This window comes from Falco peregrinus, chromosome 19 (genome assembly GCF_023634155.1).
Source record: "Falco peregrinus isolate bFalPer1 chromosome 19, bFalPer1.pri, whole genome shotgun sequence".
In the NCBI taxonomy this organism is placed as follows: Eukaryota; Metazoa; Chordata; class Aves; order Falconiformes; family Falconidae; genus Falco; species Falco peregrinus.
In genome coordinates, this window is record NC_073740.1 from 6,333,316 (window position 1) to 6,404,680 (window position 71,365).

Here is a 71,365-nt window from a genome sequence, read left to right on the forward strand (position 1 = left end):
TTCTCAGATTTTGTTAACATGTTGCTGCAATGGGGCGCCTAAAATCCATGCAGCACATACCATCAAAATCCTCACAGCCATGTCCTTGAACCAACAACAAAAAGCAGTGGCAATTTTGACTCACATTCTGAACTGCCTACCAAACAAGGTGATTTAACTCTTTAATGCTTTCCCTGCTGTTACTCTGGATAAGAGAAGAACCGCTGCGACACGTTCCCATCATAGCCTCCTACTGCATTAGCATCTACAGAAAGACAATTATCGACAAAGTGTAAACAATATCAGCTTCTTTTGGATTAACATTATACATAGGTGGAAGGGCACACCAAGCAAGAACTGGTTCCGTCAAAAAGTTCGAAACATAGCATGCCTTCTCTGAACATACCTCTGGGGTCATTCCCCTCATTCCCTCTCTTTTTTATGCAAAGAGAAACACTTTTACCATAACAGAGAAGCCCCTATTTACATCTCTGAGCCCGGACACAAACCGCAGCTGTATGCGCCACCAGGCTCAGGGCAGGAATCATTCATGCAGTTACATAGCTGTATATCACTACAAGCGTGCAGACACCTATTAAACACTAGATAACAATGTTTATCTTTCCTAGTCACCTTCACAATGCCCAGCTGTTCTCTCATCTCTTGTTAGGTCAAATAATTCTCCAGTTTCCTCTCCTATCTCTCTCTTCAGACATTCTCTGTCCTCCCCTTTTTTGCTTGTTAATTGCGAGGAGGCAAAGGGTGTGTGTAGCTGGGTGACCATGATCTGCTTTAAGTTACAATCAACTAAACACTGAATACAGAAAAAAAAAAGCATGGGAGACATAAGGCAAACATCAATAAGGTGGTTAAAGATAATTATAATAAATCCTGTAATACTTTTGAGTCATGGCCCAAAGTTTCCCAGCCGTGAGAAGAGACCAAAGGCATCCCGCCCCTGGCTCTGCTGCAGATCTTTGTTTTAAGGCTTTTGAGTTTTGTATACTTTTGTAAATTAATTCACAGTGGTCACTCAGATTCATGTAACACATCCTATCAAAGTCTTCACACTTGTGTCCCTTTGCTAATAATAAAAATCAATAGCAACTCGGTTCTGTAGCAACATATGATGGACAGAATCAACATCTGTTAATACGCCAGAAAAAAAAATTAGTATTTTTAGTATTGCTTTGTTTAGCAAGCTAGCAGCCTAATTTACTAAGCAAGTTAAGAGCGTGTACTATTCTTACAGAAGAGATTAGAGAAGCAAAAATGTGTTATGCTGCATTCCAGAACTCAGCCTGAGAATTACAGTCTGCTGTGAGTTCTGCGTTACAATCATTTGACACATGTTGGGGTTGCGATTGTGAAAGTTGCCCGTTTACAATTTTCATTGACATTATCACAGCTAGTTGTTTTAAAAGCAACCCTTGAGCTTCCTGAAGTTCGACTTGTTGCAAAATATTCTGAAGCCAATCAATCAAGTTAGTATTAAAGTTAGTGACTCTCTAGGACCCTGCAAGACTGTGGCAAGACTCCCACACCCTGACTGCTTTAATAGCCATCTCATTCATTTGCAAACAGTTGTCCCTGGCATACCTTGCCTGAGTCACAGAATCGGCACAGTTAATTGCTCCAGCCAACTGCTCATAGTTAACAGCAATTCCCCGACTAAGGTTTTCAGTCAAGGCCACTACAGGTAGCTCACAAAAATCAAATAACCACATCATATACGGTATCAGTTAGTACCATACAAAGCAAGAACCTCCAATCATGCAGTGTGAGCGTATAAGGCTCTGCCATCACTTCAAGAAGGGACATAGCAAATGTATTATGAATCCTCCCTTCCCCCACTGCTTTGCTTAACCCTTTAACAGCCTCGTATTGCACAGGCTGCCACTCTGCAGGTTGCTTTATCTGACAAAATACTGAACATGCCCTAGCGACTCCCAAAACCATCACTGAACTGATTCCCACTTGCATTCCTGCCACCAATCCCTCACACTCCCTTTCACCCTCCCCAAAAATACAATCAATGCATCAGGAGAGACAAGGGGGTGGGGAAAAGGTCTAGCTCCTTGTCCAGATCTATAGGACCTGGATCAAAAGGTTTATCAGTGCCAATGGAATCATTCCCCGAGTTGTCCTGTTCCCGTGCTTGGTCCTGTGTTGTGAGGGTCGCTGCAATCAGTGACTGAAGCTTTGGGGGCAGAGGAGGTGTGGACAGAATCGCCATCGCTGACGGTGTCTTGAGAAGAGTCACGCTGTCGGTGGAATTTACAGCTTCCTCTGGTTTAGCACCGCTAGTAGAATTAGTCCACACTTGGCAAAGAGTAGTCAGAATTTGCCACCAAGATGTTAAATGCATTCCCGACACGGAGTTCCCCTCTGCGGCAGCATCATACAATTGTCTGCTGACCGCTTTAATTTCTTTCAAATTCTCTAAAGTTTCTTGGCTGCTCACCTGTCTCGATGAATACAGGTGTTATCCTCGGGGTTTAGGTTGTCTGCCTGGTCCAGCCAGCAAGACGATCGTTCAGCCAAGCCTTTTCCTCCGGAACGCAGCCCTCTTCCACGAGCTGTCTTTTTTATCGACCAGTTCCGTCCTTATTCTTCCAAGGCTTGGGAACACCACCATAGGGGTCACCATTTGAGGAGACTGAGGCACGGACTGCCAGATCTGACTAGAAGACCCTTTATGAGTCCATATACGTCTCTTTCTGGGGACGAAGCCTGATTCCCCATTACGGATTTCCCACAGCTCACCTCTCAACTCCGGAGGGATTTCAGGCCGGTTCCTGCTTCCTTTCAGCAGATCATTCATAGGTCTGTGGGATTCGCTGCATGTCGCTCAGATAGGCGATTCGAGACCCCTTCACGTCAGAGCCTTAAACGCATCACGTCGGGGTCACCAATTTGCGGTGAATGAAGAGACAGGACGCAGCTTGATGCAAGCAAATGTCAATTTATTGTACAGAAGCACGAGTTTTATACACTTTCAGAAGCTGCGCGTTTTAAACTAATTGGTTCTTGAAGCTAAGCCTTGCATACTAGGCAATCCCTGACTGGTGGTTAACTACCAGCAATTAACCGCAAGGTGTTACCTTTCCTTGGCGCCATCCTTGGCGCCATCCGTCTCCCACTCCCCTGTGCTCTGCAAACATGCCTCATCATGTTAATTGTTGTCTAGACAAGCTCGAGCACATTCCCCTCAGCTAACTGATTGCCGCGCATGGTCCTAGTTTCCAGACCGCTCCTGCAACTCTGAAAGAGATGAAAGCAGAATGACAAACTACCACATCTGCTTTTGCTGCCCTGTCGGCAGAAGTTGAAGGCGCTAGAGCAAAAGACTCTGCTACTGCTATGACATTCTCGGGAGCCTCGTTCCCAAAAGCCAAAAGAAAGGACAGGGATGCATGGTGTGTAGCAGCAGTGCGGCTAAAGCGCCAAGAGCCAAAGGAAATGAATCTGCCACCGCTTGAATCTCCCGGTCCATGTTGGAGAGAGAAATACCCGGAACGCGTGCATAACGTCTCGACAGAGGACAGCTTCTATCCACCTCTGCCTCTGTCCACGCCTCCATCACCCCAATCGGCATCTGCAGAACGTCACTGTGGTTTGGAGAATGTACAGCTGCAAGATCTCATGAAAAAATTGGAGCAACTTGAGACATGGATGCTAGAATTGGCACAGCCTGCTCCTATAGCACTGCCACTATCTCCCTTCTCTATTAATCCTTTTTCACAGGGTGGAGGAGGGGAGAGTGGCTCTGGGGAGACATTAGCAGCGGGACCGTTACCACCGCTGGTTCCAATGGGAGGCATGGGGGGTAATTGTAATCCAACACGTCGATGGTGGGGAGTCATTTGGGATGCAATTATAGAGGGGCAATTTGGGCCGATGGCCTTTCCTGTGATAGTAACACCACAGGGTAACGAGTGGGAACCTTTAGACTGGAAAGTAATCAAAGAAGCGGAATTAGCAGTAACACAATATGGGTTTAAATCTCCATATACTAACTCAATAATTCAGCATATTTTCACAGCAAATTTATTAACTCCATATGATGTGCGTATGGTTGCACAAGCTTTGTTAACGGCTTCTCAGCAGATACAGTTTTTTCAACGCTGGCAGGCAGCGAGTCATGCTGCTGCAGCCACGCCACGTCAGAAGGGGGATCCGCTGTTTGGAGTGAATGCCCAAATGCTTTACAGGTGCCAGCCCCTTCGCTAACCCTGCGTGGCAAGTGGGATTCCAACCCAAGGTGTTACGATTAATGCAGGAACTAGCTCTGAAAACGATTTTTGCCCTCCATGATGACAAAATAGCACCAGCATTTACGGGGATAGAACAGGGACCTATAGAATCTTACCCAAAATTTATAGACAGACTGCATGCCGCTCTCATGATTAATCCTGATCTGAATGAGGATATGAAAGCAAAGTTTCTTGATATGCTTGCTTATGATAATGCTAATGAGAAAACTAAGAAAGCTTTAAGCCTCCTGCCGTGTGGGTCATCAGCTGTCCAGCTGTTGGAGGTGGCAGAAAGAATGATTGATCAGGAAAAAACTGCCTTTATGGCTGCCGCGGTAGGAGCTGCAGTGAAGCCGCTTGTGCAAGGTAAAAATAATAACGGGAGGCAAGCTAGGAGATGTTTTAATTGTGGCAGGATGGGACATATTAAATCTTTTGGAATCTGTATCTCACAGAGTGTGTGCTGGCTCTATCCCAGAGAGGGACCAAAGTCTGTTTGGGGAAAGCCCTGAGTCACTTGGTCTGGCCTTGCTCTGTGCAGGAGGTTGATCAAGAAACCTGCCCAGGTCCCCACCAGCCCGAATGGTGCTGTCCTTCCTTCCCATTCCTGTTTTTCAGTTAGGCAAAGCCCTCGCATGTTCCCTGAGCACTGAAGGAACTCACACCAGGTGCAGGGCTGCCTCATAGGTGCCCACAATCAGCCCTGAGCCCATCCTTTCCCTGATACAAGTTCTTCTCTGGTACTCTCCTAATATCCTGCAAAAAAACCTCAAAAACACCCTAGCCTGTCAGTCCTTTCCCCCTTGGCCATGCTTTTCTTGTTTTATATCCTGTCCTGGTACTTCGGAGATGTTTACTGTGGGAATTGTCAACCTGAGGTAGAAACTCCATGTAGTGCATCGTGGTCTCCCGTTCCTCTTGTTCTGATGGTGTTTGAAGCACTTGCCCACAGACTAGAAGTGCTGATGTGTTGGGGTTTCAGTCCAGAAGATGGATCACAACTGTGGTCATAACAACGAACTGGAAAACAATACAAGAACATGTCTCCTGGTCTGAAGCTACCCGCCACTGGAGCAAGATAACCTGGCTCGAGAGGGCGGAGACTGGCGGCAGTCCATGGACCAGAGGAGGAGCAAGGTGTGTTGCTTGGCTTAAAAAGATGCCTTCTTAGCAACTGAACTTTGGAGATCTTCCCCACCAAGGATCACGACGACTGGAAGGACCAGCGGGATGCTGCCTGGACCTGGGACCATAGGGACACCTTGGACCCATGGTGGTAGCTGTAATCCTCTTTCCTTTTCTTTTTACTTTTTCTTTTATTCACTTTCTGTCTTTCTACCTATCGCACGCCGCTTTACGGGCAAGCAATAAAATTGTGCTGTTGGATTGAAGCATAACCCCTTGGCGTGGTCACCTTGATTTTTTGTGCTTTGAGATCATAGTTAGCGAACCATCACGAGTCCACTGAGTGGACCGTGACATTAAACTGGTGTCACGGACAGGATCCTGAGAGACAGAGGGGTGCAGGTTGTGTGTGGTTTGTAACAGGGGAAGGACGTTTCATTCTAGCCGCACCTGGCCCTACACCCACCTGGGTGAGAGGTCTCCAGAAAGCAAGGGGGGTGACTCGAATTTCCCACACACCACACATACCTAGGCCTTAGCACTCCAAACTCCGATTGAGGGCTCTGTCTGTTGGGATCAAGCTAAAAGAACTCGAAGTGCAAAAGGGGGAAAGTGCTATAGAGGGGGGTTGCCCTCGTGTTAAGAGTATTTGTCTGCTCTGCTCGGGAAAGTGAAGGGACAACCTTGTAGTAACTATAAGCTGCTTTCCTGAAGCAGATTTTTGGTCCCTTCAACCATTTGGGAAAGAGAAGGGCGACACAGCAGTGGCTGTGTGTTTGCAACTAAGTCTAGCCTCCCCTAAGTGGGTTTGGTCCCTTCGTAGTAACAATGGCCGAAAAAGCTGATAAACAAAATCCTTTGTTAATGAAAGATCGGGACATGTTTTACACATTTCTGGCAAAGTATGGGGCTCGGCCCTCTGTACCCAGAGGAGATTGGGCTCGAGATAATTGGGCAAACTTGCAGAATGTAGTGGACCAAGTGACATCCTTACAGGCTGAAGCTAAGGTTAGATCAGCTAAGGGCAAATCTATAGTCTGTGCCATTTTAGGAGCTAGCCTGGTCACAGCAATTGAAGATCGCCTTAGAAAATGTAGCAATGAAAACAAAATTATAGAATCCCTTGAAAATTTGGTGAAAGTTCTGCAAAAAATGAATTATGACTTAGAACAACAATTAGAGAAAGAAAGGGAAGAAAATTATGACTTAGAACAACAATTAGAGAAAGAAAGGGAAGAAAACCACTTGTTAAAAACCACCCTGAAGGCAGCATGCTCTAAATACACTGAAGTCCTGAGTGAAATGGAGCCGGAAGTAGAGGAAAAGGGTATTCGACTAATTAACCCATTATACTCTCAGAAGGAGTTGGTGGGGGCGAGAAAACGTTTTGTGGACAACCCTCAAGTGAGACCCTTAATTAAAGCAAAATACACTTATCTGAATGAGGATGAGGATGATCCCCACATTACAACCAAAGAGATACCATATACTGCCACGGAGCTAGCCAAACTGAGCAGAGAGTATGGACGTCTTCCTAAAGAGTCCGAAACAGAGTATGTGTGGCACATATCCCTAACTGGGGGAGATGAAATAGAGGATGTGGGAGCAACCCAACAGAACATAATTTCACATTTGGAAAATTTGGGTTTGCAGATCCCTTCAGAAAAGGTCCAAAAGCCCTCGCAGGAAGCGAATTTCTTAGGAATCTGGTGGAAAGGGGGAATGACATGCATCCCACCAGATACCCTTGCTTCCTTAGAACAGATCAAAATGCCTGAGTCGAAAAAGGATCGGCAACATGTCTTCGGATTATTGGTGTTCTGGAGAAAACACATCCCGGACTTTTCTATCATTGCCAGACCTCTTTATGATTTGCTAAGAAAAGGGGTCAAATGGGAATGGACTGCTTCTCAGGAAGAGGCTATGCAATTGTTAATTTTTGAAGCAGCAGCACACCAAGCTCTTGGCCCTATCCACCCTACAGACCCCTTCCAGGTGGAGTGGGGGTTTGCTTTATCAGGACTGTCAGTTCACATATGGCAGCGGGGCCCTGAGGGTCCAACCCGGCCTGTGGGATTTTACTCCCGTGGCTTTAGGGATGCTGAGAAAAGATACACTGTTTGGGAGAAAGGTTTGTTTGTGGTTAGCTTGGCTCTCATAGAAGTAGGAAAAATCGTATGACAGCAACGCATTATATTGAGAGGCCCATTTAAAGTTATAAAAGCAGTCACTACTGGGACCCCTCCCCCTGACGGGGTGGCCCAGAAAGCCTCAGTACGAAAGTGGTATGCTGAGATTGAGCACTACTGTAACACTTTCTCTGTATCTGAAGGAGTTTTTAAAAACCTAGCTACACAAGAAGTAGCGAGCCTGGACGAGGGCCAAGATAAACCTGCCTCAGTCATGCAGGTGGCCCCTCCTTTTCCCTGTGAACAGTCAGTTAGTGCTTGGTTTACTGATGCTTCTGCCAAACGAGAAGGAAAAGTGTGGAAATTCCGAGCAGTAGCGCTCCATACCTCTTCTGATGAGCAAATTATAGCGGAGGGAGAGGGTAGTGCACAAGTTGGTGAATTAATTGCAGTATGGAGCGTTTTTCAACATGAAGCACAAACTGCTTCTCCTGTTTACATTTATACTGATCCTTATGCTGTGTTTAAGGGATGTACCGAATGGCTTCCTTTCTGGGAGCAAAACGAATGGCAGGTTAATAAGATTCCAGTGTGGCAAAAGGAAAAATGGCAAGACATCTCAAGTATTGCTAGCCAAGGGAACTTTGCTGTAGGTTGGGTAGCTTCCCATCAGATAGATGGGGGGTCAGCAGGAGAATGGAATAACCGGGCTGATGAGTTAGCAAGGCTAGCTCCTGTACAGAAGGACCAGACTGTAGAAGACTGGGAACGCCTGTTAGAATGGTTGCATGTAAAACGCAAGCACACAGGAGCTAAAGATCTGTATCATGAAGCCCCTTGCCTGAGGCTGGCCCGTCACCAGAGATATGTGTAAAACCTGTATATCAGCCTGCAAACAATGTCGAAGACCACTTGAAAAGCACCCTTTAGAGGATGACCCTCTGCCTTTGAGGGAGGGTAAAGGCTTGTGGGATGCCTGGCAGGTGGATTTTATTGGCCCCTTTAAGAGATCGGGAGGAAAACATTTTGTGCTGGTGGGAGTGGAAATAACATCAGGACTAGTCCAAGTAGAAGGCTTTAACAGGGCTACGGGGGAGAACACGGTGAAAGCGCTGCATGAATGGTTTGGAACTTTTCCAGAGCCACAAGAAATACAATCTGATAACGGTTCTCACTTTACTGCCGGAATTGTACAGGATTGGGCACGAAGCAAAGGGATTAAATGGGTATTTCATACCCCGTATTATCCGCAAGCTAATGGAACTGTAGAAAGGACCAATGGTCTCTTAAAACGACTTTTGAAACCTCATGAGGGAAATTGGGATGTCCGCTTGTGGGAAGCTGTTAAAGCCGTAAATGATAGAAGGGGGGTAAACGGATGCCCCAAAATAACCGCTTTTTGCCCAACGGCTCCTTCCTTGATTCCTTCATTAAAGGGACCAAATGATTTAAAGAACCCAGCTCACTTCTCAGGACAACCCATTCTGGTGGCACTTCCTACTGTGGGAAACGTACCACTGGTACTGAAAACCCCACTGCATGCATGTGCTTGGGAAGCCTTTGATGCCCTGGGAAAGGCACATAAGAGAAACACGCGCTGGATAATCCCATCATCTTAACTCTTTTTTGCCTCAGGGAGGCAAGCTCTGTTGTTTTATTTTTACAGGAGAACTCCGAGGGACACTGAGAACATGAACTATAAATAGATGAAAATTCATAGCCCTAAATTTTAAAATGACTAATAGTAAAATTGGACTGGTACTACTTGTTTGTGTTTTCCCACTTACGCATAACCAAAAGGGTGCTGAATGGCCTTGGTCTAAATCTATTGTCGGGTATACTGCTTTTACAGGGCAGTATCCAAAGAATCACTTTCTAAATTTGGCCACTGTAGTACTGTATGATGATCCCACTTGAATGGGAGTGGGATAGGAAAGACTGGATCAGAACTCTAACTGGAATAATTGGAGAAAAGGTTATGGTAGGATGCAGAAAAGTGGAAGGACTTCTCTATGTAAAGGCCTCTTTAATTACCGTCTCTGGCAATCTTTTGGATCCAAATTTAACAACCAGGATTCACCCCGGTATTTCAGCAAAACTTTGTCATGCTGCTGAGTGCGAATGTGATAAGCGAGAATCCCTTATTATGTGCTGTCGCCAAAAGCACGTCGGCAATTATACCACCCTTGATCCTTGTACCAACAACGTTAAGATCTCTAAGTCTTGTAAAAATGACAAGACTGACTGTTGGTATAACCTCACCTTGACGAGACCTGTCTATGTGGTGTGTAGTTGGCGAAGCAATCCGGCAAACCGATCAGATCTATTGAGTCTGACCTTCAAATTCAAAATAAATGCTGTAACTAAAACCCCAGTGATGCTTGTTGCAATAGTCACACACCATGGCATGGACACGACCCTCACGCTGAATGACAAAAATAAAGTTTTACCCCCTTTTATGGTGGCTCAGGGTGACAACATCTCCATACGATGCAGATTAATTACTGAATCCCTTATTGTGCCAACAAACAGCTATGAAATTGAACCCCATGGTTCTATTTTGTCATGTAAAAACCAAAGCCAAGAGTGCTGACTGGATTTGACTGCAATGCAGTACCCCTATAAGATTATGTGTGGCATAAACAACACGGAATACTGGGGGGAACTCAGAATAGATGTCATTACACCTACCACTCAACCAATGGCTGTACCCAATCCAAAACTTTTTGAAATTGGACCATATATAGTCAGAAATACAGGTCAACAACAAAAGTTGCTTAATCCAAAATGGTCTCTTAAACGAGTTGAGTTGTTGATGCAAGTTAATGTTTCAGATATTCAGCCAGCCTGCTCTCCTTTCCTAAAACCCTCTTATGAGGGAGGGATAACCTGGCTGCGGAGACAGACACCTTTGGGAAACGGACTCGGAGAGACCTCACTGGTGTTTTGGGAACAGGATTGGGGTTTCTGAATGGCATTGACTCAGAGATATTAATGACCAAATCGGCAACTACAGCTAATGATCTGGCAGGATTGCAACAACCTTTGCAATCTTCCCTATTGGCTCTGGGAACTAACCAGTGGCAGTTAACAGATGTGTTACCAAAATGGGAAAAGGTGAATACGGAAGATCACAAATTGATTGTAGATACACTTGGTATAATCCAAAATAACCTTTCTCTGGCTCTTAGTTGTATCCAGGCTCAATTATGGATACAATCAGTGGCTGCCTCGATTATTAGAGAAGGTGAAGGAGGCACTTTTCCCACTGAAATTCGGAAAGTAGTCTGGGACCGTGCCACCGATTTTGAGAGGAAACTCCAATCCTGGTGGAATTTGGTAAACTTTACTTATAACCCCACCACAAACATTGCCACCGCTTTTGTACTGACGATGTCACATGCATCAATAAATGTAATCTACCCCATTATTGCCTTAGGATTGAACCAGAAGGGAACCACACTCTATCCTTTCGAGCACAGAGTATGGGCCCAAAAGGTGGATGAGAAATGGCAAACTGTAGATTTGGAACCTTGTATCGTGCAGGAACAACAAGGATTTGTCTGTGAAGGCAACACAATCAGAGCTCAGGACATTTGTTTAGACACTACACAGAGAATCTGCCATTTTGAGATTCGTCCTGACGATAACCCTGAAACAGTGCTTGTATATATTGGCAAGGGTTGTGCATGTTTGAGAACTGCTTGTAATTCTGTATCTGTAGATACGGTGATTGTAGATACTAAGAATCATTCCAATTCTTGCGTTTGCAATTTTATGAACATCACTGGATGTGACTTCTCCTATTTAGCCCCAGGCACATCCCACCAGCTCTTGAAATCTAATTATACACTAATTCACGATTTGCAGCCTGTATCCATTGGAATGAATCTCACCTTGGTAAAACAACTGTTACAGCATCAAGACTTGATCAAGATTCTGGCAAAGGTTAGAGAAAACGGACAGAAAACCTTGATAACTGTCCATCACAATGTGGAAGAAATATACCGTGTCTTGAGAAGAGTGAGAAAAGATGCAGAACACGGATGGTGGGACACACTTTTCGGATGGTCACCGACTGCTACTGGCATCTTGAGCAAGTTGTGTCACCCTATTGTCATCCTTTTGATATTGGTCTTGATTGGTCTTGTTTTGTCAATGATATTGTATGTCTTAAATTGGAGAATGGTAAAGCAATTGACGTATCTGACATCTGTAATCAATGCACGTATCTTGTTGAATATCCCTTCCAATGTGGACATCCCTAAATCTACTGACACAAGGAAAATTGTATAAGACCTAAACAGATTTATGTTTAGTCATTTTTATGAATACCATTTGATTGTTTTGAACTGTTTGAAAGAAAGAGGATTATTTTCCCCTTCTTTTCCTGTCTGTCATTTTCTTTTCCCCTTTTCTTTCCCTGCCCTTTTTTACCCCTCTCAGAGGATTATATCGCTGCCACGTGGTCCTGATAACAATGTTGAGCCACGGGGTGGTGTAAGAGTCGGTCTAAAGAGAACAATATGGTCTCAACATTGCCAACAGAGACCTGGAGATGGAATGTGGTCCTCATGGACACCAAGACACAAAGACCCTGGGAAAGAGAACTGCACGGTACGAGGAGTACTATGCCGCTCCCTGCAACCTGGGACTGAAAGGAACAACTACACCCTGGGAAGGAGAACTGCACGGTACGAGGAGTACTATGCCATCCCCTCCCACCTGGGATTGAATAAGGCCGCATAACAGCTGTCCAGAAGATGGATCACAACTGTGGTCATAACAAGGATCGCGACGATCGGAAGGACCGGCGGCGGGACACTGCCTGGACCTGGGACCATAGAGACGCCTTAGACCCGTGGTGGTAGCTATAATGCTCTTTCCTTTTCTTTTTACTTTTCCTTTTATTCACTTTCTGTCTTTCTACCTATCGCACGCCGCTTTACGGGCAAACAATAAAATTGTGCTGTTTGATTGAAGCATAACCCCTTGGCGTGGTCGCCTTGATTTTTTGTGCTTCGAGATCGTGGTTAATGAACCATCACGAGTCCACTGAGTGGACCGTGACTTGTGGTTTCATCTAGAAATTCTATGAAAAAACACCCTCTCATCTCCTCCAGGTTCAACAGGCAAGGTGACAGGTTAGATCCCATCAGCACCCATCTACCTGGATGCCTCCAGGCAGAGAACCAGGCACTGATCATGTATGTCAGAGACTGATGATCCAGCTGATTTAATAAATATCTACTTCTCTACTCATGCAGGCCCGAAATATCCTAATGTGGGCACCAGAATATTGTGGAAGAGGGTTTTGAAAGCTATGCTCCCTTCCACTGAAAGGCGACCACTGCTCTAAGTCGAGCAATCCTGTCCTTTCCTCACAGAAAGCAGAGAGGATGTCCAGGCACAATCTCTCCTGGTCAACCCACTCACCTCATTCATACACCTTGAAATATTACACTAGTGGTCAGTCTCTGGGAATTTTACTTCCCCTGCTCAACCCTTGGCCATGCGTGCCATGGGTGGGTGCTGCCAGCCCTGCGAGAGCTCTCCCCGTCTCCATGGCCTTTCCCAGAGGATGGAGAGTGGCCTCCCTGTGACAGCAGCCTGCTCTCTCAGCCCCCTGGGATACCGCCCCTCTGCTCCCACGGACTGCTCAAGGTTGCCGGAGGTCAAGGCACTTGATCCCCTCCCACTGCTGCTGCTTCTCCTCCAGAGTCCTGCCTGCAGCCACAGAGGCCTGGGAGAACTGGCCGGGGAAGGCAGAGGAGAAGAGGGCAGAGACAACCTCAGCTGTACCCACACCTGCCCTTGCTCAAGTCAGCAGCGGCCACACAGTATCTCTGTGTCTTCTGTGACTGCTCCTGAAGGAGGGAACACTCCTTCGGGTGCCCTGGAATTGCCTCACCGGTCTAAACCGCGTGGTGGATGCCTGGGCTGTTGGAGGCTGCTGTCCTTGCCGAGCAGCTGTGCTGAGCTCTGCCACCTGCCTTGGCACTTGGTTCCCTCAGTGTCACAGCTCTGTCTGCAACAGGACGGGCTGCAGCTGCCTCTGCGTGGGCGCCTGGCTGAGGGCACTGCTGCACATCTGGGCTGAAGCCCCCCAGCTGTGGCACCAGCCCAGCTCTGCCTGGCCATAAGGCAACCTGGTACCAAGTGTCCCCGAGCCCGGGGGTGCAAAGGCTTTGCTTCAGAGCAGAGACATGGCCTGGGCAAAGGAGAGCTGAGTCTTGAGCCCTCGGACTGTGCAATGAAGTGCTGAAATGGGCTCTGCAGGGCTTACTGAAGCACTGAAGACATCCTCCCTGCCCCTGCCTGCAGAACCACCAGACACACACATACACACACGCTCTTTTAGGAGTACTTGGATCCTTTGCTGCAGTTTTCCTGGTGTCCTCTCTAGTAATGGGTTAACAAAAGTTGATACTCCTGCAGAAAACTTTTTCTAGTAAGGGAATTGCCACTGCTGGAAATAAGTGTGTCCCCCCAGGAGAGGCAAGGCCCGTGAGGGATTGCCTCATCCTGCTGCCCAGCAGGTTCCCCTGCAGCCCCAGGGACACCTGGAGGGAGCCCAGAGGGGCAGAGGAGGGAGGCAGGGAGAGCTCAAAAGCAGCCCTTGGTGGGGGGCTGCTGAGAGCTCCCTGCTGGAGAAATCTGCAGAGCCCTGGAGCCGGTGAGTGTGTGGCTGCAGGGCAATGCCTCTGCAGTTCCTAGCCGGGTCTGCAGCAGCTGGGGCCCCCCCAGCCTGTGGGACCGTGTGGGAGCCTTTTGCTGTGGAGGAGGCCAGTGTGCTGCAGAGCAGGGCTTCCCTGCTGCAGCGTGGGAGGGCCAGGGCATGTGGGCTGCCTTGTGCCAGGGCCGGCTGCAGGGCTGTGAAGGTGGCTGTGCAGGCAGGGGTGCCCAGGGCTGTCCTTGCCAGCAGGGTCCCTGCAGCCCAGGGGGCTGTGTGCTGGGGCAGGGGCTCTGCCGCCTGCCAGGGGCAGCTCTCAGCCTGCTGGGGGCTCCCGACAGCTCTGGGGGCGTATGGACCGACCCCTGATAGGGAAGGATCTCTCTGCTGTTGAGAGTGTGCCGCAAGGGTGAGCGCTGCTTACAAGTATAGGTTACCCTCAGAATATGTCTGGATGAGACTTTTCGTATCGAAGGTCAGCGCAGGGATTGCTATGATAAATCCAGGGCTCTCCTCAATCTGTGTTTTCAGTTTTCTGTTGTTGGGGGCAGGAGAGGGGAGGCAGAAATGTTAATGGAGATCTCGAGTTTGAAGATGTCCCTGAGACTGCCAGCTGTAACTCTGAGTGATGAGGAGGTCTGCCAGGAGCCTCCTGAAGTGCCCTCAGCCACTCCTCCGCCTATGAACAGCAGCAGCAGCACCTTTGCTGGAGCCATCAGGGTCGTTCTGAGCTGCCCTTCTCCCCCTGCGGACAGGACCCTGTGCCCAGCCAGTGCCCTTCAGAGAGGCACGTTTGTGTGGGGCCAGTGCTCAGAGGCAGAGATGTGGTCTGTGAGCACTGACAGGGAAAGACCTGGCACAGGGAGATACGTCCCACAAGGAAAGTCTCCTGACATCCAGGATATTGCAAGGACTGATAGGAAACTTCAGACAGAATTGTTGTGGAAGGGAGAATCAGAAAGCTCTCTCTGACCATGTGCAGTGCAGACCCCTTTCTCTGAGGCATCCCCCTGGCCTGCTCTCCCCCCAGCAAAGCCTCTGCCCTCAGGGCTGGGGGTCCCGAGGCGTGAGCCACCCCCTCTGCAGCCAGAGCTCCAGCAGAGCCGCGGTGCAGCTCTGCAGCCACGTGCCCCGGTCCCTCTGCAGAGCACAGGGGCTGAGAGCAGCTGCCCGGCAGTGTTGGTGTGTGGGAGGTGGCGAGCAGAGCTGGGCAAGGGCAACGCTGCCCTCAGTGCCTGGCTCGCTCGCCCTGGACACTCTTACCTAGACCTTCAGTGCAATTTTACTTCTTTCTCTGCCGTTTTGGGTTAGTTTTATTCTCTAGCTCTTGCTGTCAGGCTCTCTGGGGATGGGTGTTTCAGCTGCAGAGTCACACTCTGACCTTGTGGGTCCTCTCCTGCAGGTGTGTCCATGGGAACAAGTGTCCCAGCTTTCCTCTCAGCTGTGGGGCTGTGGGCAATGCCCTATGTGGGGCTGGGCAAGGGGCTGGTTCTCCCTGAACCTGATGCTCTTGTTAGGGCACTTGGCTACCTCCTTGAAGTTCCCTTCCAAGCAGCGAGTTGCCCTCCAGAGTGGAAACCTGTCCCCTCGCACCCATTAGTGATCTGAAAGGCCCACATAGAAGCGTAGAGTTTCTGTGATGGAGAAAACACTGTTGGGGTGGGTGAAATGAGCTGTGTATCCTTTGCTGTGGGTGGGATGCTGAGTTCTGATGAAAGTCTACAACCTTTACTGGTCTGTGGTGGGTCAGTCCGTTCTCAGCAGTGCCTTGTGGTATTTCAGGGTAACATGGGAGTGTGGCCACCATTCATCTCAGGAAGGTGCAAGCCCACAGAAACTGGGAACCAGAAGGACAGACCACCTCCCCTCACTGTGCACTCACCCACAGGCAATCCTCTTGCCTCACAGACCTCACTCTGTTCCCCCGGAGGGCAGCAAAAATGCTCTGCTTTTCTGACATCTGAAAATACTCAACAGGAGAGATGGGGGGGAGCTGTGAAAAAAACTAAAGCTCTCTTACAATGCCTTCACCCTTCCCGTTCCTTAGCACTGGCGCTGCAGACGCTGACCAGCCCTTCTGCGTTGGCACTGGTTTCAGAGGACAAAGTTAAACACCAGGACTGGTCCCTGCCCCCACCCACTGCTGCAGAGTGGGGCTGGCTGGTCAAGAGCCCGTGGGCAGATGCCCTGCTCTTCATCACCCACACGGCCAGCACCAAGCAGGGCTGCAGCCACACAGCTGCAGGAAGGTCTCCGAGAAAAGAGAGGGATGTCTGTGTGTGACGGGGGGATGGTCTGTGGGAAATGGCTTTGATTTTGCTTGCAGAAGTCTCCCCTAAATTATCACTGTCTTTTTCTCCTGTGACAGGACCATATGCCCAGAGGCAGCACATGTCCAACAGCAGCTCCATCACCCAGTTCCTCCTCCTGGCATTGGCAGACACGCGGGAGCTGCAGCTCTTGCACTTCTGGCTCTCCCTGGGCATCTACCTGGCTGCCCTCATGGCCAACGGACTCATCATCACTGCCATAGTGTGCGACCACCACCTGCAAACCCCCATGTACTTCTTCCTCCTCAACCTCTCCCTCCTCGACCTAGGCTCCATCTCCACCACTCTCCCCAAAGCCATGGCCAACTCCCTCTGGGACACCAGGGACATCTCCTACCCAGGATGTGCTGCACAGCTCTTCCTGATTGTCTTTTTCCTTTCAGCGGAGTGTTCTCACCGTCATGGCCTATGACAGCTACGTGGCCATCTGCCAGCCCCTGCACTACGGGACCCTGCTGGGCAGCAGAGCTTGTGTCCACATGGCAGCAGCTGCCTGGGCCAGTGGGTTTCTCTGTGCTGCGCTGCACACGGCCAATACACTGTCACTGCCACTCTGCCAAGGCAATGCCCTGGGACAGGTCTTCTGTGAAATCCCACAGATCCTCAAGCTCTCCTGCTCACACACCTACCTCAGGGAAGTGGGGCTTATTGTGGCTAGTTCCTGTTTAGTCTGTGGATGTTTCATTTTCATTGTGCTGTCCTATGTGCAGATCTTCAGGGCTGTGCTGAGGATCCCCTCTGAGCAGGGACGGCACAAAGCCTTTTCCACGTGCCTCCCTCACCTGGCCGTGGTCTCCCTCTTTCTCAGCACTGCCATATTTGCCCACCTGAAGCCCCCCTCCATCTCCTCCCCATCCCTGGACCTGGTGGTGGCAGTCCTGTACTCGGTGGTGCCTCCAGCAGTGAACCCCCTCATCTACAGCATGAGGAACCAGGAGCTGAAGGACGCACTGAAGAAGCTGATGCAGTCAGGTGTCTCTCAGAAGCAACAAATTATCCATGCCCCTTCACAAGGCATTTCCACTTCATTTCTGGAAACTCCAGTGCATTTAGCATTCTATTTGTGACAATCCTGTTTTTCTAGAAATGTCTGAATCTGTTGCACGTGGGAACCCAGCCTGTCTGACCTGGTGTTCTTTGTACATATGCATGGGTGGACAATTAACCTTGACTCCTGGCTCACATCTCTGTAATAAAAGGAGGATTTCTCATTTCCAATGTTTGGACTTTTGGCACTAATTCCAAAGCCAAGCTGAGGAACAAGCTGCAGGAATTGTTTCCTGAACAACGTCTCTGATCTTGGGTTCTCCATGGCTCAGGGGAGGAGGGCATGGGGCAAGGCGTTAGGGCATGGGCCTGTGTTGAGCCTTGGCGTGTGGGGGCCCAGTGCCCATGGGAATGGTGGGTGACCAAGAGGGATGTGCCTGGGACCATCTCCCTGGGCTTTCAGGCACCGCTGCCCTGCACAGCAGCACCGCCTGCTCAGGGCCATGCCTGAGACCACATCCCTGGGCAAGAGCAGGTGTCTCTGTGGATGCCCCAGCTGGGGCAGGCTGCTGTGTCCCTGGTGCAGCAGGAGGTGCCTGGGGAGCCCCCAGGCCAGCAGCCTGGTGCTGGGGACAGGGACTGGCCCCGAGGGGCTGCCAGGAGTGGGCAATCAGGGTCCCTGTGAGAGAGGAGCAGCAGACAGAGGGAGGCAATGGCCTCTGTGTCCTCATGCCATGGCTGGTGCCAGCCCTGGGGCTGACTGGCAGGAGGAGACCCCTCTCTGCCCACCAGCATCTCCTGTGCCCTTGTGATGGTCTATGGCCATGGGGTGAGTGCCCAGAGCTCTGCAGCCCCCTTTGGGTGGGCAATTGCATGGGGCCAGCCCCGCGTGGGCTGCTGTGTCTGCCTGGGCTGGGGAGAGGGCAGGGGAGGTGGGCAGAGCTGGGGGGGGCTGGGCTGGGAAGGGCCAGGGAGAGGGAAACACCAGTGAGAGCTCAGCTGTGTGGGTGTGCAGCGTGGGGGCACACAGCAGGGTGGTCCTGGTGCAGACCCAGGGGTCATGGTGAAGCAAGCAAGGCACCAAAGGAGCGGGACTGAGGGGCCAGATCTGTGCCGTGTTCCCTGCACACCCTCAGAAAGCTGCAGAAGGGAAATTTTCCCCACAAATTCCCAAACACTGCTCATTTCCAAGCCTGGTCATATACCCCAGCCCTCATTAGGGACCACTGCTGCATGGTCACCTCTGTCCTCCTCCGTTGCCCGGTGATACCCAACTCCATCACCATTTCTAAATATAAAGGGAGCCACCTTCCTACTGACACTTGTTACACACAAGTCCCATAGCTCTTGCCACAGTTGGTCTCTCAGGGAAGGCCATTGTCAGACACCTCCAACAAGATCATGTTCTCATGGCATGGTGTTCTAACAAATATTGATTGAGATCCCACCAGCTGGCCTGGGTCCAGCGCTCCAGTCTTTCATTCAGAACAATTTCTCAAATAATACTCTTGCGCTCTCAGCCTCTCTTTGTCCATAATGTGTTCCATGTCCCAACTATCCTTCTGGCCTCTGCAGGACTTCTCTGATGTGTCAGGGTCTTTCATGTGCTGGGAGCCCCACTGTGGGCTCAGCAGTCCTGATGTGGTCCTGTGGTGGGTTAACCTTGGCCAGTGGTGAGACAAACATTCAGCTGCTCATTCGCTGCACTGACTCAACAGGACAAAGGAAAAAAATAAACCAGCAATGCTCATGGCAAAGATAAAGAGATCTCTTAATGATTCTTTTCATGTCCAGAGATGTGAGGTCTTGGCAAAGATTAATTTATTGCCAATTAAAAAAATGTTTGGTTTGTGAGATACTATGGCAGGAGAAACAATGGGTGAGATAATCTGGTTTATTCTGGGGGAATCAGTCTCCTTGGTGTTGACAGGACAGGTAAGCAAGGATGCCAAGAGTCCAGGGGCTTGTGGGCAAGTTCCTCAGACCAAACAGGTTGCCCACTCTGATGCTCGCCTGCACCTGGGTCTCCCCAAAGACAACAATCTGCTCAGGGATTTGAAGACCAGTGCCACCTTGCTTCTAGTAGTGTGCAGTTGTGGTGTCCCTGATGCCCAGGCATGTGGGGAAGGAGAGCAGCAGAGCACAGCCCAGGACAGGAGGGAAGGAGAACCTGGCCTGCTGAGGACACTGGCAGGTGGGATCCCATGGGGGCAGGGCCCTGAGAGCATCCCTAGGCCTTCCTGGCCCTGACCAGCCTCACCTGGGGCCTCCACCCAAAGCTTTGTCCGTGGCTTCGGGAGGCCATTGAAGCCAGGCAGGAGATTCAGCCCCAGCACAACCTGTGCTGTAGGTGTGCGGGTCTCCAGGCACAACCATAGGAACAGCCTGGCCTGTCTATGGACCTTGTTGGTTCTGAATTTCAGGCTCACTTCCCAGCTTCATTCTGAATGGGGTGGCCAATGAAATGACTCCATGGCCCTCCAAGTCCTGGGGACATTCTGCTGCCTTCCTTCTTTCCTCTAACTCCCTCCCACATACACACCTTCCTTGCTGTAATGGCTTGTCTCTGGCCAAAAGCCCAGCAGCCACCCAGCCGCTCCCTCCCTCCTTCCCTCCCCAGTCAGGGCCCAAAAATGAACACAGTCATGGACAGGGGGTCTAACGAGGGATGAGCACGGAGACACAACCACTTCCCGCACTCCCTTGTCAAGGCACCTCTTCATACGCTCCAGGACACTGCTGGCTGCCTCTGCTACCAGGTCACGGGCTGGGATTGTGTTTTGCCTTCTGTCCCCCAGCACCACCAGGGCCTTTTCTGCACAGACACTGCCCAGCCAGGCAGGTCCCAGGCCCTGCAGCTGCAGGGTGTTAGTCCACCCGAGGGAGGTGCAGGCTCTGCCCTTGGTCCTTCCTGCATCTGTGCAGCTCCTGACAGGGCGGCCACCCCACCTGCCAGGGTTCCCCTCCATGGCATCCCTAGGGCACAGGGATGGTCCTCTCAGTTTGGTGCCACCGACAGACACTGTGAGAGTTGCCTCCACAGGGGCAACTATACAGCTGTTAAACTGTAATCAGGAGAGTCCCCTGTGGTGCCCACACTGCCCCAGTATGTCCCAGTGGCCTCCGGGTGGGGTGTGAGCCCTTCCCCACTGCTCTCTCAGCCTGACCATCCAGCTGGTATCTTACCCATCTCTTTCTGTTCACACCCAGAGGTTCATGGCCTCGCTTGGGCAGAACACTGAGGGAGACCATGGGAAGACATTTGTAAAGCTGAGGGAAATGACATCCACTGTGGAGCTCCTCACGCACAACTGCAGGCTGTCAGGTTGGCGAGGCAGGATTTACCCTTGGAAAATCCACCTGGACAGTTACCCGCTCAGGTGCCAGAAATGTCACCCAAGAGGACTCGAACTGATGGCACACCCCTCACCACTGGGGGTCTGTGCAGCCTGTGGTTCCCCGAGCTAAAGGCTGAAGGTGAAGAAGGAGGACAGCGCTCTTGCTTCAGTCCATTGCTTCCTGTGCTCCTGCCTTGTACCACAGTGAGTTCTTGGAAACCTTGCCATAGGCAACGCAAGGCTCTTACATCCTCCCACAAAAGCCCTCCATTCTCCAGGGTGGACCAGCCCAGCTCCCTCAGCCTGACCTAACAGGGCACGTGCTCCAGCCTTGACCATCTCTGTGATTCTTTACTGAAATGGCTCCAGCGTGCCAATGTCTCTCTGCTATTGCGGAGCACCAAAGCTAGACAAGTACTCTAGATGTGGTGAAACAAGTGGGAAGCAGAGGGGGGGAATGACTTGCCGTGGCTGTGCTCCTGGTCATACAGCCCAGGAGGCTGTTGGTCACCTTTCCTGATGGCTCCTAGTTTGCCGAATGCAAACCAAGGACCCAGCCAGGCAGTCCCTGCCCTGTGTCATCGCAGGGCCTCGGTCCACTTTAGGGGCAGGACTTTCAATTTGTCCTTCTTGGGTATCACGAGATTCATGGGTGCTTCCAGTCAAGAGGAAGTTCCTCCAGTCTCTGTGACCTTCCAGTGGGGATGGAGAATGGCCTCACTGGGACATCGGCCTGCTCACACAGCTCCCTGGGATGCCGCCCCTCCACCTCCCTGGAGTGGGAAGCATTGAATTTGGTCAAATGACTCCTGACATGATCCCCATCCACACTTGGCTGGTTCCCTCCAGAGTCCTGCCTTCAGGCACAAAGCTTTGGGACACGATGCTGGGGAAGACTAAGGCAAAGAGGACCTGGAGGATGTTCAGATTTATCTAGACCTGCTCTTACTAAGCTCAGCAGTGGCCACACAGGGGCTTCGTTTATTTCTTAAACTGTTCTGCAAGTAGTGACAGATCCTCTTGATGCCCTTGAACATCTTGCAAGACCCCATACTAAGCAGGCTTTGGCTTCCCTGAAGACATCCCTATTTCTAAATTCCTCTTTGAGCCCTTGTATCCACCTCCAGGATGCTTCCTTTTCTCTCTGGAGATTCTTGAGGAATTCCTTCTTTAGCCAATATCTCTCTTGACATGTCTGCTTGATTTCCTGTTTCTCGGTATGGACAGTTCCGCTTGGAAAATGCTTTCCTGAATGACCAGCCGTACACAGCTCTGCTGTCCTTGAGTGCTGCTGCCCATGGGACTACCACTACAAGTCCCCTGAAGAGGCTAAAGTCTTCTCCCCCTATTTCATGAGCACTACAGCTGGGGCTGACACTGGTTTTCACATCCCTCAGCAGCACTGCCTGTTTGGCAAGGACCAGATTCAGGTGAGCGTCACCTTTGTTGGCCTGACACCTGTGCAAAGAATTTGTCTCAAGAGACCCCCGACACCAGCTGGACAGGGTGTATCCTGCTGTGCTCCCCTTCCAGAAGGCGTCAGGGTCATGAAGTCCCCAATAAGAGCTGGGATCATGGACCTGCAGACTTCCTTGGCTTGCTTAGATAAGCCTTTCTCCGCTGCCGTACCCTGAGTGCGGGTGCTGTGTCTCCCACCAGGATGGCACACTAACCGGCCTCTCGCTGACACTCTCCTGCAAGGGCTCACCCAACCTGCTGCACACCCCGGAGAGGAGATCCGCACGTGCAACAAGTGCCTGCACACGGAGGGCATCCCCTCCTCAGCTTCCTGGCCTGTCCCTCGTGAAAAGCCCACACCTTTCCCTGCCGCACCACTGTGACCCGTCCCACCACCCGTCATGATTTATTTCATCAATATCATGATTTACTCCATCAATATCCAGCACGATGACAGCATGTGGAAGTCCAGCTCCTCCTGCCTGAGCCCCAGTCCCAAGCCATCGGTGCGCTTCTGGGCTGCAGCACCTCAGCCGTAGCGCTGGGGCCAAGCTCAGGCTTCTCTCGGGCAAAGCTGGTACCAAGCGCCCCCGAGCCAGCGTGTGCCCGTGCTGTGCTGGAGACCAGAGACCTGCTGGAGTGGGTGGCGGTGGCAATCTAAGTGCACCAGCAGAGGAAGCCCTGCCCTCTGCAAGGCCAGAAAAGCAGTGCTGGGCTCTGCAGCCCTGGCAGAAGAAGGCTTGGCTAGCTGCAGTGCTGCTGAGGCCCCTGAAGGCCTGTGGGGGAGGGGAGGCTGACCTCCAGGAGGACATGGTGCTGCTGAAAATGTGCTTCAGTTTGCATATGCTGTGATCCAGGAACACTGTGAGAACCATGCACTGGTTCTTTGATGGTATCTTCACGGGGCTGAGCAAGGGATTGTTGGAATAAGTACCAGTGGAGTGTGGGAGTAGCCAGGTGATTGGAACCCCCACTGTGATGGGCTTCCTGTTCATGGACCAGCTGGATGAACTTGGGTCAGACCGTGACGCACTGCAGGGCTGGCATTCAGTTGCTGGTTGACAGAAACCAAATCTACCTGAGGTGCCACCTGGGCTTCCTCAAAGGAACCATATTCCTGACAATAAAGATTTGGATGCCCACGTTTTTATGTTGCAGAAGGAAGCCGAGCTACAGCAGATACCAGAAGCAGTTACAAATGCTGCAATACCTCTTGTATGGGCTTCAGGAACACCAGGGCAACCCCAAGCAGGGGAACCAGTAATCATCCAGTGGAAGCCAAATGGCAGACCAGCAAGTCAAAAGCTGTACCCAGTTAAACTACAAGTCAGGAAAGGGTTGCAGTCCTTAATTGAACAAATCACAGATTTGGGGTTACTAAGAGAATGCCAATCAGAACATAACACTCCAGTATTACCTGTCAGGAAGCCAAATTCAGAAGAATACAAACTGGTGCAAGATTCAAGAGCTATAAATCCAACTGTGCAAGATGTCCATGAGGCAGTAGCACACCCACATGCCCTCCTGACCACCCTGAAGGAGAATGAGGAATGGTTTACTGTATGAGATGGAAGATGCGTTCTTCTGCCTTGTGCTGGCTGCTGCCAGTCACCAGTCGGTTGGTTTCAAATGGGAAAGCCCTGGAACTGGTCGAGAAACCCAGCTGTGCAGGGCTGTATGACTGCAAGGAGTTAAAAATAGCCCTACAGTCTTTGGAAATCAATTAGCCAGTGAGTTGGAAAGCTGGCAAAAGAGGTAGGAAAATGTCGCCTTGCTGCAATAGGTAGGTGACATACTGCTAGCAACCAGTAGTAAAGAAGATTCTATAACAAGGACCTCCTAAACTTTGGGGGCTAGCAGGGTACAAAGTACCCTGGGAAAAGGCAGAGACCACCCCAGAAGAAGCAACCAATTGGGGATTTACAATTTGCCTGGGCCAGCAGGGTCTTGGAGCTGGAGGAAAAGGGCCATTTGTCAAATCCCAGAAGCCAAATGAAAACAAGAGCTCAGAGCATCCCTGGGAATGGCCGGGTGGTGTCACTTACGGATAACGAATTTGGGACTCATTGCCAAGCTTTTATATGAAGGTGTCGGAGGAAAGGGAAACCTCCTTGTCTGGACTCAGGAGTGCAGAGATGCCTTTACGGAATGGAAACGGACTGGAATGAGTGCTCCAGCTCTAGGCCTCCCAAATCTAGAAAACCCATTGGAACTCTTTGTGCATGAAAGGTGACACGTTGCCTTAGGAGTGTTGGCCCAGAGCCTGGAACCATGGAGCAGAGCCGTGGGGAGCTTTTCCAAACAGCTGGACAGTGTCAGTAAAGGACGGCCAACCTGTCCGCGCACGGTGGCAGCTACAGTATTACCGATGCAAGAGGCCCAGGAACTGACACCTGGGCAAAAATGACATGATCTCAGTGGAAAAGAAGAACCAACTCATGATTGTTTAAAGACAATGGCAGAGGTATATTCTAGCCGAGTGGAATTAAAAGGCACGCCAACAGAAAATGGAGACTGGGACTTATTTGTAGGTGGTAGTAGTTTTGTGCGAAATGGGACCCAAAGAGCAGGACATGTGGTGGTAACTATCAGAGAGAGAAGAGAAGCCAAAGCCCTCTCATCTGACACGTGGGCCCAAGAGGCAGAACTCACAGCCTTACTAAGGGCACTGGGATTATTATGAACAGACAAGGCTTTTTTAATGCATGGACATATTTGAAATTTGCCTTTGGAATAGACCATGCCGATGGGGCTGTTGGAAAGAAAGAAAGAAAGAGGACTCTGAACCTCTCAAGGATCCCCCGTCAAATTATGAGGCAAAGACCCAACCATCATTTCAGGTGACCAGTTGACCCAGGGTGCTGGCAATTATGCATTGTAAAGCGCAGCACCTTGGAGATAGCTCGGTGCATATAGGACAGCAAGTGGCAGATCAAGCAAGGAAAGAAGCAGCTGAAAGTCAAATATTGCTAGTCCTGCCAGAGAAACGGCAGAAAGTAGGGCCTAAGAGCCCACAGGATCCACCAGAAAACAATCAGTTGGCTAATATACTGAAGCAACCCCAAATCACGGATGATGGGTGACTCCTTCGCATCAACTAACATTTACAGAGGAAATTATGTGTGAATTGGTTAAAAGGAAGCACCAAGAAACTCTCTGGGGAATTGAGAGTTTGGTAGAAGCCTTGAAAGGGCAAGTTCTAAATGTACCATGACTGGGAAAACAAAAAGCAGAGTGAAGAAGCCTGAGTTGTACCTGAAGAATAACCCTCACCTAGCCCAATGATCTTTCCCAGGGCTGACAAAGCCCAGGGGATTACTGGCAATTAGACTTTTTCCAAGTTACTGCAGCAAAATGGGTATCCGTACCTTTTAGTAATGGCAGATGCTTTTTCAGGCTGGCTGGAAGCTTTCCCTTGTCGCACCAATAAGAAATATCGTAAGTGTAAGTTCAGAGATTATACTGAGATTGGGGTACCCATAGGACTTTCTTTGGGTAGGGGTCGACACTTGGTAGTAGAAGCCCTTCACCTTTTAGCTAAACTAGGAGGGGTAAAATGGGATCTCCACACTCCATGGAGACCTCAATCAAGCGGGAAAATAGAAAGAATGAAGCAAAGCCTGAAAGGACAGATGAGTAAAATCTGACAAGAACCTCAGAGAGAGCAGTCAGATGCTTTTCCCTCAGCATTGCTACAGATACAGGATCCAGCGTAAACAGAAGGAGAGACTTAGTCCTTTGGAAAGGATACATGGTAAACCTTGCCAGGTGACAGAAAGGGGAGTGAATCCCAAAATAATAGAAGGGAAACATGGCTTAAAAGAGTATGTTCAGTCTCTATGAAAGGTCCTGTCCTCTCTCCAGAGGTACGTCACTGTGAGCGCAGACCTGTCCCTGGACGTGCCTGTACATCACTACCGACCCGGAGATTGTGTGTATCTTAGAACGTGGTTGGATGAACCTCTGAAGAGAAGTGAAAGGACCTTTCCAGATTTTGCTCAGCTCCTACGCTGCTGTCAAGCCTGAAGGAGTCACTCCATGGACGTGCCATAGCAGGATTTAAGCAGCCACATCACCAGAATGGACTGTCAAGCAAGAAAAACCTTTATGCTTGAAACTACCTCCAGAATCATGAAGTTCTAGGTTCGGTATCTTGCATTATTGCCAGACAGCATATAAGTGAATGACTGAAATGCGACCCCAGATAAGACTGGGCTGTCTACAGGGAGGCTGGAGCCTGCTACTTGTCTCTCCTTTGTAGATATATGTTGAAACATGTTTTACAGATGTATAGAATTTGGCCTGTGATGTGGTATGCTAAATCCTCAGCTTGGGTGGGATCAGGAGGAGTCATGGACATGGAATACTCATTTGAAAATTGTTGAAGAATCGATAAATGCTGTTAGGAGGAGTGATTGTTGGGTAGGTACCCATTTCCCTGAATGTCCTCATGCAGGAATGCCTGTAGCTGGTATCCCCATCCCATTGGGGACTCGTGGGAGTAACTGTGGCTAAGACCAAAATACACTCATTGGAACGAGACTGACCTCCAGACCTGGACAACACTGAATCCACACTCAGTGTGAAGTGTGTTACTAAAATGAAGCCGAGACACACCAAAATGGAACTCTGGTCTTTGTGGGGCCCTACCCACATTGTGATTGCTCAATGCATTTCATGAAGCTGTCAGAACTAACTAGCCGTAGGTACTGGAACGTTCCACTGGGCACTGGGTGGTGCTGGATATGTGCCCTGTAGCACAAAAAGCATTACCACCAAGGTGGTCGGGTAGATGTACACGGGGAGGGATTTTTCCTGATATGACTGACTGAGACACTGGAGAACAGTCGGTGGGGAACAACTTACCTGCGGAGATACAGGCAGAATCAACCACCCCTTACAGAGAGACCCACTGGGTTTCACTCTTCTGCTGGGTGGTTTATTCCTTGGCGAGGGGCTGCTGAACTGGGGAAAGCAGTGACAAAGAGATCCACAGGAAAGGAAGAGATGGCCAAGGACACTGCAGGTGCCATAAACTGCACTCTGTACGGCACAGGCAATGGCCGTACGCAAGGGGACAACCCTTGGGTTCTCTTGGTGACTTCCAGCCTTGCCCATGCCCCTTGCCTTCTGTCTCACGTTGTCCTACGCTGTCCCACGGCTGCTGCTTTTCCCCGGCAGGCCACAGGCACCCATCTGGCTTCCCCACCTTGCTCTCACCCTGCCCTTGCCACACATGCACTGATGTCTGCCCACCCTCACACGCTGTTCCTGCAAACACAGACATGGACTGATCTCATATTCCTTCTGGACGACGTCTCCCACCACAGCACAAGCCCCTGAGTGACATTTCCTCCTCCTGACCTCCAGTCTCCACTTTCCCAGCTGCACTGGGTGGCAGTGCTTCTCCCTCCTGCTCTTCCCTACCTCCAAGGAAAGCTCCACCACCTGGGAAACCACCCTTCAGGCGGGCATCCCGACCCATCCCCCTCCTTGTGGCCTTTCCCCTGACCATGCCACGGCCTCACTGCACTCTTCCAAGGCTGCGAGCCTTTCAGCTTCTCGCATAGACACGAGCAAGCGGTGTGCCTGCTGCGGTGCTGTCATGTTCTCAGGCAGCAGTGACGTGACAAGCAAGAAAGAAGCCCCTTGGTTCTGCTGGCCTGCCCGAGACACTGGCAGATGGAGCTTAACAGCACGTGTCCCAGCCATGAGTCAGGGGCTGCCCTACGCGCTGTGTCAGGCAGAGGTGACCTCACCGCCCCTTTCCCAGGCACATTGCTGCTGGTGGCCTGTCCCCTCCGCAGGCAGAACTGGCCTCACTGTCCCCATCACAGCCATTGGCTTCCTGCTGGAATGTGAGTCCCTGAGACACAACTCACCACGAGATACCGTCCTCAGCCGTCACCCTCCCCGTGGCCCAGCACCCAGCAGATAAAGGGAAGCTTCTGTCAGCCAATTTATCTCATGGATTTCCTACCTACCATTTGGCTGAGAGAACATTCCCCAGAGGAACTGCTTTGTTTCTACTGGACCATGTTTTGTCTCTGCTTCTGCGCCTCTGTTTTCCCTTCTTACCCCTGCTATCCCATCCCAACTGAGCTCTCCAGGGAAGTGAGTCAATGAGTCCTAGAATATCTCAGGTTGGGAGAGGCCCCTGTAAATGCCCTTGTCCAGCTGTCCTGCTCAAGGCAGGGTGAACTGGATGGCATCGCTCAAGGGCTCTGCCCACTTTGGCATCATCCACAGGAGGGTCTGAAAAGCCACTTTGTCAACTTGTACTGGGAGACAATAAAGACATTCAACACAGTTGGCCCAACTGCTTGCACTGGAAGATGCCACTAGTCAGTGGCCACCAGGAGGACTTGACCACTGGTGACATTTGGTCTTGAGCCCCTGTGGCGTATGATGCACCGACTCTGGGAGAGGATCGAAGGCACAAAGACACTTGAAGACACCTCGAAGACACTTTATTAATCAATAATCAAGCAAGCCTTTTATACCTTTGCAGGGGGCTGACGTGTCAGCCTGTAATTGTGCTCAGCAATTTTCCACTCTGGGCTCTTTTTTTATTACAGACACAGCAGCTCAGCAACTCCCTTTACCTACAAGGCCACAAGCTCTGCAGACCACTCTCTATCTTCAAGTTTCTCCTCTTGCTCCCATGGCTTCCTTCCAACAAGCATAACTGTGTCTCTCTCCCAAGGTCGGGTTTCGCTCCCTGACGCTGTTGAGCTAGCTCGAGACATAGCCACAAGCCCCCAGCCAACTTCCACCCACAGTATCCTCCATTTCTTCACTCCCGAAGTCACCCATCTGCCTATACAGAAAGTGCAGGAGAAAAAGTCAAACCCCTTGCAAAGGTCCAGGTACAAACCATCCCCTTCTTGCCTCAATACGTATGGGTGCAGCAAGCCCTTTGATGTCCCACAATTACCTGGAAATGGCTGCAGGAGTATTTCCACCATCATTTCCCCAGACACTAAGGTGAGGATGACCAGCCTGTATTTCTCCCAATTGTCCTTCTTGCTTTTCCTGAACAAAGGCTGGATGTCTGCCTTTTGCCAGGACCCCAGAACCTCCCTGATTGCTCGGACACATTTGAGGGCACCATCCAGAAAGGGTGCCGTGATCAGACCGAGGCCCTTGCAATGAGCCTGCCCAAGGCGGGTGAGATGAATCTCCCTGGGACAGTGGCCTTTGTTCCTGCAGTCACACACAGGAACGGCCAGGTGCTGGGAGGTGTCCCCACCTCAGCTGGCCTCATGCACTGCTGGCGTGGTTGTACCCCAGCCTCACGCACACAGGGGTGCTCAGAGGCACGAGCCCGTCCCTGGCACGTGCGGAGGCAGAGCACTGCAGCAGGCACAGTGACTGCCTGGCCTCCTGCTGCCCCTGCCAGAGGCTGGCAGCACCTCAGCCCGGGGGTGTCGCGCCCTGCTCGGCACCTCGCGGAGATGGCCCTCGTCATGAGCAACGGCCACGGGGACCTCGGTTCAAGGAAGCACGTTGCAGTGCTGCATTCAGGTGGTCTCCACAAATCCATAGCATTTTATGGAGGCCAGCACCGTCACAGAGTGCCCGTTGCCTGCCCCTGCCTGCGCTCACAGGACTGCCACGCAGCACGGCGGTGACCAAGCTGCCAGAGCCCTCAGGCCTTACACCAAGGCATGGGGTCAGAAGGAGAGTGTGGAAGTGGAAGAAGGACAGCACTTGAGAGCCAAGGGCTGGTGTTCCCTGGTACTGCTGCCATGCCAGGAACCTTTTCCCCTCCGTCTGTGGACAGAGGAACTGTCCCTGCAGCTCCAGAAAGGCCTTGGAAGGAAGAATCCCAGCCAAAATATAGTTTCCTAATGGCCCTTTGGCTTTGTTAGATGAGGAGAGAGCAGGGCACCTTCAGAAAAGAAAATCACAGAAGGAATTAGAATGGGGATGACAACTTTATCAGAACTGAAATACCACAAGTAACTACAAAAAATTCAGAAGAGAGTCAGGGTCTGTGATGAACTACATTATAAATGCTATTCATCATTTTAATGCTTTAGAAGAACATCCAGCTATCAGTTTGCACATTGCACCCTTCAGCTCCTGGTTCCTCATGCTGTAGATGAGGGGGTTCACTGCTGGAGGCACCACCGAGTACAGAACTGCCACCACCAGGTCCAGGGATGGGGAGGAGATGGAGCGGGGTTTCAGGTAGGCAAACGTGGCAGTGCTGACAAAGAGGGAGACCACGGCCAGGTGAGGGAGGCACGTGGAAAAGGCTTTGTGCCATCCCTGCTCAGAGGGGATCCTCAGCACAGCCCTGAAGATCTGCATGTAAGACAGAACAATAAAAACAAAACAGCCAAATAATAAAGAAGCACCAGCCACAATTAGCCCCACTTCCCTGAGGTAGGTGTGTGAGCAGGAGAGCTTGAGGATCTGTGGGATTTCACAGAAGAACTGTCCCAGGGCATTGCCTTGGCAGAGCGGCAGTGACAGTGTATTGGCCGTGTGCAGCGCAGCACAGAGAAACCCACTGGCCCAGGCAGCTGCTGCCATGTGGACACAAGCTCTGCTGCCCAGCAGGGTCCCGTAGTGCAGGGGCTGGCAGATGGCCACGTAGCGGTCATAGGCCATGACGGTGAGGAGAGAACACTCCGCTGAAAGGAAAAAGACAATCAGGAAGAGCTGTGCAGCACATCCTGAGTAGGAGATGTCCCTGGTGTCCCAGAGGGAGTTGGCCATGGCTTTGGGGAGAGTGGTGGAGATGGAGCCTAAGTCGAGGAGGGAGAGGTTGAGGAGGAAGAAGTACATGGGGGTTTGCAGGTGGTGGTCGCACACTATGGCAGTGATGATGAGTCCGTTGGCCATGAGGGCAGCCAGGTAGATGCCCAGGGAGAGCCAGAAGTGCAAGAGCTGCAGCTCCCGCGTGTCTGCCAATGCCAGGAGGAGGAACTGGGTGATGGAGCTGCTGTTGGACATGTGCTGCCTCTGGGCATATGGTCCTGTCACAGGAGAAAAAGACAGTGATAATTTAGGGGAGACTTCTGCAAGCAAAATCAAAGCCATTTCCCACAGACCATCCCCCCGTCACACACAGACATCCCTCTCTTTCCTCGGAGACCTTCCTGCAGCTGTGTGGCTGCAGCCCTGCTTGGTGCTGGCCGTGTGGGTGATGAAGAGCAGGGCATCTGCCCACGGGCTCTTGACCAGCCAGCCCCACTCTGCAGCAGTGGGTGGGGGCAGGGACCAGTCCTGGTGTTTAACTTTGTCCTCTGAAACCAGTGCCAACGCAGAAGGGCTGGTCAGCGTCTGCAGCGCCAGTGCTAAGGAACGGGAAGGGTGAAGGCATTGTAAGAGAGCTTTAGTTTTTTTCACAGCTCCCCCCCATCTCTCCTGTTGAGTATTTTCAGATGTCAGAAAAGCAGAGCATTTTTGCTGCCCTCCGGGGGAACAGAGTGAGGTCTGTGAGGCAAGAGGATTGCCTGTGGGTGAGTGCCCAGTGAGGGGAGGCGGTCTGTCCATCAGGTTCCCAGTTTCTATGGGCTTGCACCTTCCTGAGATGAATGGTGGCCACACTCCCATGTTACCCTGAAATACCACAAGGCACTGCTGAGAACGGACTGACCCACCACAGACCAGTAAAGGTTGTAGACTTTCATCAGAACTCAGCATCCCACCCACAGCAAAGGATACACAGCTCATTTCACCCACCCCAACAGTGTTTTCTCCATCACAGAAACTCTACGCCTCTATGTGGGGCTTTCAGATCACTAATGGGTGCGAGGGGACAGGTTTCCATTCTGGAGGGCAACTCGCTGCTTGGAAGGGAACTTCAAGGAGGTAGCCAAGTGCCCTAACAAGAGCATCAGGTTCAGGGAGAACCAGCCCCTTGCCCAGCCCCACATAGGGCATTGCCCACAGCCCCACAGCTGAGAGGAAAGCTGGGACACTTGTTCCCATGGACACACCTGCAGGAGAGGACCCACAAGGTCAGAGTGTGACTCTGCAGCTGAAACACCCATCCCCAGAGAGCCTGACAGCAAGAGCTAGAGAATAAAACTAACCCAAAACGGCAGAGAAAGAAGTAAAATTGCACTGATGGCCTAGGTAAGAGTGTCCAGGGCGAGCGAGCCAGGCACTGAGGGCAGCGTTGCCCTTGCCCAGCTCTGCTCGCCACCTCCCACACACCAACACTGCCGGGCAGCTGCTCTCAGCCCCTGTGCTCTGCAGAGGGACCGGGGCATGTGGCTGCAGAGCTGCACCGCGGCTCTGCTGGAGCTCTGGCTGCAGAGGGGGTGGCTCACGCCTCGGGACCCCCAGCCCTGAGGGCAGAGGCTTTGCTGGGGGGAGAGCAGGCCAGGGGGATGCCTCAGAGAAAGGGGTCTGCACTGCACATGGTCAGAGAGAGCTTTCTGATTCTCCCTTCCACAACAATTCTGTCTGAAGTTTCCTTTCATTCCCTGATCATATCGCTTCTGCCAGGAGATTTTCCTTGTGGGAGGTATCTCCCTGTGCCAGGTCTTTCCCCGTCAGAGCTCACAGATCCCATCACAACCTCTGTGCTCTGGCCCTACACAAAGCTGCCTGTCTGCAGGGCACTGGCTGGGCACAGGTAACTTGTTTGCAGGTAGAATAATGGTCAGGTGAGACTGAGCCTGGTGGATCCAGCAAAGGCAAAGCTCCTTTTGTCCGTGGGAAAGGAGTAACTGAATGCACATAGGAAGACTCAAATAAAACCCTCTGATATTTCAAAGTTACGATTCAGGAGTCTAGGGGACTTGTCATTATTAAGAACTCCTTCATCGTGTATTCCAACACATTCCCCAAGAGTATAGAACGGAAACAGACTCAAGAAAGTACTTTACCTTTACACTAACCTTGCTTTGTACTAATTTTTGAAACCACCAATGGAAAATATTCTGGCAGTGAGCGGAAGCTGTGAGCAGCCCTGAAGCACACAACACCCTCTTAACAACAGATAAGCACTTCCTTGTGTGGGGTCACTCCTTGCACACACAGCTTCTCCCCGCAGCCGCACGGGAGCCCCCGGCAGGCTGAGAGCTGCCCCTGGCAGGCGGCAGAGCCCCTGCCCCAGCACACAGCCCCCTGGGCTGCAGGGACCCTGCTGGCAAGGACAGCCCTGGGCACCCCTGCCTGCACAGCCACCTTCACAGCCCTGCAGCCGGCCCTGGCACAAGGCAGCCCACATGCCCTGGCCCTCCCACGCTGCAGCAGGGAAGCCCTGCTCTGCAGCACACTGGCCTCCTCCACAGCACAAGGCTCCCACACGGTCCCACAGGCTGGGGGGGCCCCAGCTGCTGCAGACCCAGCTAGGAGCTGCAGAGGCATTGCCCTGCAGCCACACACTTACCGGCTCCAGGGCTCTGCAGATTTCTCCAGCAGGGAGCTCTCAGCAGCCCCCCACCAAGGGCTGCTTTTGAGCTCTCCCTGCCTCCCTCCCCTGCCCCTCTGGGCTCCCTCCAGGTGTCCCTGGGGCTGCAGGGGAACCTGCTGGGCAGCAGGATGAGGCAATCCCTCATGGGCCTTGCCTCTCCTGGGGGGACACACTTATTTCCAGCAGTGGCAATTCCCTTACTAGAAAAAGTTTTCTGCAGGAGTATCAACTTTTGTTAACCCATTACTAGAGAGGACACCAGGAGAACTGCAGCAAAGGATCCAAGTACTCCTAAAAGAGCGTGTGTGCATGTGTGTGTCTGGTGGTTCTGCAGGCAGGGGCAGGGAGGATGTCTTCAGTGCTTCAGTAAGCCCTGCAGAGCCCATTTCAGCACTTCATTGCACAGTCCGAGGGCTCAAGACCCAGCTCTCCTTTGCCCAGGCCATGTCTCTGCTCTGAAGCAAAGCCTTTGCACCCCCGGGCTCGGGGACACTTGGTACCAGGTTGCCTTATGGCCAGGCAGAGCTGGGCTGGTGCCACAGCTGGGGGGCTTCAGCCCAGATGTGCAGCAGTGCCCTCAGCCAGGCGCCCACGCAGAGGCAGCTGCAGCCCGTCCTGTTGCAGACAGAGCTGTGACACTGAGGGAACCAAGTGCCAAGGCAGGTGGCAGAGCTCAGCACAGCTGCTCGGCAAGGACAGCAGCCTCCAACAGCCCAGGCATCCACCACGCGGTTTAGACCGGTGAGGCAATTCCAGGGCACCCGAAGGAGTGTTCCCTCCTTCTGCACAGGCCACAGCCTGCCAGTGTGTGACCTGGGGCCTGCACTCTGCTGCTCTCCTGCCTCACTGCCCCTGGGAGACGAGACTCCACCATTGCTTTGCTCCTAGTACCAAGGTGGACACGAATGATGCAGGGTTTCAGATCCAGGGGAGCATCACAGCTGTTGGCCCATTTGGCAGCTGTGCTAGAATACTGATGTAAACAGTAAACCTACCGACACATAAAGGAGCATTGTCACTGTGCTGCCCTGTGACTGTCAGTAGGTGGTTACTTGACCACTGGCTTGCAGGATCCCACCAAGCCTCTGTCTCGCTGCTCCCCTCCTTCTTCACTCACCTTGATGTCTGTAGGGTTGTTCTCTCACATCATTCTCACTCCTCTCCCTTTCTGCTTTGTCCTTTCTGCCATAGGGTATCACAGAGGTGCCACTAGAATTGCTTATTGGCTCAGGTTTGGGCAGGGGCTGGTCCATTTTGGAGTCAAATGAAAGTTGCTGTTATGGTCATGGAGTCAGCTCTTGATCTCTTCTCACCTCTGCCAGCCCTACAAACACCTCCAAACCACTCCCAAACCCTTGCCATGTAAACCCACGGGATCTCTAAATTCCCCAAGAAGATGTGAGGTTATTGATCCTAAGGCTTCCTCATGCTGCTTAAATAAGACTTTTCCCCTTCCTCTCCCTGATTTAGGTGTTTTCAGAGCAGTTACCCTGAACCACACCTGTGTCACCTGGGCCAAGCTCAGACATGTAACTACAAAAATAATAATGGGTACCAAGTGTCCAAGGTCACACGCCAGCAAAATGTTTTGCTGCAGAGCATGCTGGGGTGGTGGGCAGAGGTCACTGTGAAGGTGAAATGAGATGTCCCTAAGGAGAGCAATCCATGCTGTCCTTGGGACCAGAGACATGCAGGGCTGGACTGTGCAGTGCTGCAGGAGAAGGCATTGCTGCCAGTGATGCCTCCCGCCCCAGAGGACACGTGGTTCCGGTGAACCTTATATCCAGAAAGGACAAGGTGCTTTTGATTGTGTCCTTGACAATGGACATCCCGTGATGCAGGGACACTTTGAAAATCATTGGTCTATTTCTCTATTGCCTCACCACAGGGGTGACTTTCAACAGTGCTGGCTAACTGGGGAGGCCCAAGAAGGCTGAATGCTAGTCAAGTGCTGCCCACCTACAAGAAGGGTAGGAGGGAGGATCGGGATAACTACAGGCCTGTCAAACTGATCTTAGTGCCAGGGAAGGTTGTAGAGCAGATCGTCCTGAGCATCATCACACAGGAGCCACAGGAAAACCAGGAGGTCAGGACCAGCCAGTATGGGTTTATGAAAGGCAGGTCCTGCCTGATGAATCTGATCTCCTGCTGGGACAAGGTGACCTGCCGAGTGGATGAGGGAAAGGCTGTGGATGCTGTCTACCTGGACCTTAGGAAAGCCTTTTGGCTGCATCTCCCACTGCATTCTCCTGGAGAAACTGGCTGCTCATGGCTTTGGTGGGTGTTCTCCATGCTGGGTTAAAGCTGGCTGGACAGCCAAGCCCCAAGAGGGGTAGTAAATGGAGTGACATCCAGGTGACAACAGCCCATAAGGAGTGGTGTTCCCCAGGGCTCAGTGCTGGGGCCAGTCCTGCTTCAGAACTTCATCAATGGTCTGGATTGAGTGCACCCTCAGTGAGTTTGTGTACAACATCAAGTGGGGTAGCAGTGCTGATGTCCTTGAAGGCAGGAAGGCTCTGCAGAGGGATCTGCACGGGTTGGACCATTTGGATGTGTCCAACTGTATGAAGTTCAACCAGGAGAAGTGCCAGTTCTGTACGTGGGTCACAACAGCCCCCCACAACGCTACAGGCTTGGGCCAGAGTAGCTGGAAGGCAGGCTGGTGGGGAAGTACCCTGAGGGTGCAGGTTGGCAGATGGTTGAGCAAGAGCCAGCAGTGTGCCCGGGTGGCCAAGAAGGCCCATATCATCGTGTCTGCTATCAGAAACAGTGTGGCCAGCAGGACCAGGGCAGTGATGGACCCCCTGTACTCAGCACTGCTGAAGCCACACCTTGAACACTGTGTTTCCATTTTGGGCCCCTCACTGCAAGAGAAACGCTGAGGATCATGTCCAAGAAGGGCAACAAAGCTGGTGAAGGGTCTGGAGCCCTGGTCTGTTGAAGAGTGTCTGAAAAGACGGTTTTCTTTTGAAAAGTGGTTTTACTCTGGAGAAGAGGAGACTCAGGAGGGATCTTACTGCTCTCTAGAGTTACCTGAAAGGAGGTTGTAGATGAGCGGGGGTAGGTCTCTTCTGCCACATAACAAGTCACAGAACAAGAGGAAATAGCCTGTAGTTAGAGAGGAGAGCTTTAGATTGGATATGAGGAAAAACATCTTCACTGCAAGGATGGTCAAGCATTGGAACAGGCTGCCCAGGGAGCTGGTGGAATCACCAGCCCTGGAGATGTTTCAGAAATACATAGACACAGTGCTTCGGGACATGATTCAGTGACGGAATTGGCTGTCCTGAGGTAATGGTTGAATTTGATGGCCTTTAAGGTCTTTTCCAACCTAAATGATTCTCTGTTCTTATGCTTCCGTGATTTATTGCAAGCCTACCTAGACACGTTGCTGAGCAAGCTGGTCTAGGTCACCCTGCTTCAGTTGGAGGGCTGGATACAACGATCTCCAGAGGTCAGTCCAACCTGGAAAAAGAAGCCATAGAGCTATAAGAGCATATATAAAAAATGTCAACACAACTAGGGAAGTTCATGTGAAGAATATTTCTCCATAGAAATGGCCTGTGGGAAATGCATTTGAGAAATCTGAACGAAACAAGGCTGCTTTTCTGTGGCCAGGTCATGGGTTAGAATGAGGGTGACAGAGGGGTGTGTTATGAGGAGGACAGCTGATTCTCAGGAACTCCTCATGCAGGAGGACATGCCTGGCTGTGAAGGGGCCTGTGAGGTCAGTTCTGTCTCTGGAGGTGACAGGCCGGCAACAGGAACATGGCTGGGAAAGTCCTTCTGCCAAGCTACAGCATAGGACCTCTCCAGGAAAAGGGCTGGGGTACAGGCTGTCATGTCCATTTTGCCTGTGGACATGAGAGGACAGCAGCAGGCATGTGGCTTGGTCACGTCTCTGGGAGAAGCTGAAAGGCCAGCAGCAGCCATGTGGTTTAGAAGACCATGTGGAGGTGACTTCACTTTTTTGAGGGGAAAGACCACCAAAAATAGCTATTGAGTTAGGTTCCCTACTTGGAGGGCAGTTCCTGAGGTGGTAAAGCTTTTCTGGATAGTGGGAAAAAAGAGGAGAGGGGAAAAGATTTCACAAAGTGTAATGTTGCAAATGGAGAGTGGCTATCGGGAGGAAGAACTTTCACTCTAGGGGTCCTGCTGCGGTGCAAGAGCTCAGCCATAGGGAGCCTGGATCAGCCCATGGCTTTGTGTTTCACGGAACAGCCGGTGAGAGTGGAGGTACCTCAGCGAAGGTATGGCAATGTTGGGGTGAGAGCAAGGCAGGGCAGCGAGATGGTGCCTACAGCCTGCAGGGAAACAGGGGCAGGGCTCCAACCATGTAGGACAGCCTGTGGTGAAGAGGGCAGAGGGCACTGTCAAGGCTGGAAGGCACCAGTAGAACCCAGGTCTGTGTCCCCTTGGCTGTGGCAGCTGTCTCTGCCTCTGAGGGTCATGTCAAGACATGATGTCCTCACGGCACGGGGGCATCGTTGCCTCCTTGCGGCCCCATGGGGAAGCTGGAAGTTGCTGTGCCATTGCTGTCCTTCACTGGGCATTGGATGCCCACCTTCCATGGTCCCCAGGAAGAGCCCTGAGCCCTCTGTGAGGGACAGCACCCACCTCCCCACAGGCTGCAGGTCACGCCTTGGCCTTTCTGCTTCATCAAGCAAGCCAAGGCTTTGCTCAGCAGCAGAGCTGCCTGCACAGCGCCTTTGCCTTCCTGCACTCACAGCCCCCAAGGATGGGCTCTAACAAGGCCATGGGGAGGCTTTCTCGGGCATGGCCCTCAGTGGGGCCCATTAACGCTTCCAGGGACTGTGGGCTTTGCTCCGGACTTGGTGTTCTTGAGAGGTTTCTTCAGGCTCCTCTGAACACCTGAAGTCCAGAGCACCACAGACACCCTGGGCTCATGACAAGGGAGAACGCCCTGACGAGCCCTGTCTCCTCCATCAGGGACATCTGGTCTTCAAGGCTTGAACACTTAATAAGTTTCAGAAGTATAGTTAAAGAGGAAGGCAGGTAATGACCACTATGGAGAAGTGATAGAAGACTTTTCTAATGGCAACTGATGCAGCATGCCTCCTGAGGAGTTGTGCAGAGGTTGGAAAAGCAGTTCCTGGAGCTAAACACTGCATGGACAGCCTCACTTCTCACCTCCCCAGCCCCACTGTTTATCTCCTCAGCCCCATGGCACTTCCATCACTTGACATCTGACTTCTCCAACCAGCTCTGCAGGTGAATATAGGAAGTGCTTGGCAGTAAATATTGGCTGCTTTCCTTTAGAGAAGAGGGTGTAAACAGGAATAAAAGAGGGATTGCTTATCAGGGTGTGTGTTGGGGGAGTGGGTTAGAAATTAATAAATAAAAATAAATTTCTCAGCTGTCGTATTGTAAGTTCAAGCAAATCCCCATAAGGACTATTGCGACAACTGAAGAGTTGCCCATAGGGAATATTAGAGACACTACTGAAAGACAGTCCAATTTTTCCACTCTGAACCTTAAAGCAGAAGCTACATAGGTAGAATGGGTTGGAGTGATCAAAGAGGAAGAGGAGAAAGGCATCTGGAGATGAACTTTTTAACCAATAGCTGTAAATCAGGAAACCAGGACATCAGCATATTTTCTTCAATTTCATAGAAGGTGTGAACTTCCTGGGACTCATGACAAATATTAGGATGATTCCAAATTTTTTTGTATCTCTAGAATTTCTCCCACTTTGATCTACGTATATGCAACAACTGGTATTCTCTGAGGTTTGCCCTCTGATGCCAGAGTTCACCCAGAGGGAGCCTGGATCGTCCCACGGCTTTGAGTTTCAAGGAACAAGCAGGGATGAGGGGAGAAACTCCAGAAAAGGCAGAGAAATGTGGATGTGAATGCTGGGTAGGAAAGCAAGGAAGAGTGAACCCCCAGAGTGGAAAGAGGTGCCACATGGACAGTGTAGGGCAACTTGCAGTGGAGATGGCCCAGGGCTGCAGCGAGGCTGAATGGCCCCACAGCGGGATGAGGCCTCTGTCCCCCTGGCAATGGCAGCTGCCTCTCCCACCAAGGCCTGTGACATAGAACTTGATTTGGAGGGTCTTATGTTCTGCCCTCCAAGAGCCTGGGGGTCAGGGCTTGGTCTTTCTGCTTCATAAAAAAATCCAAATGTGTTTTGCAGCATTACAGCCACCGACACAGTACCTTTGCCTGCCTGCAGGTCTGGCCTCTAATTAGCTACTCTAACGAGTCCATGGGGACGCTTTGTCAGCAATGGCCCTCAGCGGGACCCACCAATGTTTGAAGGTATTTTCAGTGTTGCTTCTGACTTACATTCCTTCAGTGGTTGGTTCAGTCTGCTCTCAGTAGCTCAGGTTCATGGCAGGAGCCCCCAAGGCCCTAATGAGGTATTTGCCTTTTCTCATTTCCTTCAAGTCTTGAAGACCTGTGTAGCTAATTGAATCTGTTCCATTCATGTAGATAAGAGAGAGGATTTCAGAGTGCACTTCAAAATAATTATTTTTCATTTCATAGGTTGTATTTTGCTACTTTTTAGGCTAGAGGGGAGGTTCTAGCAGCAATCTCCAAGTGATAATGATGCAGAGGGTCTCCTCATCAGGTCTGGACTGGTAGGAAATGCAGTCGCTTGAGGTCTAACACCAGATGGACAACCTTGCTCTGAATGTCCCCAAGACCACCCTTTTTCTCATTGTCCCCTGGGACTCACATCCCTTCTCCTTACGTCAGACTTCTCCCCTCAATTCTGCAGGTGGGTGCTGCAGCTCCTTTGCACCATCCCCACCTGTTTGCCTTAGAGGACTGGCTGCACACTGGTGAAGAAAATTGTTTTCTATCTGCAAGCACTGTGAAGAATGATCAAGTGTCATCAATAGGAAAACACACTCCACAAGCACATGTCAAGTCCAAGCTGTCTCTGATGAGGTGCCTTTCTGCAAGGGACACTCTTATGAGAAATCTTTTAGGTTGGCAGATACGGAAAGATAGATCTAATCACAAGGAAATATCTGGTTATAGGGGACAGATGGGCTGTGGGAAGACATATACTTTTTCTCCTGGAAGCTGAAACGAGCTGCAGAGGTGAGAGGTACCTGTAGGACCAAAGAAAAAAAGGAGGAGAAACCTGAAGGATAATGGAAAAAGACATTGTCGAGACAGTCTGCTGAAAAGACATCCTCTAGAAGTGGTTATTGTCTCCTAGTCAGGTGCAAATATGTAGAAGATGAGAGAAATTAAGGACAGATGGTATAAAGGATTAGTGGTAGTGACATTCTGGAGGAAAATTGGTATTTCTTAGGAATATCCCTTTGGAAACCTCCTTTTATAGGCAGAGGTCTCCTGTGAGAGAGGATGGATGAGCAGGTGTTACAAACATTTATGAAGAGTCCAGAAAAGCCACTCAAATAACCACAGGCTGCACAAACCCCCATGGTGAGGGGTGTGCCACCAGTTAGAGTCCCCTTGGCTGACATCGCTGGCACCTGAGCGGGTAACTGTCCAGGTGGATTTTCCAAGGGTAACTCCTGCCTCGCCAACCTGACAGCCTGCAGTTGTGCGTGAGGAGCTCCACAGTGGATGTCATTTCCCTCAGCTTTACAAATGTCTTCCCATGGTCTCCCTCAGTGTTCTGCCCAAGCGATGCCATGACACTCTGGGTGCAAACAGAAAGAGATGAGTAAAACACCAGCTGGATGGTCAGGCTGAGAGAGCAGTGGGGAAGGGCTCACACCCCACCTGGAGGCCACTGGGACATACTGGGGCAGTGTGGGCACCACAGGGGACTCTCCTGCTTACAGTTTAAGAGCTGGAAAGATAATCCAGTGGAGGCAACTCTCACAGTGTCTGTCGGTGGCACCAAACTGAGAGGACCATCCCTGTGCCCTAGGGATGCCATGGAGGGGAACCCTGGCAGGTGGGGTGGCCGCCCTGTCAGGAGCTGCACAGATGCAGGAAGGACCAAGGGCAGAGCCTGCACCTCCCTCGGGTGGACTAACACCCTGCAGCTGCAGGGCCTGGGACCTGCCTGGCTGGGCAGTGTCTGTGCAGAAAAGGCCCTGGTGGTGCTGGGGGACAGAAGGCAAAACACAATCCCAGCCCGTGACCTGGTAGCAGAGGCAGCCAGCCGTGCCCTGGAGCGTCTGAAGAGGTGCCTTGCCAAGAGAGTGAGGGAAATTATTTTTTTCCACATTATCATCACTCATAACACCACATGTAGACCGCTGTGTTAATATTTTGGCCTTGACTGGGGAGGGAAGGAGAGAAGAAGTTTCTCAATGGCCCCAGAGAGAACCCATTACAGCAAGGAAGATGTGTATGACTGGGAGTGAGTTCAGTGAAGAGTCACTGAGAGGCTCAGGGGTGGAACACTTTCCCAGGAGGGGAAACGGAGGGCAAGAGCCTTGTTCAGCCTGCACAAGGGGAGGACTCGGGAGCACCTGCCGGTCACAGTGAGGACATTGCCAGGAAGATGAATCCAGTATTGGAACTGTGTTGTGTGGCAGGAGTGTGATAGGCAGTCATCAGATGTGGAAACAAGGACGTTCTTGGCCAGAGGTGATGCAATGATTTATCTCCAGAGCATGGGGTGCTTGAAGCTGTAAACAAAATGGGAAAAAAGCTCTACTTGGAAGCTCTCTACTTCTTTGCTAGAAGTGGGGGAGGTAGAGGAATCTCAGTGCTTTCTGGTTGCTGTGGAAGAATGAAGACCTTTAAGAAAAGAGGCGAAGGTAACAGTCTTGCTTCCCACTTTCAGTTCTTGACACCCAGCAATCTCATGTGCTTTTCCTTCCTCTCCTCCAAACAACTGACCAATTGATGTGAATAAAGGAAGCAGAGAAGCCTGGGACTTGGAGGGTCATAGTGTCATTTCACTGGACAGCCCATTCGGAATAAACCTGGGAAGTGAGCCTGCAAGGCCAAAGGAACAGGGTCCATGGACAGGCCAGGCTGTGCCTATGGTTGTGCCTGGAGACCCGCACACCTACAGCACAGGTTGTGCTGGGGCTGAATCTCCTGCCTGGCTTCAATGGCCTCCCGAAGCCATGGACAAAGCTTTGGGTGGAGGCCCCAGGTGAGGCTGGTCAGGGCCAGGAAGGCCTAGGGATGCTCTCAGGGCCCTGCCCCCATGGGATCCCACCTGCCAGTGCCCTCAGCAGGCCAGGTTCTCCTTCCCTCCTGTCCTGGGCTGTGCTCTGCTGCTCTCCATCCACACATGCCTGGGCATCAGGGACACCACAACTGCACACTACTAGAAGCAAGGTGGCCCTGGTCTTCAAATCCCTGAGCATCTTGTCCTCTTTGGGGAGTCCCAGGTGCAGATGAGCATCAGAGTGGGTGGCCTGGTTGGTCTGGGGGACTCTCCCACAAAGACCTGGGCTCCTGGCATCCTTGCTTACCTGTGCAGTGATCACCAAGGAGACTGATTCCCCCAGAAGAGACAGGCTCTGTGATCCACAGGTTTCCTCAGGTCATTTCAAGAAGACATTGTTCATGCCTCACCCTGACTGTATGACCTGTCGCTCTGTCCTGGCTCGGGCTGGCATGGAGTGCATTTTCTTCACAGCAGCCCTTCTGGTGCTGCATCTCTTCCTAAGGCAGCGCTGACCACACACCAGTGTTTTGGCCACCGCTGCAGAGTAATCACCAAGGCTTCTCTTTCTCACACTCTGCCTGAGCTACAATGAGACTGGGGGGATGCAAGGAGCTTGGGCAGCTGACCCCCAGTGACCACAGGGATATTGCATATCCCAGGACGTTGTGCTCATCAATAACAGCTCGGGGAAAGGAGGATGAAAAGAGGACATTTGTGATCATGGTATTTGTCTTCCCGTGTCACTGACAGATGTGCTGAAGAGCAGCTTTTCTGGGGATGGCTGAACCCCTGCTGCCCATGGCAAGGAGTGAGCGAATTGCTCATGTTCCTGTCCTTGCACACAAAGCTTTTGCTTATCCTATCGAACTGTTATTTTCCTGACCTGTGAGTTTTCCTCTGATCCTCTCCCCCATCACGCTGGGCATGTAAGGGGTCAGTGAGCAACAGATGCTGGGCATTTGCGTACTGGCCAGTGTCAAACCACAACTAATTCCTCCCTCAGTGCCACCCTGGCTGCTCTCCCCTTTGATCCACACTCAAGCTCTCACCCAACCTCATTGCCTGTCCAATACAAGAGCTCCATGTATCTGAGCTGCCCTGAAATCGCACAGAGCGTCCCCCTCCCCTCATCTTTCCCGTAGGTCTCCCCTACAGACCTTGTGTCTCCATCCCCTACCAAAGGCGTGGGAGCTGCCCTGCCCCTCCTCAGCGCTTACGGCACTGATGTCACAGCTCTGTGGTGGCACAGGGGGCTCCTGCTGCCCGCGCCCCAGGCGGTGGGCTCTGGGGCCCATGTGGGCTGCAGCACCTCAGGGGTGGCACCAGGGCCAAGGGCAGGCTTGTCACACGGACACCGGTACCCAGGGATGGGAGCCCTTGTGTGGGAGGGGTTTGCTGCCCAGCAGAGGATGCTGGAGCGGGTGGCAGGGGGCAGCAGAAGGATGAAGGACGTTCCCACCACGAGAGCAAGGGCTGCAGTCCCCGAGGCCAGAGGGCAACAGGCCTGGGCTGCGCAGCCCTGGCAGGAGAGGGCTTTGCTCTCCCAGGTGACTCTGTAGCACCCTGCGGCCTGTGCCAGAGCTGAAGCTCGTCTCCAAGATGGGCAAGATGCTGCTGCTGGTGCTGAGAGAGCCCCTGGAGGAGGCCAGCCCGTGAACCAGCCCTCCTGGGGCTATCCTGCTGGTGGCAGGCCGGCCAGAGAGCAGCTCTGCAGAGAAGGACCTTTGGGTGCCAGAGGACAAGCAGCTGAGCAGGAGCCATCGATGCACCCTCATGGCAAAGGCCAACGGCCCCCTGGGCTGCATTAGGAAAAGCATCGCTGGCCAATGGGGGGAGGTGACCCTTCCCCTCCTCTCAGCACTGCTGAGGCCACATCTGGGGTGCCGTGTCCAGGGCTGGGCTTCCCAGACAAGGGAGTTGTTGACCTACTAAAGCAAGTTCTGCAAATGGCCAACAAGCTGGTGAAGTGACTGGGGCATCTGTCAAAGGAAGAAGGCGTGAGAGACATAGACAGTTCCATTTGCAGAAGAAGAGCCTTTTGAAAGTCACATTAATATAGATAAAACTCCATCTGAACCCAAGGAAATTATTTTGGACTCTGAGGGTGATCAATCAATGGAAATGATTGCCAGGAGCAGCTGTGGAATGTCCATCCCCGGAGATATTCCAAACGCACCTAGACAAGGTCTTGAACAACCTGCTCAAGCTGAGCTTGCCTCATCTGAGGATTGCACTGGATGATCTCCAGAGGTCTCTTCCAAACTCGATTCTCTGTCATTCTGGTATCATCAAAGAGTAAAGTAAAGACAGAAAGAAATGTAACACATACACCTTTGACCACAAAGATGGTGGGGTCCATAGAGAGAAACCAAGCTGGAGCAGAGGAAATGTGTGAGGAGCAAGGAGCAACAGAGATGTTCTGTGCCATCACCCCCTCTTCACTATCACCCCTATGTAGGAGGGGGCCTGGAAATCAGGACCATAAGTAACAACCAGTTAGCTGAAAGGAACGTGCTGGAGCTTGTAGGCCACAAACCTTGGGGGGATGGCTACAAACCCTGGGAGGATAAGGAGGGTGAATAGATAACAACCAACAGGATGAGTCTGGCCGAGAAAAGATAAGAAGATGAAGAACAGATGGTGCCAAGGGGAAGCATCAAACAGCATCCTGTCTATCCATCGCAGCAAACTGGAGACCCCGACGTGATGGGTTTATGAACCGCCAGGCTGAGTGGCAGGCTGCAAGTCCCACAGAACGTTGAATGAGCTGCTGAAAGGAAGCAGGAACCGGCAACTGAAGTCCCTCTGGAACTGAGAGGTGAGCTGTGGGAAACATGGGAATCAACTGTCTTCCCCTATGAGGGATGTATATGGACTCATAAAGGGTCTTCTAGTCAGATCCGGGAGCCCATGCCTCAGTCTCCTCAAATGGTGACCCCTATGGTGGTGTTCCCAAGCCTTGGAAGAATAAGGACGGAACTGGTCTGTACAAAAAGACAGCTCGTGGAAGAGGGCTGCGTTCCAGAGGAGATGTCTTGGCTGAACGATCGTCTTGCTGGCTGGACCAGGCAGACAACCTAAACCCCGAGGATAACACCTGTATGCATCGAGACAGGTGAGCAGCCAAAAAACTTTAGAGACTTTGAAAGAAATGAAAGTGTTCAGCAGAAAATTGTATGATGCTGCCGCAGAGGGGGACTCTGCATCGGGAATGCATTTAGCACCTTGGTGGCAAATTCCAACTACTCTTTGCCAAGTATGGACTAATTCTACTAATGGAGCCAGACCACAGGAAGCTGTAAATTCCACCGACAGCGAGACTCTTCTCAACACACCGTCAACGATGGCGATTCTGTCCACACCTCCTCTGCCCCCAAAGCTCCTGTCACTGATTGCAGCGACCCTCACAACACAGGACCAAGCGCAGGAACAGGACAACTCGGACAATGATGTCATTGACACTGATAAACCTTTTGATCCAGGTCCTATAGATCTGGACAAGGAATTAGACCTTCCCCCCTCCACCCCCCACCGCCTCTCCCGATTTATTGGCTGTACTTTCGGGGAGGGTGAAAGGGGGTCTGAGGGATTGGTGGCAGGAATGCAAGTGGGAAGTGCTTAAGCGAGGGGTTTTGGAAGTCGCTATGGCATGTTCAGTATTTTGTCAGATAAAGCAACCTCGAGAGTGGCAGCCTGTGCAATACGAGGCTGTTAAAGAGTTAAAGCAGTGGGGGAAGGGAGGATTCATAATACCTTTGCCATGTCCCTTCTTGAAGTGATGGCAGAGCCTTATACACTCACACTGCATGACTGGAAGTCATTGCTTTGTATGGTACTAACTCTGACACAGTTTATGATGGGGTTATCTGATTTTTGTGAGCTACCTGTAGTGGCCTTGATTGAAAACCTTAATTGGGGAATTGCTGTTAACTGTGAGCAGTTGGCTGGAGAAAATAGTTGTGCTGATTCTGTGACCCAGGCAAGGTATCCCAGGGACAACTATTTGCAGATGAAGGAGATGGCTATTAAGGCAGTCAGGATGGGGGAGTCTGGGGCGAGCCTCTAGCGAGTCATTTGCCACAGTCTTGCAGGGTCCTAAAGAGTCATGTACTAACTTTATTGATCGGCTTCAGAATATTTTGCAACAAGTCGAGCATGAGGAAGCTCAAGGGTTGCTTTTTTAAACAACCAGCTATGATAATGCCAATGAAAATTGTAAATGGCAACTTTCACAATCACAACGCCAACATGTGTCAAAATGATTATAACGCAGAACTCACAGCTGACTGTAACTCTCAGGTTGTGCTCTGCAATGCAGCATAACACATTTTTTTGCTTCTCTAATCTATTCTGTAGAATAGTACACACTCTTAACTTGCTTAGTAAATTAGGCTGCTAGCTTGCTAAAAAAAGTAATACCACAAATACTATTCTTTTTTTTTCTTTTTTTTTTTTTTCTGGCTTCTTAACAGATGTTGATTCTGTCCGTCATATCTTCTACAGAACCGAGTTGCTATTAACTTTTAGTATTAAAACAGGGACACGAGTGTGAAGACTTTGATAGGATGTGCTATGTGAATCTGAGTGACCACTCTGAATCAATCCACAAAAGCATACAAAACTTAAAAGCCTTAAACAAAAATCTGCAGCAGAGCCAGGGGCGGGATGCCGTTGGTCTCTTCTCGTGGCTGGGAAACTTTGGGCCATGGATCAAAAGTATTACAGGATTTATTATAATTATCTTTAACCACCTTATTGATGTTTGCCTTATAACTCCCATACCTTTTTTTCCTGTATTCAGTGTTTAGTTGATTGTAACATAAATCAGGTCATGGTCACCCAGCTACACACAACCTTTGCCTCTTTGGAATTAACAAGCAAAAAAGAGGAGGATAGAGAATGTCTGGAGAGAGATGTAGGAGAGGAAGATGGAGAATGTTTGACCTAACAAGAGATGAGAGAACAGCTGGGTATTGTGAAGGAGAGTAGGAAAGATAAACACAGTTATCTAGTGATAAATATGTGTCTGCATGCGTGTAATGATATACAGCTATGTAACTGCTGAATGATTTCTGCCCTGAGCCTGGTGGTGCATGCAGCTGCGGTTTGTGTCCAGGCTCAGAGATGTAAATAAGGGCTTCTCTGTTATGGGAAAGTCTCTCTGGTTACATAAAAAAAAGAGGGAATGAAGGGAATGACCCCAGAGGCACGTTCAGAGAAAGCATACTACGTTTTGAACGTTTTGACTGAACCAGTCCTTCTTTGGTGTGCCCTTCCTTGAAACTGACTTGCAGACATTGTTGCAAAAAAGTGAATGTGTGTGGGGAATGAAGAATCTTACTGAAAGCCTTGATATTTGGGACAATTGATTACCTCTGTGTAATGTTAATCCAAAAGAAGTTGATATTGTTTGCACTTGGAATGTCGATAGTTGTCTTTATGTAGATGCTAATGTAGTAGGAGGCTATGATGGGAACGTGTCGCAGCCGTTCTTCTCTTATGCAGAGTAACAGCAGGGAAAGCATTAAAGAGTTAAATCACCTTGTTTGGTAGGCAGTTAAGAATCTGAGTCAAATTTGCCGCTATGACATACAAAACAGAGCAACTACTGGCTTTTTCTTGTTGGCTCAAGGGCATGGCTCTAAGGATTTTGATGGTATGTGCTGAATGGATTTTAGGTGCCCCACTGCAGCAACATGCTATCAAAGTCTGAGAAAACGTCAGCCTTTTTGGCATCCATTCACACAGTTGGCAGTATTGTTTGTTTGCTGTTGCCTTGGTTGCCGTCCTGTTTGCAAGGGCCCTGCAGAGCATGACAAACCTGGTACTAGCTGTTCAAAAACAGAAAGGGGGAATTGTAGAATTGTACAGAACAGAGACAGTGGGTTGCTTTAACGTAGATAAAGTGCAGCTTTGGCCTTGCTTTGACGATGTGCAGCTGAAATCCTGCAGCAAAGAGTTAAATAACTTTGAGGGAGTATGAGAAGAAACTAGGATGAGACAGAACAAAGGAGGAATGTGATGTCACCTGTAGAAGATAAGGAATCAGCACGAACAGTAGAGAGTAGCCTGTAGTGAACATCGTTAAGGAATGTGTTGTATGAATTTGTCTGATCACTCAAAAAGCATAGCTCAGAAATTAGCAGCACTGCGCAAGAATATGAAGCATGTTACTGAAGGACATGATCCTTTTTCTGACTGGCTTTCAAGCCTTGGGTTAGGGGGCTGGTTACAAACCATAATCAAAGGAGCATTGATGGTATTGACAGTATTGTTGGTTGTAGTATTATGTGTTCCTTGTTTGTTTCAACGCTTACAAGGAGTGATGAGTAACTTGATCGAATGCATGTTTAAAACAAACGGTATTTGGATTGCTCAAAAACAAGAAGGGGGAGATGTAGGAGGGGGCCTGGAAACCAGGACCATAAGTAACAATCAGTTAGCTGAAAGGAACGTGCTCCAGCTTGTAGGCCACAAACCCTGGGAGGATAAGGAGGGTGAATAGATGACAACCAACAAGATGAGTCAGGCCGAGAAAAGGTAAGGAGATGAGGAACAGATGGAGCCAGGGAGAAGTAACACTTTGCTGTTAATTGATGACTGTAAAAACTTACTTAAAGTGTCCTTTGTTTGTAGTTAACCAAACAGGGATTGCCTAGTATGTAATGCTTAGCTTAAGGAACCAATCTGTTTAAAGCACGCGGCCTCTGGTAACATATATAAACTCATGATTGTATACAATAAATCAACATTTGCTTGCATCAAGCAGTGTCCTGTCTCTCCATCGCAGCACCCTTGCACCTCTCAGGGTGTTGGTGTGTAGATGAATTGGGAACAATGGAGTAATTTGGCCCTTGGAGAAACTGTCAGGGGAATGGTCTTTATGTTTCAGTCCTGGTTTCTCAAAATCCATGTATTTTTTAATTGGCAATAAATTAGATTGAATTTTGACATGGTGACTCATCTTTGGCCATGACCCATGAACATTGCTGGTATAATTTCTTCTTTTGTCCTGTTGAGTCAGGCAAGTGGATGAGCAGCGTGGGGCTGGTTGGGAGTGGCCAAGGTTAACGGACCACAGGACCACATCAGGACTGCTGAGCCCACAATGGGGCTTCCCAGCACAAGAGAGACCCTGCCAGATTGGAGCAATTCCTGCACAGTCCAGAATGATGGCTGGAACCTGGAGGACATTATGGACAATGAAAGGCTGAGAGAGATTTGGGAGTTTTTGAGAAGCTGTTTAGAGTTCAAGACTAATGTTCTAGACCCAGGCCAGTTGGTGGGATCTCATTCAAAGCCTGCCTCAATATTTGTCAAAATGAGGTCATGAGCACCTGATCTGGCTGAAGGTGTCTGACCACCACCTTGGGGGAGTGACCAACTGTGGCAAGAGCTATGGGACTTGTGTGTAACAAGGAACAGTAGGAAATTGATTCTCTTTTTCTTGAAAATGGTGATGAGGTTGGGTATCACTGAAGCACAGAGGAGGACAGAGGTGACCATGCAGCAAACGACCCTCATAGAGGCTGAGTTCTATAACCAGACATGGAAATGAGCAGTGTTTGGGACTTGTTGGGGGAAAATTTCCCTGGGGCAGACTCCTTAGGTTCCAAAGAACATGGCACAGAGCAGGAACCTCAGTCTTGCTCTCCTGGTGCCTTGCTTCCTTTGTCATTGACTCCCAGATCTGCACCAGGACCACCCTGCTGTGTGCCCCCACGCTGCACACCCACACAGCTGAGCTCTCACTGGTGTTTCCCTCTCCCTGGCCCTTCCCAGCCCAGCCCCCCCCAGCTCTGCCCACCTCCCCTGCCCTCTCCCCAGCCCAGGCAGACACAGCAGCCCACGCGGGGCTGGCCCCATGCAATTGCCCACCCAAAGGGGGCTGCAGAGCTCTGGGCACTCACCCCATGGCCATAGACCATCACAAGGGCACAGGAGATGCTGGTGGGCAGAGAGGGGTCTCCTCCTGCCAGTCAGCCCCAGGGCTGGCACCAGCCATGGCATGAGGACACAGAGGCCATTGCCTCCCTCTGTCTGCTGCTCCTCTCTCACAGGGACCCTGATTGCCCACTCCTGGCAGCCCCTCGGGGCCAGTCCCTGTCCCCAGCACCAGGCTGCTGGCCTGGGGGCTCCCCAGGCACCTCCTGCTGCACCAGGGACACAGCAGCCTGCCCCAGCTGGGGCATCCACAGAGACACCTGCTCTTGCCCAGGGATGTGGTCTCAGGCATGGCCCTGAGCAGGCGGTGCTGCTGTGCAGGGCAGCGGTGCCTGAAAGCCCAGGGAGATGGTCCCAGGCACATCCCTCTTGGTCACCCACCATTCCCATGGGCACTGGGCCCCCACACGCCAAGGCTCAACACAGGCCCATGCCCTAACGCGTTGCCCCATGCCCTCCTCCCCTGAGCCATGGGGACCCCAAGCCCAGCAGCATGGTCTTCTGGGGGCAATTCCTGCAGCCTGTTCCTGAGCTTTGCTTTGGGAGGAGAGCCCAACCTGCAGGCATGGGGACTGAGAAAAAACCCTTTTGTTTTTCTTAGACTGCAAAGGCAAAACCAACCATTCAAGTGCATGCAGTGGATCTTCCCAAGCCTGGTTCCACTGGGCCAACATAGCATAAGGAGAAGATTGGTCCTTTAAAAGAAAACCACTTAAAGGAAGCGTGCGATCTATATGCAACACATCGTGCAGAGATCAGCTGTTTGACTTCTTTCACAAGTGCCAAGGCTGCAGGCGTTAAAGGCCTTGGGGCTAAAAGATCTGTGTCTCCTTTTCAAAGTTCCAACAGAGGTGGCATTTGTTCATTACTAAGGCCTAAATAAGGCTGTAGCCAATTCAGCATTCCTGAAAGCTTTTGGACATCATTCAAGGTCTTTACGTCCAGTTTCAGTCTGATAGCTTGTGGAGACATGGTTCTCTTCAGCACATTCATGCGCAGATATTTCCAGGGCTCTTGTCTCTGAACTTTTTCAGGAGCTACCATCAACCCAAACTCTGCTAAACTGTGCCTGGCATCCTTCTCAACTGTCTCCAGCAGCTCTTTTGATGGTGCTGCTAGCAAAATGTCATCCATGCCATGATAACCGTAAACATCTTGGTATTTGTCTGTCACTGAGCTCAGGGCTTGGGCTACAAACCACGGACAAATGCTTGGTGAGTTTCTCGTGCCTTGAGGCAGCACGGTCCAGTGGTAGCTTTTTGTGGGCTCAGAGTTATTTCTAGTTGCTACTGTAAAGGCAAACTTGGCTTTGTCTTCTGGATCTAAAGGAATGGTAAAAAACCCAGTCTTTCAGATCAATAACTACAATGTCCCACTCCATTGGTATCACGGTGGCAGACGGCAATCCCGGCTGCAAGGCCCCCACAGGGGCCATCACTGCATTGACTTTACGCAGGTCATGCAGCAATCGCCATTTCCCTGAAATCATTTTCATCACAAATACAGGGCTGTTCCACGGGCTATGTGACTCTTCAGTGTGGCCCGTGTTTAATTTTTCCTTAAGTAATTCATGCCGGGCACACAGCTTATCCTGGGGCAGGGGCCACTGACCTACCCATACTGGTCTGTCGGTCAGCCAAGTAGACCAAGGGGAGGCTGTTTCACTGCCTGCAGTACAGTGGCCCCAGTTAAAAATCCGTGGTGATCCAAACTCCCCACTGTCCTAGACAATCTCAGCCCCACAGAGTGAGTGCTGTGGTAGTAACGTATGGCCGGACGGAGGCAGTCTGTCCTTCTTGTGTTTTGATCTGTATAGGTTTTACAGACAAGTAGCTTGTAGTCACGCCCCCCCGACCTACATCTCCCGCTGCGTTATTTACCAGAGGCCAATGAGGTGGCCAGTCCTTTCTCGATATGACAGTTACGTCTGCTCCGGTATCCAGAAGACCGCTCAACTTCACTTGTGCCGGAGTGCCTCCCGACAACGCCAGAGTGCAGGTCATGTTGGGTCCTTGTGGAGATGGTTCTTGTGTCCAAGACACTTGAGGTATTCCAGTGGAGGTGAATCCCTCATCACCCTGCTGTCTAGGCTCTGTTTGGGGAACAAAACTCCTAAAAAGCACAAGCTGAGCAAGGCGTGTATTATTTGGAATGTTCCCAGGAGGCACAGGTGTAGAAACTCAGGCACATATTTGACCTGTACAGTCTGCATCAAAAACACTAACATGGACTTGGTTATTTTGGACTTGATCTAACACTAGGGTGGACCACTGAGCCTGATGTTGAGGGCTGGCATACTGCCCAGTACCCATCAACACGTCAGGCCCATTACCAACCCGGGGATCATCCTGTGCAAGGTTCATATTCTGCAGCCCTTGCTGTTCCACCGCTGCCCGCCATGTGCCGTGGGAGACTGACAGTGGCACAGGTTGGAAAATGATCTGCGCCACCTGAGAAATATCGAAAGGAGTCCAAGTGTCCATGGTAAGCAAATGTAATAATTGCTTTGTAACCGACGAATTCACCCCGTACTGAGAAACAGGTTTTTGCAAGTCCTGCACTACTTTCCAAGCAGGTGCTGTATGAACCTTGGGATTACCAGCAGCCACGTCTCCTGTTATAACAGGACATGCATGCAGTGCAACAGTGGAAGGAGTAGTAACATCAAGGAGCGGTCTACCTGTATGTCCTACTAAATTCCAGTTTCCCTCTTTCAGTACCCCATCTTTTACAGCCTGCCAAAATTGCCGAGGGCCGCGTGGCATTACCATTACACTGGATACTGGATTTCTACCACCACCACATTCATCACTGCCTCTGACTGATAACCTTGTCGTAGCTGGACATGATTCCCGATTTTTGGCATTTCCACCCTGCGTAGGCAGGGGAGGAGCAGAGGGGGCAGGCGGGAGGGGAGAAGCAGCTGTGGGAGGAGGGAGTGTGGGCTGCCATAAATGTCGGTGGGACTCAGGGGGGCAGGGATCAGTCCGCCGAGGTTTCTGCTTGCCGTCCTCATCCTCGGAATCACTACCGAACATAGGTCGATGCCATTGGGCAGATCTGGGGGCTTTGGGACAATGAGGCGTGGTGACTGGTAAGGGGCACGGATTCTCCCCCTCCCCCACGACCTCACCCTCTTGTCTGTTGACTGAAGGGTGATCCAGGGGAGGTCTGGCTGATACACCCCCACTGACATCTTGCTGACTTTTCAAGCCCCCCACAGCATCACTAAGCAGTGCCCATGTAGCCAAAAGCCACGACACCTCTTTGTCCCCTTTCGCCGCAGCTTCTAACAGTGTCGATCCTAAATTCTCCCAGGTCGACACACTAAAAGCAGTCATGGTGGATGCTTCTACTCCTTGTCTCTTGGCCCACAATAACATACATCTTAACCAGAGCCCATCTAAAGTAGTTCCACGCTGCTGTAACACTAACTTCAACACTGACAGCACCATGGTATCTTCCTTAAATTAGTCCCCATGCTGTCCCTGTTGGCTCACATTTCTGGTGTCACGTTCTCCTGGGATCTTGCAGCCGCTCCACTGCGCTATTCTGCTTCACCAGGCTCCATCTTCCCAGCAACCCGCTGGTCACAATCTCAGGATCTGCTCCTGACACCCCTTACCGGGGTCATGTCGGCACCGTCTCAGGGTCTCCTTATGATACCCCTTATTGGGTCACATCAGCACGTTGGGGTCACCAGTTGTGGTGATGCAAGTCAAAACAGACTCAAAAATGTGGAGTGGCTGGAAGAAAACGGGCATATTATGAGCAATCCAGACCAAGTAACTTGATTGTAATAACAGGCCGCAGCTCTAACAAGCTGCAGGTGTTGTGAAGGACATGTGCAAGGCCAAGGGAGACAAAGAAACTGTGTATTCACAGAGAGGTAAGAGAGTTGGACAGAAAGATGATAACAACAGGATGCCTGCACAAGGGGGGAGCAGCGTGTTGGCACCGCACTGGGACCAACAACTTGGGAGGTGGGAGCGTGTGAACGAGCAGTTTTAACCGATCACCTTTTACATAACAAAGCGTGCGTAGTGTGTGCATTTTTAGCTGTAGAGTATAAATTGGTGTGAGTCTATTAATAACGCGGCTTTAACTTGATCACATTGGTCATATAAGTTGTGTCTGAGCCTACTGCATCAACAAGTGGCGCCCGAACAGGGACCCTCTTGTCCATGCTTCCAGGAGTGCAGAGGCGGCTCAGAGGGGGCGGAAGGAGCCGGCCGTAGCAGGCGCTGCCTCGGTGCCTGGGAAGATGCGTGCGCAGCCGTTGGAATCTTGCCCCGATCAGGGGAGCGGTCGGGGAGGAGATGGGGGCCATGCTGAGCAAAGAAGAAGCGGCAGTGGTGAAGCTCCTCCAACATATCCTCTCTCAGAGAGGGTTATCTTGTGATGAGGGAAGCCTGAGGAAGTTGCTGTCACGGGCTCGGCAGCGAGGGCTGATCCCCTCAGTGAGCGCGGCTTTTGCGTTAACAGCTTGGTATAAGACCAGCGCGGCACTGTGGGAGGACATTAGGTCAGGCTCTGAAGAAAGTGCAATATTCTCCACAATGTGGAGGTTGATTTTAGAGACTTTAAAAGAAATGAAAGTGGTCAGCAGACGATTGTATGATGCTGCCACGGAGGGGGACTCCGAGACAGGAATCCATTTAGCACCTTGGTGGCAAATTCTGACTACTCTTCACCAAGTGTGGACTAATTCTACTAACGGTGCCAAACCAGAGGAAGCAGTAAATTCCACCAACAGCACGAGTGCTAAACCAGAGGAGGCTGTAAATTCCACCAACAGCGAGACTCTTCTCAACACACCACCAATGATGGCGATTCCGTCCACACCTCCTCTGCCCCGAAAGCTCCTGTCACTGATTGCTAGCTTGCTAAAGAAAGTAATACTACAAGTATATTATTTTTTCTGGCTTATTAACAGATGTCAGTTCTGCCCGTCATATGTTGCTACAGAACCGAGTTGCTATTGATTTTTATTATTAGCATGGGGACAAGAGTGTGAAGACTTTGATAGGATATGTTATGTGAATCTGAGCGACCACTCTGAATCAATCCACAAAAGCAAACAAAACTAAAAAGCCTTAAACAAATATCTGCAGCAGAGCCAGTGGTGGGATGCCTTTGGTGTCTTCTCACGGCTGGGAAACTTTAGGCCATGGATCAAAAGTATTACAGGATTTATTATAATTATCTTTAATCACCTTATTGATGTTTGCCTTATAACTCCCGTGCCTTTTTTCCTGTATTCAGTGTTTAGTTGATTGTAACATAAATCAGGTCATGGTCACCCAGCTACACACACCCTTTGCCTCTTTGGAATTAACAAGCAAAAAAGAGGAGGATAGAGAATGTCTGGAGAGAGATATAGGAGAGGAAAATGAGAATGTTTGACCTAACAAGAGATGAGAGAACAGCTGGGTATTGTGAAGGAGAGTAGGAAAGATAAACACGGTTATCTAGTGATAAATAGGTGTCTGCATGCGTGTAGTGATATACAGCTATGTAACTGCTGAATGATTTCTGCCCTGAGCCTGGTGGTGCATGCAGCTGCGGTTTGTGTCCAGGCTCAGAGATGTAAATAAGGGCTTCTCTGTTATGGGAAAGTCTCTCTGGTTACATAAAAAAAAAGAGGGAATGAAGGGAATGACCCCAGAGGCACGTTCAGAGAAAGCATGCTGATGTTTTGAACTTTTTGAAAATCTCTGCCGACCATGCGGTGTCTCCCATTTTGACTTTGTGTCCGTTGGTAATAAGCAGCCAAAGCACAAAGGCGTCTTAGTAGGCACAAAAGACCCTTGTACCGCGCAGTGGTCAGGACCGCATGGATGTTAACTTGGGGGAGAGGTTATGCTTGTGTCTCTACAGATGAAGGTCTGCCATGGATACCTGCTCGCTGTGTGCGGCCTGAGATTAGCGTGCCGGATCGTGGGAGCACTGCTGCCGCCAGTCAACCCAACAACTGATGTGTGGGTCTCCTTACAGAACCAGTCCTTGTTTGGTGTGCCCTTCCTTGAAACTGACTTTGCAGACATTGTTGCAAAAAGTGAATGTATGTAGGGAATGAAGAATCTTACTGAAAGCCTTGATATTTGGGATAATTGATTACCTCTGTATAAAGTTAATCCAAAAGAAGTTGATATTGTTTGCACTTGGAATGTCGATAGTTGTCTTTATGTAGATGCTAGTGCAGTAGGAGGCTATGACGGGACCATGACACCCACATAAATCAACACGTGAACATGTTGATAAGCATAATGCACTCAAACACAATATAACTTTGGATGAATCATGTAATGATGCAGTTGATTATTGGAATTGATGGGAATGTATTGCAGCGGTTCTTCTCTTACCCGAAGTAACAGCAGGGAAAGCATTAAAGAGTTAAATCACCTTGTTTGGTAGGCAGTTAAGAATCTGAGTCAAATTTGCCGCTATGACATACAAAACAGAGCAACTACTGGCTTTTTCTTGTTGGCTCAAGGGCATGGCTCTAAGGATTTTGATGGTATGTGCTGAATGGATTTTAGGTGCCCCACTGCAGCAACATGCTATCAAAGTCTGAGAAAACGTCAGCCTTTTTGGCATCCATTCACACAGTTGGCAGTATTGTTTGTTTGCTGTTGCCTTGGTTGCCGTCCTGTTTGCAAGGGCCCTGCAGAGCATGACAAACCTGGTACTAGCTGTTCAAAAACAGAAAGGGGGAATTGTAGAATTGTACAGAACAGAGACAGTGGGTTGCTTTAACGTAGATAAAGTGCAGCTTTGGCCTTGCTTTGACGATGTGCAGCTTTGATCCTGCAGCAAAGAGTTAAATAACTTTGAGGGAGTATGAGAAGAAACTAGGATGAGACAGAACAAAGGAGGAATGTGATGTCACCTGTAGAAGATAAGGAAACAGCATGAACAGTAGACAATAGCCTATAGTGGACAGCGCTAAGGGAAGTGTTGTATGAATTTGACTGATCACTCGAACTCTATTCATAAGCAGCTTGCTGAGTTAAAAAAAAAGTACAAGCCATAAAGACTGAGAACAGGTTAACGGACTGGCTACAGAGTTTAGGAATTACTGGAGGGTTAAAAGATTTGTTTCTGCACGGGATAACGGTATTAATTGCCATTGTAATCTTTTTAATGATATTGGGTTGTGTGTGGAATTGCTTTATGAGAATGATGGACTGAATGATAAAAGGGGTCTGGATCACTCAAAAACAAAAAGGGGATTTGTGGAGTGGCTGGAAGACAACAGACATATAATGAGCAATCCAGACCAAGTAACTGTTGTAATAGCAGGCCGAGCAGGCCGGAGCCGTAACAAGCTGCAGGTGTTGTGAAGGACATATGCAAGGCCAAGAGAGATAAAGAACTGTATTCACAGAGAGATAAGAGAGTTGGACAGAAAGATGAGAGAAAGCAGGATGCCCGCACAAGGGGGGAGCAGTGTGTGGGCGCCACTCTGGGACCAATCAAATGGAGTGTGATGCCGCATGGACAACAGCTAAGTGACATGAAAGACGCCAGAAAAGACTGATGTAACCAAGCGATTAAACAAGGTGTTGTTTACATTGAATTATTTGTCCCTGACAGAAGGAAGAGAAGGGCCCCCGTTGTTATACACCATCAGGCTATTCAGGGAAGTCAAACACAGGCCATGCCTGGGTTACAGGTTCATTCTAAGAACATGACTACAGGCAACTGGGAAGGACCCAGTCCAGTGTTGTTCATCGGTAGAGGGTGTTTTTGTGTTTCCACAGATAAAGGACCTCTATGGGTCCCTAGCAGATTTGTCCGCCCTGCATGTCAACTCCAGAAGAATGGAGAAAATATAGATGACAGCTTTATCTCCAACCAGTATTTAACAAACTCTGTGCAGAGCTTGGGCCAGTCCCATCCACCATAGAAGACGTGCTGTTGACAGCAGCGAGAAGACAATCATTTGGGTCACGAGCTTGTAATGCTGCGTTGAAAAAAACTTGTAATACGAAGAATGCTGTTTGTGAAAACTATAGGGAACGAGCAGCAATAATATTAAGTTGTGGTAACTGTAGACAGAATTTTGTTATAGGTTGTAGCCGCTTGCGAAATGATTATGCTTTGTACTTAGATTGTCAAAAGAGCTTTGCTAATATTACTTTTGAAAATACTTGTAGGGAATTTTTGAACCCTAAGCCAAGTCAACATTTTCCAGAAATATGGATGCCAGAAAGTATTGACAGCAGAATAGAAGCTATCTCTTGGTGGGCCTTGACAAAAAACTTAACTGTTGTTTTAGCTACAAAGAAAACACAAGCTCTTGGCTTGTGGTGCTTGTTTTGTCGGTTGGGAACAAGATTGTGAGATAATGGAATTGTTTGACCTGATTGTAGGGCTGATAGGAGTCATCAGCATGCCCTCACAAGGAACAGCATGGGTTCCTGTCCAACCACAAATGCACATGTGGGTTACCTGGGCCAACAAGACAGGGCAAGATTCATTTTGCTTACCGTTAGCTACCCCATCTGACCCATTTCATACCTGTTTGATTGGGGTCCCTTTAAACCATATGAAGGAGTTTGGGCACTGGACAACAGGTAAAATATACTCCGACTACCTCGACCAAGCAGCAAATGACTTTTGCACCATCAACAGTGGGTCTGTGCAAGCCGATTGGTGCCAATCACTTGGTATTCCAAGAAACCCCTCGGGGGCTCAAGCGTTCCAAATTGCTCAGGGCCGGAATGTTACCGGCATGGAACCTCAGGAGCTTGACATCTTAGGATCTATGCTGGGAAACTACTGTTTATTTTGGGGGTTTTACAAGAAAGACATTGACTCAGGTAATTTTAGGATCCACAAAACAAGAAATGATAATCCTTGAATTGCCCCTGGGTCCCCCTGGCATTATAACATCACCGGTTACTGTAACGATTGGACTTGGCCTGTTTCATGGTCTGGTGAGACAAATGAAAAAGCAAAGATGTTGCCTCGGGGAGTATTCCTCGTTTGTGGAGATGGTGCCTGGCCCGCCGTACCTGCAAGGGCACAGGGAGGAACATGCTACTTTGGCAAACTAACATTATTTGCCCCTGGTATCCATCAAATGCTTAACATAAGTAACAAGTTTAAACGCATCAGACGTAGTGTATACCAATTGGGACCTGAATGTACAGATGATGTTGAGTTGTGGGAACGTCCATCTGTCATTTTAGCATCACTCTTTACACCACAAGTTGCTTCTGCCAAGGCTCTCACTCAGTTGAGACAGTTGGCTTGTTGGACAGAGAACAAGTTAACATTACCTCCAGAGTATTAGATGACTCACCACTGATGTCGACAGTATACGACATGCTTTAATACAAAATCGAGCTGCCATTGATTTTCTGTTATTAGCACAAGGACACGGCTGTGAGGGTTTTGAGGGAATGTGCTGTATGAATCTTGCTGATCATTCTGAGTCCATTCACAGAAAGCTTTCCCAACTACAAGATAATATGAAGAAACTCAGTTTTACTGAAAATCCTTATGACGATTGGCTTACGGGATGGGGAATCACTGGCTGGTCGAAAACCTTATTGATGGAAGGGATTAAATTTTTGTTATTATCTTTGCTGTGCTTGTTATCTTTTGTTGTATTTTGTCCTGTTTGAAGAAAGATTTAGAATCAATCGTTGATAGAGCCTGGGTTATCCAGAAAGAAAAAGGGGGATGTGTAGGGGAATTCTTGGCAGAACAAGGGCATACTGTCCCCTTGCAGGAGTAGGACAACCCTGGCCTGCAGATTACAAAGTTCCTTTGAAGATCTTGTACTGTCCTTGAATAGGCAGAATAAAGAATAATGAGCATTGTACAAGAACAAGGCCGGATGCCAAGCAAGATATGAAAACCGCTAAGTTAGCACATCCTTATTAGGCGCTTGCAGCATGACAACCAATCAACAAGTAACATGAATACGTAACCGACAACCAATGACTGTCAGGCAGCTGCCGCGTGAACAGTGTATTAGAAGTATAAATATGACAAAGTTGCTAAATAAAGTAGGACGATATGTAGCCACATTGGTGTGATTGTCGTTACTTGGCTGACTTTCTGATTGGGACCCTCTTCAGCCCACACTGCCCCAGTATGTCCCAGTGGCCTCCAGGTGGGGTGTGAGCCCTTCCTCACTGCTCTCTCAGCCTGACCATCCAGCTGGTGTTTTACTCATCTCTTTCTGTTCCCACCCAGAGTGTCATGGCCTCGCTTGGGCAGAAGAACGCTGATGAAGACCATGACAAGAGTTTTGCTGAAGCTGAGGGAAATGACATCCACTGTGGAGCTCCTCACGCACAACTGCAGGCTGTCAGGTTGGCGAGGCAGGAGTTACCCTTGGAAAATCCACCTGGACAGTTACCCGCTCAGGTGCCAGAAATGTCACCCAAGAGGACTCTAACTGGTGGCACACCCCTCACCACTGGGGGTCCGTGCAGCCTGTGGTTCCCCGAGCTGCACTTACGGACTCCTTCCAAGACAGTTGCAACACTTACTTGTCCTTTCTCACAAGTGACCTCTGCCAATTCAAGGAGCTTTCAAAAGCGATACTTCAAGGAAATACTGATTTTATACCAGAACTTCACCATTGTTATTAGTTATACCACGCCCCTATTTTCTCTCATCTTTAACATATTTGTACCTGAGCAGGAGACAGTGACGACTTCTGAAGTCATCTTTTCAGCAGACTGTCTCAGCAAAGGCTCTTTCAGTTATTCACCTGTTTTCTCCTCCCTTTATTCTTTGGTCTTTTAGGTACGTCTCACCTGTGCTGCTGTTTTTACTTCAGGAAGGAAAAGCTTGCATGTCTCCCCACAGCCAAACTGTCTCCTTACCCAACTCTTCCCTTGTCTTTAGATCTATATTTCTGTATCTAGCACCTAAAAGATTTCTCATGAGAGTGTCCCTTGCAGAAAGGCACCTCATCAGAGACAGCTTGGACATGGCACCTGCTTGTGGAGGGTGTTGGCTTATTTATGACATTTGATCATTCTTCACAGTGCTTGCAGATTTGAATAATTCTTCTGCACCTGTGTGCAGCCTGTCCTCTAAGGCAAATTGGTGGGGATGGTGCAAAGGAGCTGCAGCACCCACCTGCAGAATTGAGGGGAGAAGTCTGACGTAAGGAGAAGGGATGTGAGTCCCAGGGGACAATGAGAAAAAGGGTGGTCTTGGGGACATTCAGAGCAAGGTTGTCCTTCTGGTGTTAGACCTCAAGCGACTGCATTTCCTACCAGTCCAGACCTGATGAGGAGACCCTCTGCATCATTATCACTTGGAGATTGCTGCTAGAACCTCCCCTCTAGCCTAAAAAGTAGCAAAATACAACCTATGAAATGAAAAATAATTATTTTGAAGTGCACTTTGAAATCCTCTCTCTTATCTACATGAATGGAACAGATTCAATTAGCTGCACAGGTCTTCAAGACTTGAAGGAAATGAGAAAAGGCAAATACCTCATTAGGGCCTTGGGGGCTCCTGCCATGAACCTGAGCTACTGAGAGCAGACTGAACCAACCACTGAAGGAATGTAAGTCAGAAGCAACACTGAAAATACCTTCAAACATTGATGGGTCCCGCTGAGGGCCATTGCTGACAAAGCGTCCCCATGGACTCGTTAGAGTAGCTAATTAGAGGCCAGACCTGCAGGCAGGCAAAGGTACTGTGTCAGTGGCTGTAATGCTGCAAAACACATTTGGATTTTTTTATGAAGCAGAAAGACCAAGCCCTGACCCCCAGGCTCTTGGAGGGCAGAACATAAGACCCTCCAAATCAAGTTCTATGTCACAGGCCTTGGTGGGAGAGGCAGCTGCCATTGCCAGGGGGACAGAGGCCTCAGCCCCCTGTGGGGCCATTCAGCCTCGCTGCAGCCCTGGGCCGTCTCCACTGCAAGTTGCCCTACACTGTCCATGTGGCACCTCTTCCCACTCTGGGGGTTGGCATCTTCCTTGCTTTCCCACCCAGCCCTCACACCTGCATTTCTCTGCCTTTTCTGGAGTTTCTCCCCTCATCCCTGCTTGCTCCTTGAAACTCAAAGCCATGGAACGATCCAGGCTCCCTCTGGGTGAACTCTGGCATCAGAGGGCAACCCTCAGAGGGACATTTCTTTTTCCTCACATCCAATCTTACCCTTCCAAGCAGCACTTTGCGGAGGTTTTCTCTTCCTGTCACTATCAGGAATCACTCCCTTATCTCTGACACCCCCCTTCAAGCAGGTGCATGCTGTTACTGTGGTGCCCTGAGGCTCCACTTTGCCAGTATCAAGAAGCCCAGGACCTTCAGTCTCTCTCCACAGGCACCAAACTCAATCGAGGCAGGTATCCTCCACAGCCTCTCCACTTTTCCCCCATTCCTCCAGAATGAGAAACCTCAAAGCCCAGGCACAGATAACCTGGATGTGGCCACAATGGTGCTGTGTCAAGGGGGATGATGCTGAGTCAAGGGGGATGATGAATCCCTTGTCTGGGTGGCCACCTATGGTGAAAACCTCCAAAGAATCACCAAAGGAGGACAGCCAATGGCCAGGGAGGAAAGGGAAAGGAGAGGTGAGCTGCTTGCATGGGAGGATACAGGGGTGGTCAACGAGAAGCAATTGTGCGTGGGAAAGGAGGGAAAAGTTAGGAAAGGGTGAAGAATAGGAGTCCATGGGAACCAGCCAAGCAGCCCTGCATCTGAGCAGCAAAGCTTGGAGTGGGAAAAGAACATCGCAGGTCATCTGACCAACTTTCTGATTGGCTTCAACAGCCGCTGGAAACCTGAGTGATTTCCCTGCCATCACGAAGGCAAGATCCATGGTGGATGGAGATCCAGAATCATTCATGCTGGAAGGGACCTCAGGAGGTGTCCAGGCCTACATGCTGCTTAGAGAACGATCAGTTATGGGGTTGAAGCAAGTAGCTCACGCTTTCCTTCAAGTGGGGCTTGAAAAGCTCCAAGGATGGACATGGCACAAGCTCTGTGGGACATCTGCTCCACTGCTTGACTGTCTTCATGGGGAAGGACATTGTCTTCCCTTGTTTCAGCTGATGCCCATTGGCTCTCATCCTCCCATCACGCACAACAGGCAAGAACCTGGCTGCCTTTTCTTGCTGATATGGCCCAAGAAGATATGGGAAGGCTGTTATTAGGTGTCCCCAAAGCCTCCTCTTCTCCTGGCTTTGCACCTTTCAAATAAGGCCCATGGCATCTGGGGCTGCATTAGGAAGAGCACTGCCCAAGGGTTGGTGGAGGTGATCTCTCCTCTCTACTCAGCCCTGCTACAGTTTGTCTTGTTGACTTGCCCTTGATTTCTACTTTACCAGCGTCACCCATACTTGACAGAAAGGTGCTGTCCACATTTTTCACCATTCCTGCCTTGTCTTTTGTTCAAAACAAGTCCAGCAAAGCATTTGTGCCATGTTGGTCAGGGATCATTGCTGCGATGGAGAGACGGGACGCAGGGTGATACAAGCAAATGTCAATTTATTGTACAGAAGCACGAGTTTATATACACTTTCAGAAGCTGCGCATTTTAAAAAGATTGGTTCTTGAAGCTGCACGTTTTAAACAGTTGGTTCCTGAAGCTGCGCGTTTTAAACAGATTGGTTCCTGAAGCTAAGCCTTGCATACTAGGCAGTCCCCGATTGATGGTTAACTACCAGCAATTAACAGCAGGGTGTTACCCTTCCTTCACGGCATCCGTCCCCCACTCCCCTATGCTCTCTCAGCATGGCTCATCATGTTAATTGTTGTGTCTATTCACACTCCTTGTCTTCCCAGGGTTAGTGACCTACAAGCTCTAGCACATTCCCTTCAGCTAACTGATTGCCACGCATGGTCCTAATTTCCAGCCCGCTCCTGCAGATCATCTTCCACTTTCCCTTCAACCAAGGCCTTCAAGTAAAGTTCCCTTTCTCTAGCGGTCTAAAGGAGATGTCGTTCTCCTTCTAACCTTCATCAGGAGGTTGAGAGAATCTGAGCAGAAGCCCTTTGCACATGGAGGAGTTAGTGATGAGTGTCACAGAAAACCTGAGCAGGCCTGTGCTGTGCTCCACGTACCTCTTGGCCTTCAGGCTGAGCTGTGCTGAGTGTGCCCCTGGGTTGCAGAATAAGCCATACTGGAAGAAGAAATCTGCAGGAAGCTGCTGGTGAATGGCCAACCGCACGCCCTTACCTTTACCTGGGACTGCAGTTACCAACTCCCAAGTGAACATCTCCTCTTAGAACACGAGAAGTGATGACTAGAATGGGTTTCCCTGGCAGAAAACACTTCAAGAGCTGACAGGAGCAGTGTGGGATAACCCTTCTGCAGGCAGGATCTGCACAACTTGCTGCACCGCTCTCCCAATGCTGGAAACTCCGTGTTCCCGGCCTCGGAAGGGACGGCATACAGCTGACACGATTGTCTCTGTGTGTAGAGAGTTGGCTCTAGCCAAGGCCAATTGAAATGACACTTTGTCTCAGAGTCCAAGTGCCTTTCTTACTGCAGCCATAACCAGCTGGGCTGCTGATGGCCAATCCCACAAGGGAACTGGACACTCCAGGGACCTCAAGCTCGCCTTCATGGCCACGTGCCTCCTAGTGGCCTATGAGCTTCTCAGATGTAATGGGTGTCATAATGATAGCCCAGATCATCAGCCTGCTTGTGGCCTTGGTTACTCCTTGGTTAGTGGTTCCTGAATTGGAGAAGGCAGTGATAAAGAGATGCACAGCAATGGAAGAGATGGCCAAGGACCCTGCAGGTGCCATGAAGGCTTTGCAGGAAGAAGTGTGAGAAATAGCCCCTATAGCTGTGCAAAATGGAATGGCGTTAGATATGAAGGTGGCGTCTGAAGGCAGAGTCTGTGCTCTTCTTAATACCAGTTGTTGCATCTACGTAGATCAAAGTGGGAGAAATTCTACAGATATATGTGTAAAAAAAATTTGAACACATCCTATTATTTGTTGTGAGTTCCAGAACGTTTGCACCTTCTATGAAATTGAAGACATTTGGAATAGCCTGGCGTCCTGGTTTCCTGATTTACAGCTATGGATTAAGAAGTTCATCTCCAGATGCCTTTCTCCTCTTTCTCTTTGATCGCTCCAATCCATTTTACCTATGTAGCTTGTGCTTTAAGGTTCAGAGAGGAAAATTTGGACTGTCTTTCAGTAGTGTCTCTAATATTCCCTATGGGCAACTCTTCAGTAGTGGCAATAGACTTCATGGGGATTTGCTTGAACTAACAATTATACAGCTGAGAAATGTATTTTTTATTTATTAATTTCTATCCCACTCCCCCCCCCCCCCCCCACGATAGTTAATCCCTCTTTTATTCCTGCTTACACCCTGTTCTCTAAGGAAAGCAGGCAATAATTATAGCCAAGAATTTGCTATATTCAGCTGCAGAGTTGGTTGAAGATCTGATGTAAAGTGATGTAAGTCTCATGGGGCTGAAGACAAAAATATTGAGGCTGGAGAGCTGGGGAGCAAGGCTGTCCACGCAGTTATTAGCTCCAGGGACTGCTTTTCCTACTTGTCCGCACCTCCTCAGGAGACACTGTGCATCAATAGTAATTGGAAAAGCCTTCTATCATTTCCCCAAAGTGCTCATTACCTGCCTTTCTCTTTCACTGTATGGCTGAAACTTATCTCATTAAGCGTAGGAGCCAAACTTGAAGACCAGATGTCCCTGATGGAGGAGACAGGGCTCGTCAGGGCGTTCTCCCTCGTCATGAGCCCAGGGTGTCTGTGGTGCTCTGGACTTCAGGTGTTCAGAGGAGCCTGAAGAAACCTCTCAAGAACACCAAGTCCGGAGCAAAGCCCACAGTCCCTGGAAGCGTTAATGGGCCCCACTGAGGGCCATGCCTGAGAAAGCCTCCCCATGGCCTTGTTAGAGCCCATCCTTGGAGGCTGTGAGTGCAGGAAGGCAAAGGCGCTGTGCAGGCAGCTCTGCTGCTGAGCAAAGCCTTGGCTTGCTTGATGAAGCAGAAAGGCCAAGGCGTGACCTGCAGCCTGTGGGGAGGTGGGTGCTGTCCCTCACAGAGGGCTCAGGGCTCTTCCTGGGGACCATGGAAGGTGGGCATCCAATGCCCAGTGAAGGACAGCAATGGCACAGCGACTTCCAGCTTCCCCATGGGGCTGCAAGGAGGCAACGATGCCCCCGTGCCGTGAGGACATCATGTCTTGTCATGGCCCTCAGAGGCAGAGACAGCTGCCACAGCCAAGGGGACACAGACCTGGGTTCTACTGGTGCCTTCCAGCCTTGACAGTGCCCTCTGCCCTCTTCACCACAGGCTGTCCTACATGGTTGGAGCCCTGCCCCTGTTGCCCTGCAGGCTGCAGGCACCATCTCGCTGCCCTGCCTTGCTCTCACCCCAACATTGCCATACCTTCGCTGAGGTACCTCCACTCTCACCGGCTGTTCCTTGAAACACAAAGCCATGGGCTGATCCAGGCTCCCTCTGGCTGAGCTCTTGCACCGCAGCAGGACCCCTAGAGTGAAAGTTCTTCCTCCCGATAGCCACTCTCCATTTGCAACATTACACTTTGTGAAATCTTTTCCCCTCTCCTCTTTTTTCCCACTACCCAGGAAAGCTTTACCACCTCAGGAACTGCCCTCCAAGTAGGGAACCTAACTCAAAAGCTATTTTTGGTGGTCTTTCCCCTCAAAAAAGTGAAGTCACCTCCACATGGTCTTCTAAACCACATGGCTGCTGCTGGCCTTTCAGCTTCTCCCAGAGACGTGACCAAGCCACATGCCTGCTGCTGTCCTCTCATGTCCACAGGCAAAATGGACATGACAGCCTGTACCCCAGCCCTTTTCCTGGAGAGGTCCTATGCTGTAGCTTGGCAGAAGGACTTTCCCAGCCATGTTCCTGTTGCCGGCCTGTCACCTCCAGAGACAGAACTGACCTCACAGGCCCCTTCACAGCCAGGCATGTCCTCCTGCATGAGGAGTTCCTGAGAATCAGCTGTCCTCCTCATAACACACCCCTCTGTCACCCTCATTCTCACCCATGACCTGGCCACAGAAAAGCAGCCTTGTTTCGTTCAGATTTCTCAAATGCATTTCCCACAGGCCATTTCTATGGAGAAATATTCTTCACATGAACTTCCATAGTTCTGTTGACATACACATGATATATGATCTTTCATATATATGGCTTTTTTTTCCAGGTTGGACTGACCGCTGGAGATCATCGAATCCAGCCCTCCAACTGAGGCAGGGTCAGCTAGAGCAACTTGCTCAGTAACTGGTCTAGCTAGGCTTGCAATATCATAGAGGCATAGGAACAGAGAATCATTTAGGTTGAAAAAGACCTTAAAGAGAATCAAATCCAACCGTTACCACAGGACGGCCAATCCCATCACTAAATCATGTCCCGAAGCACTGCATCTATGTACTTTTGAAACATCTCCAGGGCTGGTGATTCCACCAGCTCCCTGGGCAGCCTGTTCCAATGCCTGACCATCCTTGCAGTGAAGATGTTTTTCCTCATATCCCATCTAAAGCTCTCTTGGTGTAAATTGAGGCATATTCCTCTTGTTCTGTCACTTCTTACCTGGGAGAAGAGACCTACCCCACCTTTCAGGTCTACAACCCAACCTTTCAAGTCTACAACATCCTTTCAGGCAGAAAGATCCCCCCTGTGGTTCCTCTTCTCCACACTGTACAACCTAAGTCCCCTCAGGTGCTCTTCAACAGTGCAGGGCTCCAGACCCTTCACCACCTTTGTTGCCCTTCTCTGGACATACTAAACCACCTCAACATTACTGTTGAAGTGAGGGGCCCCAAATGGAAACACAGTGTTCAAGGTGTGGCTTCAGCAGTGCCGAGTACAGGGGGTCCATCACTGCCCTGGTCCTGCTGGCCACACTGTTTCTGATAGCAGACACGATGATATGGGCCTTCTTGGCCACCCGGGCACACTGCTGGCTCTTGCTCAACCATCTGCCAACCTGCACCCTCAGGGTACTTCCCCACCAGGCTGCCTTCCAGCCACTCTGGCCCAAGCCTGTAGCGTTGTGGGGGGCTGTTGTGACCCACGTACAGAACTGGCACTTCTCCTGGTTGAACTTCATACAAGTGGACTCATCCAAATGATCCAACCAGTGCAGATCCCTCTGCAGAGGTTTACTGCCCTCATGGAGATCAACACTGCCACTCAATTTGGTGTTGTATGCAAACTCACTGAGGGTGCACTCAAGCCAGATCATTAATAAAGTTCTGAAGCAGGACTGGCCCCAACACTGAGCCCTGGGGAACACCACTCCTTATGGGCTGTTGTCACCTGAATTCACTCCATTTACTCCCCCTCTTGGGGCCTGGCTGTCCAGCCAGCTCAAAACCAGCGTGGAGAACACCCACCGAAGCCATGAGCAGCCAGTTTCTCCAGGAGAATGCAGTGGGAGATGCAGCCAAAAGGCTTTCCTAAGGTCCAGGTAGACAGCATCCACAGCCTTTCCCTCATCCACTAGGCAGGTCATTTTGTCCCAGCAGGAGATCAGATTCCTCACGCAGGACCTGCCTTTCATACATCCATGCTGGCTGGTCCTGACCTCCTGGTTATCCCGAACCTCCCTCCTACCCTTCTTGTAGGTGGGCAGCACTTGACTAACATTCAGCCTTCTTGGACCTCCCCAGTTAGCCAGCACTGTTGAAAGTCACCCCTGTGGTGAGGCAATAGAGAAACAGACCAATGATTTTCAAAGTGTCCCTGCATCACGGGATGTCCATTGTCAAGGACACAATCAAAAGCACAGAGGGGCTGAGCTGGGCTCTGTGAGCGCTGGCAGGGAAGAGCCCTGGGGCCAGAGAAAGAGCTGCTGGCAGGGACAGCTGCAGGCAGCAGAGCCCTGGGCAGGGAGGGGGGGAGATGCTGAGGGGGACCCTGATGCAGGGCAGATAGGGGCACCTCCTGGCCATGGTCTGCCGTGCAGGTGCCTTCCCTGAGCAGCACACCTCTGCTCTCCTCTCCCACCCAGCACAGCCTTTAGACCGTTGGTTCCATGTGTTTCAACAGCTCCTGGTCCAGCAGAGCAGCAGGAGGGATGAAGTGCATCTCTCCTGCTGCCACGGTGCCATTTCTCGCTGAGCACAGCCTGAGGGTGACTGCCCTGCACTGCTGCTGTGTGGGAGGTGGTGTGCCGGGCTGGGGAAGGGGAAGGAGTTCCCGAGTGTCCCTTTGTCTCTCTCCTGGCCTTGCTCAGATGCTATTGGCATTGCAGACAGGCTCTCTGGCAATAGGGGTTTCAGCTGCCGGCTCAGGCGCAGACCTTGTGGGTCCTCCTGTGCAGAAATGTCCTCGGCAAGGAGGTGTCCCAGCTTTCCCCTAACCGATGATGCTGTGGGCAATGCAGTCTGTGAGGCTGGGGAAGGAGCTGACTCTCTTTCAAGAAGTTCACATGGTCGGAACCCTTTAAACATCTCTCTGGGGTGTCCACCCAAGGTCTATGCTGCTTCCAGGGCACACAGTGAGCCCTGGGTGTCCTTGGATAGCAGTGTGGTGCTGAGCCTTCGGTAAGGGATGAGGCATTCTGTTCTCTGCAGTGGATCCCTCTGCTCTCAGCAGTGCCTGGCTGCTTGTCAGGGTAACATGGCAGTGTGATCACTCTCCATCTAAGAAAGGAGCAATTGCCGGGCAGCTGGGAAGGAGAGGGATGGAGAGAGCAGAGTCCCTGCCTCTGCCCTAAGGCACAGACAGTCCCCTTGCCTCTCAGCACTCACCCTGCTCTCCCTGAGCACAGCACAAACCCCTCCTGACCTGACTCTGGCCATGGCCGTTGCTCAGCACGGGCAGAGCCGATGCTGACAGGCCCTTCTGCGCTGGGAGCAGTTTGGGCTGAGCCAGTGCAAGGCCAGGACTGGCCCCTGCCCCCACGGTTCCCATGAAGCCCCTGCTGCAGAGCAGGGCTCACTGCTGGGCAGCCAGCGGGCACAGCCCCTGCTCCTCACAGCACACTCGGCCAGCACTCAGCACAGCTCCAGCCACGGCTCGGAAGGGAGCTCTCCTAGGAACGGCAGAGGGGGGGCATGGGGCACGGGGGGTGCATCTAGGAGAAACGGCTTTCACTTGCCTTAACAGAAGAATTGCCTGACTTGTCACTACTTTTCCTCCTTGAGCAGGTTCCCATGCCCAGAGGCAGCAGATGTCCAACAGCAGCTCCATCTCCCAGTTCCTCCTCCTGGCATTTGCAGACACGCGGGAGCTGCAGCTCTTGCACTTCTGGCTCTCCCTGGGCATCTACCTGGCTGCCCTCATGGCCAATGGCCTCATCATCATCACAGTAGTGTGCGACCACCACCTGCACACCCCCATGTACTTCTTCCTACTCAACCTCTCTCTCATCGACCTGGGCTCCATCTCCACCACTCTCCCCAAAGCCATGGCCAACTCCCTCTGGGACACCAGGGACATCTCCTACCCAGGATGTGCTGCACAGCTCTTCCTGATTGTCTTTTTCCTTTCAGCAGAGTGTTCTCTCCTCACCGTCATGGCCTATGACCGCTCCGTGGCCATCTGCCAGCCCCTGCACTACGGGACCCTGCTGGGCAGCAGAGCTTGTGTCCACATGGCAGCAGCTGCCTGGGCCAGTGGGTTTCTCAATGCTGCGCTGCACACGGCCAATACACTGTCACTGCCGCTCTGCCACGGCAATGCCCTGGGACAGGTCTTCTGTGAAATCCCACAGATCCTCAAGC

At 50.5% G+C, this 71,365-nt stretch overlaps 2 protein-coding genes and 1 pseudogene across 2 annotated transcripts in view; 2 read left to right on the forward strand and 1 right to left on the reverse strand.

Moving 5' to 3' along the window:
• The first annotated feature begins 16,553 nt into the window (after positions 1-16,553).
• Positions 16,554-17,442, forward strand: LOC129782881 (olfactory receptor 14C36-like; annotated as a pseudogene).
• A 12,861-nt stretch (positions 17,443-30,303) lies between these two features.
• Positions 30,304-31,257, reverse strand: LOC129782912 (olfactory receptor 14A16-like). The gene has a single exon (XM_055792428.1). It carries the CDS (start codon positions 31,240-31,242, stop codon positions 30,304-30,306), a length of 939 nt encoding a protein of 312 aa, XP_055648403.1. The 5' UTR covers positions 31,243-31,257.
• Positions 31,258-71,187: 39,930 nt separating this feature from the next.
• The window catches only part of LOC129782892 (olfactory receptor 14J1-like), a gene marked incomplete at both ends in the record, with an annotated part of 486 nt that continues 308 nt past the window's right edge, over positions 71,188-71,365 (forward strand). Inside the window, one exon of the mRNA XM_055792308.1 lies at positions 71,188-71,365. This exon is cut by the window's right edge and continues 308 nt beyond it. Within this exon, the coding sequence (XP_055648283.1) occupies positions 71,188-71,365 (178 nt within the window).

What these genes read in the sequence shown, in the direction of transcription:
- LOC129782912 (XM_055792428.1), bottom strand. Translation starts at nt 31,242, where the DNA reads ATGTCCAACAGCAGCTCCATCACCCAGTTCCTCCTCCTGGCATTGGCA.